Source organism: Callorhinus ursinus, unplaced genomic scaffold (assembly GCF_003265705.2).
Source record: "Callorhinus ursinus isolate GAN/ISIS: 27379988/994484 unplaced genomic scaffold, GSC_fseal_2.0 scaffold20, whole genome shotgun sequence".
In the NCBI taxonomy this organism is placed as follows: Eukaryota; Metazoa; Chordata; class Mammalia; order Carnivora; family Otariidae; genus Callorhinus; species Callorhinus ursinus.
In genome coordinates this window covers 30,578,870-30,648,280 of record NW_027397082.1, presented here as the reverse complement: position 1 = coordinate 30,648,280, position 69,411 = coordinate 30,578,870, and the positions used below count along the sequence as shown (strand labels likewise).

The window sequence follows — 69,411 nt, the reverse complement described above, 5'->3', positions numbered from 1 at the left end:
TCTTGCTGATGCTCTAAGTAATTAGTACAGGATAATAGTTATCAGGCATTTCCCCCTCCCCAAACCTCAGTGATTCTGTCCTTTGAACTCAGAATGGGGCTAGGCAAGGCAGTTACAACACAAAAGGTATGCAAATAATTTAATAATACAGTGACTGAGTATTGGGCTTTGGTTGCTGAAGAAGGAAAATGAGTCAAGACCAGAAGGTGTTCAAACACTGGAGGTCAGAGATGGATGTGGGTAAGATGCAGAAATAAAGAAGTAAATAAATAACTATAGGAACCAGTTCCAAGTAAGTTGAGAAAATATGTTCTACCTTGTCTCCCTCACTGAAAATGGATGGGGCAGCCATGAGAGGATTCTGCACTGTGGATCACAGCAGGACAACTGGAAAGAAGACCAGAATTTGAAGTACCACCAAATCAGTGGTGTGTTTACCATGTTTTCTATCCTCTGGTTCTCTTGCTTCTTGGTCCAGTGACAAAAGTGAGCAGCAGAGAAGAGTAACTAAGGCCCCATGTTTCTGGCCACAGAACCTAAAATAGGCACTTTGGAGACATGAGATGTATCAGGGAGATTATGATGAGAGGGAACCAGAGGAAAGAAATCCCATTAACTTGTACAATAATTCAAAGATGTAGTCCCATACTATGCATGACTGGATCTGATCTTAATCAGCACAATCAAGACTTTGAAAACTGAATTACCAAAAAGATTTCTGGCCAGAACCCAGACTACCACTGGGTGGTGCACATGTGGGACAGATCTGAATAGCTTTGCAAAGGTTTTGAAAACTGCACCAACCTTGAAACTGCAGCCTATAGAAGATGGGAGGGAATATATGGCCTGAACCGAATCAGGTCCATTTCTTGCCAAAATAAAGAAATCAACATTTTCAAAAGGATTTTTAAAAAGACTCAGAGTCTGAAAACATGATATCCCAGTTCAAAATTACTCAGTATATGAAGAACCAGGAAAATCTTGATTCTCTTGGGAAAAGATAGTCAAGACACATCAACTTCACATGACAAAGATGTTGAAATTATCTGACAAAGACTTTAAATAAATTATTTAAAAATATTCCAACAAGAAATTACAAGCACTTGTAAAATTAGTAGAGTAATAGGACTCAGCAGTGATGTTTAAAGAAGCCAGCGGAAATATTAGAGCTGAAAAATACAGTAACTAAAATGTAACACTCACTGAGCTCAAAAGCATGAGTGGAGATGACATAAAATTGTGGGTGAAATTGAAAACAGATCTGTAGAAATTATCCCACCTGGAAAAGAAAGAGGAAAAAACAAAACAAAACAAAACCAACGAATAGAGCCCCAGGGAGCTGTGGAAGAAGGACAAGCACAAAGAGTTCAGTGTTGAAAAATGTATTTCAAGAGTTAATGGCCAAAAACTTCCTAAATTTGGCAAACCACATAAATCTACAGATTCAAAAAGTTGAACAAACCCTAAACAGGATAGACCCAAAGAAATTTTATGCTCGGACCAAACATAAACTGTTGAAAACTAAAGACAAAAGAACATATTGAAACCAACTGGAAAAATAAAGGTGTATTGCCCGTAGGGGAAGAACAATTTGAATGACTATGGATTTCTAATCAGAAATTACACAAGGAAGTGGCGTGATAGTTTTCAGTTGCTGAAAGGAAAGACCTACTGTCAACTTGAAAGTTCATATTTAGCAAAAAACACCCTTAGGAAATAAGGTAAAGCAAAGGTATTCTGAGACAAAGGAAAGCTAAGAGAAATTTGTTGCCACAGATTTTCTGCAAAAGAATTGCTAAAGGAAGTTCTTTTCATTTTTTAAAATTTTATATATTTATTTCATCATTTATTTTATTTATTTCAATTTTAATTTAATTTTATTTTGTTGTTTTAGCTAAAGGAAGTACTTAATGATAGAAGGGAAATGATACCAGGAGAAAATGGTACATTGGGGATAATAAGCAAGAGAAATGGTAAATATCTTGGTACATATTCTGTTTTTGAGTTCTTGAAAAATATATTTGATGGTTGAAAGGAAAAATAATAACATTACCTGCAAGAGTTTTTCAATGTATACAGATATATAAGATAATTGTAACAAGGGTGCTAGGGTGGCTCAGTCATTAAGCGTCTGCCTTTGGCTCAGGTCATGATCCCAGGGGCCTGGGATCAAGCCCCACATTGGGCTCCCTGCTCAGCCGGAAGCCTGCTTCTCCCTTTGCTGTTCCCTCTGCTTGTGCTCTCTCTCTCTGTCAAATAAATAAATAAAATCTTTAAAAAAAAGACAATTATAACAAACAAGAGGAGGAAAAAGGGATCCATGCGGTTGAAAGATTTCTAAATTCCACTTAAGTGTTGATTCTCATTAGACAATGGAAAGTTAAATATGTAAATTGTAATTTTCCTAGTAACCACTAAGGCAATCTATACAAATAGATATTGTATTTAAAACCTGATGAATTAAAGTTGAATAATAGCAATATTCAAAGAATTCAAACGAAGACAGGATTTGGGGACATGAAGGAACGAAAAACAGAGGAAAAAAAACACATGAAACAAAGAACAAAACTGTACACCTAAATCCAAACATAACAATAATTTCATTAAGTGGAAATGACCTAAACTCACCCTAAAAAGACAGAGATTGGCCTAACAAACACTGCAAGATTCCATTAATATGGGGTGTCTAAACTAGTCATACTCTTAGAAATAGAAAGTAGGATGGTGGTTGACAAGGATGGGAGGAGGGGGAAAGCGGAGTTGTTTGATAGTTTGAGTTTTACAAGGTGAGAAAGCTCGAGAGATCTGTTACACAGCAATGTAGATATATTTAATGCTACTGTACTGTACACTGAAAAATGTTTCAGATGGTAAATTTTATGTTATGTGATTTTACCACAGTAAAAAGTCAGAGACCTGTCAGATTAAAAACATACAAATGAACAACTAAAATATGACCGAACTACATGTGGTTTACAAGAAACTAATTTGATATATGATGATACAGGGGGCGTCTGGGTGGCTCAGTCAGATAAGCGTCCAACTCTTGATTTTGACTCAAGTCATGATCTCACCAGGGTCGTGGGATCAAATCCCATGTCAGGCTTTTTGCTGGGGGTACAGTGTGCTTAAGATTCTCTCTCTCCCCCGCTCTGCCTCTCCCCATCGTGTTCATACTCTCTCTCTCTCTCAAAAAACAAGAGATACAATAACTACAGGTAGTTAACAAATAAAAGGATGGAAAATGACATAGCATGAAAACACTAATCAAAATAATGCTAGAGTAGCTATATTTATATAGATAAAATATACTTCAGGGCAAAGAGAATTACCATGAATTAAAGAGAAAAATTATATAATGAAAAAATTATCATTTCCCCAAGAAGTTGCAAAATTCCTAACTGTATAAGTACTTACTAAAAAAGACCCTCAAAATACTTGGAACAAAAAAATAGCAGAATTAGGAAAAAATAAATCTACAAATATCATTGGAGACTTTAACACTCCTTATTGGTAATGGATTTAACTGGAGGAAAGAAAATCAGCAAATATGTGGAAGAACTGAACACCACCCTTAACTAAATAGATATAATTGACACAGAATGCTTTATTGAACAATAGTAGAACCTACATTGTTTTCAAGTGCACATGAACATTCACCAGTATAGACTTTTTCCTGCATCATAACATATATTTTAACAAATTTACACTAATTTAAATCATACAAATCATATATATTTTCTGACCATAATTATATAAAACTAGAGATTAGGAACAGAAAGATAGCCAGAAAGTCTTCAGATACTTAGAAATTAAATAGTACATTTCAAAATAATTTTTTGGCTAAAAAAAGAATTATTTATTCCAATCTATTATTTATCACCAATAGGAAGATAGGAAGTATGAAGGAAAATATTTTCATATTTTGAACTGAATGAAAAATGAAAACATAACATCTAAATCTGTGGGATGGAGCTAAAGTGGTGTTTCCAGGGAAATTTATAGTGTTACATGATGATAAGTAAGTTGCAAGTCTTGCCCATACTCAGTGGAAGGATATTACACAAGAGTGTGAAAACCAGGAGGTGGGGATAATTGGAGGCCACCTGAGAGTTTATATGCCACACCACCTTTGTAAGATTTCCATTGGAACAGAGTTGGAAAGTTAGTCCAAAGTAAATCTGTCCTTAGAGAAGGAGAATGGATTTTATTAGTCCTTTACTCACAAAGTGTTTAGAGAAAAAGTGACTAATCTCTCCTTTCCCTTCCCGTCTCCATCTGAACACAGTCCCTTCATGAAGCCTGTGTTAATGGTGGAGTTTGTAGTCTCCTTAAATACTCATGTGCTTGAATTCTCATGTGTTAACTATACTTAAGTATATTCAATGGATACTGGTATTTTCTCTTTATAAAAGTCAGATCATATTGATTACATTATTTTTAAACTTGCTTTATTCTCTTAAACTTTTTAACTTTTCACTTTGAAATAACTTCAGACTTACCAAAAAAAGTTGCAAACTGAACCCACAGAATTCTCATATACCCTCCATACAGCCATCCTAAAGTATTAACATATAATTAGAGAGTAATGATCAAAACCAGGAAATTAACATTTAATTTGCAGATCTTATTCATATTTTGTCAGTTGTCCTACTAAATGTCCTTCTACTGGTCCAAGATCCAGTCCAGGGCATATGTTGCATCTGTGCATAGTTTCTTGCTTCCTAGACCTTCTCTGATCTGGGATAGTTTCTTCCATATTTCATTGCCTTTCATGACTTTGATACTCTTGAAGAGTACTATTTATTCTATACAATGATGTTCAATGTGGGTTTGTCTGATTAAAGTTAGATTGTGCAATTTTGTAAAAATACTATAGAAATCATATTGTGCCTTTCTCAGGTACCTAATGTCACCATACCTTATTACTAGTGATGTTAGTTTACTGTTATTTATAGTCACAGTTATTGGTTAAAGTGGTGTCTGTTTAAAATTAATAGTTACTATTTTTCCCCATTGTAATTAGTTTCTTATTGGAAGATGATTTGAGACTATATATATATTCCATCCTTGTACTTTGCCCAGTCATTTAGTATCCAGTAATGATTCTTGCCTGAAACAATTATTACTGTGGTATTTTTCAAATGGTGATGTTCTATTTCCATCATTCCATCTACACTTACTGGAATTATTTTTTTTAAAGATTGTATTATTTATTTGACAGAGAGAGGGAGAGAGACAGTGAGAGAGGGAACACAAGCAGGAGTGGGAGAGGGAGAAGCAGGCTCCCCGCCAAGCAAGGAACCTGATGTGGGGCTCTATCCCAGGATCCTGGGACCATGACCTGAGCCGAAGGCAGACGCTTAACGACTGAGCCACCCAGGTGCCCCTACACTTATTAGAATTCTACTGTAAGGAAGGAGTTTTCCTTCTCCCACTGTTTATTAATTCAATTCTTTACCCATATCAGCATGGATGGACTCATGGATATTTGTTTTATTTAAGGTCTATATCTATTAGTACCACTGTTCCTTGTGTTGCTCAAACTGTTCCATATATGGCCACTGGGAGCCCCTTCAAGTTAGCTCCTCTGCCTTTTGACATGTCTCCATTATTCTGGGGGCACCTCCTAATATCACTAAGGAACTCCAACCTCATCTTGTTCTTTCCTGTAGCAACATTGTAATCACCCATTTTCCAAAGAGCCCTGGTTCCTTTTATTGGATTGACTTGGGCCATTTTAGCCCAATCACAATTGATGTGTGTCCCCATTGGTCAGTTCTTTAATAGAGCTTCCTATCAGTGAACCGAGCTGCATTCATTTTGTTTTCCTAGGACTGGTGGTGTGTAAGTCCTCATGCACTCCCACATGCTTTATTGGATTACTTAGTTTTTGAAAATTATAAATAGGAATTTGTGATAGAAACTCTCCTCCTGGGAAAAGTACTACCTTTCTAATACTGTCATTTCCTTTCACTGTTATTAACCAAGTTCTGACGTTATCTCTCCTTTTTCTTGCCTATTTTGTTTGACCCTAGCTTAAATGTTAAAAGGGAAGCTTTTTTGAGCCCTCAGTGATAGGGATTTTCATACTCAACATTCAGCTGGCTTTGGGGAAGATGCTGTTAGGCCAGTTTTTGCTTTTGTTTACTGCTGGAACAATAAACCCTTCCTCTAAAAAAACACTCAGTGGGAGGGTTCTGTCTTATCTGTTTAGAAGAGAAAGCACTTTAACATAGGAGATCTTCATTCTTAGTTTTCCTACACAAGAGCTAATGATTTTTAGGCTATTAACTGTGTAGTTTCGAAATCAAAAGCCTGACACACCATTTCATAAGGACCCCTGGATGTTGGCTATTGAAACTTGCTCTTTTTTTGTGCCACAAGGAGTCTCTCTGTACCCACATCAAACCTTCTTCAAGCAGAACCCATATGTATTCTCATTATAATCATAATTCTTGTGCTTAAATTCTAAAATAGCACAATTTCAGTCTGTGTGATTTAGAACTGGGGAAATTTTCAAATGGCAAAGACAAAGCATTTTGGAGTAGCTTCTGGAAAGAAGGAAACATACCAAATATTCAGAAGGCAGTTTTTTGAATTGGTATGCTGGGGACTCAAAACAGAATTTTGACTCCATTACAGTCTTCCTCAAAAATTCTCTGGGAAAAGCTAAAGTTAAGAACACACTTTGTTGGGGCACCTGGGTGGCTCAGTCGTTAAGCGTCTGCCTTCGTCTCAGGTCGTGATCCCAGGGTCCTGGGATTGAGACCCGCACTGGGCTCCCTGCTCGGCAGGAAGCCCGCTTCTCCCTCTCCTGCTCCCCCTGTTGTGTTCCCTCGCTCGCAGTGTCTCTCTCTGTCAAACAAATAAAATCTTAAAAAAAAAAAAAGAACACACTTTATTCATATCCTCACAAACTGGTCCTCACTGTGATTTTACAACTTAAGACTATTCTCCTCAAGGTCTTACCCAGAAGACTACTGATGAGTGGGTCATTCCTCACTCCAGATTGTCAGAAGGTAAATCAGTGGATGATGAATATAAGCTGAATCCTATCAGAGCCATAATTAAAGACTTCTAAAACCTCAGAAAAACCAAAATATTGCTATGGGTTTTTGAATTCTATAATCATTTATGGACACTTAATCTTTCTCAGATAAAGACAAATTTTTTTGAAAACTATCATGTGGGAAAGTTAAAACAATTTTTAAAATTTCATCATGGAAAACACTTACCAAGGCCTAGAAACAGGAAGAAAAGTAGGTCATTTTTGAAGTCTTTCCTTAAGACTAACAGCTACTGTTATAAGCAAAGAAAAGACAGCACTAGAGAGGATTCTAGAATTCTGTTTCAAGAAATTTTAAACAATATTCTTGGGTGGACTCCCAGCTAATGTAAAAGGATCCCTGTTCTCTCTGTATAAATGTGCTAAAACCTGAAATAGGGAACTTGGTCAGAAAATCGTATGAGAAATTGTAGATCTGGGGAATCCCCAATATCTGGCTGAACATTTTCAGATGGACCTAGAAAAATTGATAAGCTTAGGGCCAACAACAAACTTATGCCATTGAGATGAAAGCACTGGTCCCTGAAACAGAAACTGAATTGAAAAGCCCTCTATCATCTAAGAATTATAGAACTATTAATGAGGACATGTGCAGCTATATAAGCAAATAAGTAATGGGAAGAGTCAATGTCCTTCATTATTTAAAAGCAAAACTAATCATCCCTTTCACTGGTCATTGTAATACTTCTGTTTTATCTACAAGGACCAAATAGACAAGACTGTGGCTCTGTTCAGTATTTTGTGCAATTAATGCAATATAACTTTGTTTTTTGATATAGCCTAGTCCAAACAGCATAGTCTCTTTCCTTAGCTCTACCTGAGGATAAATTGTCTGTAACAGACTCATGCTCAGCATTCTTTACTATCCCAGTAGATAAAGACAGTCAATATTTATTTGCTTCACTGGGGGGAAGTTACAAAGCACTTGGACAATGATGACTCCAGGATGTGTTACTAAGGCTCCATCTTATATCTCCTGAATTTTAGATCAGGATATCTAAAAAAGTGTCCATATTGATCTACCTTGATAAAACATGTCGATGATCTCCTTCTTCTTCACTGATTGAGTCTTCTAAAACTGATTCTAAATATCTGTTGACTAAATTGGTTTAAAAAGTATGCAGAGTTTTTAAGGAAAAGCTTATGTGTCAGCCAAAGGTAGAAGTCGTCTGGGGAAAGATTGCCGACTATTCAAAATCATCCAAAACTATTTTCTAAAAGACAGCTGAGAGAATTTCTTAGATTTACTGTTTATTGCAGAGGATGGGGTCCCAGTTTTTCTGAACTGTTAAGGCCTTTATATGAGCTTCACTCCTGTGGAACTCAGAAGTTAAAGATGCTTTTAGTAATATCAGAATATTCCTTCAACAACCACCTTTGCTGGGTCTTCCAGATGATGATAAACCTTTCTTGCTGTATGTCCAGGAAAGTTCAGGTCATGGTCTAGAGGACGAATGTAAATACACCCATTAAGGACATATTGTGTAAAGCTTGTCCCTTGACCCAGTAGCTAAGGTTTATTTTTCCTGCCTCTGAACAATTGCAGCTACAGCTAAATTTTTCTACTAGTGAAACTGGCCACTCTCTTCCCCTTACCCAGTGACTGGGCATGTTGTGTTTTTAATGGGATTATCTATGCCCAAAGCTGGTCATGTGCATACCCCCTCTAAAATCTTGGTGTGATATTATTTGCTGATGGGTTTTACCTGAAAAGTGAAAAAGTCAATACCACATGTGGTTTCTCCTTTGCCCAAGCAAGAATTTTGAAGTAAAGTTGTTTAGGTATGAGACAACTGTGATTTCCTTTAATAAACAGCTGCATAATAGTCTATCATATAACTGTGCCATACAGTTAAATATTAGCTGAAGCCATAAAGTTACTTATTAGAAAAGAATGAAACTATAAGGTTCTTATTCAACTACATAAAAGATTATTAAGATTCTATATAGCAAAATATATTTTATATTTATATATAAATATATATAAAAAAATAAGGTACAAATGATAGATTGAAAGAAAAATATTTACATCATACCTGACAGATAAAGGTTACTATGCTTTTTTGTTGTTGTTGTTTTATTCTTCTTTACTTTTTTTCTTTAATTTTTGTTATGTTAATCACCATACATTACATCATTAGTTTTTGATGTCGTGTTCCATGATTCATTGTTTGTGCATAACACCCAGTGCTCCACACAGAAAGTGCCCTCCCTAATACCCATCACCAGGCTAACCCATCCCCCACCCCCCTCCACTCTAGAACCCTCAGTTTGTTTCCTGAGATTAAGAATTCCTCATATCAGTGAGGTCATATGATACATGTCTTTCTCTGATTGACTTATTTCACTCAGCATAACACCCTCCAGTTCCATCCACGTTGTTGCAAATGGCAAGATCTCATTCCTTTTGATGACTGCATAATATCCCATTGTGTATATACACCACTTCTTTATCCATTCATCTGTCGATGGACATCTTGGCTCTTTCCACAGTTTGGCTATTGTGGACATTGCTGCTATAAACGTTGGGGTGCACGTACCCCTTCGGATCCCTACATTTGTATCTTTGTGGTAAATACCCAGTAGTACAATTGCTGGATTGTATGGTAGCTCTATTTTCAACTTTTTGAGGAACCTCCATACTGTTTTCCAGAGTGGTTGCACCAGCTTGCATTCCCACCAACAGTGTAGGAGGGTTCCCCTTTCTCCACATCCCCACCAACATCTGTCATTTCCTGCTTGTTCATTTTAGCCATTCTGACGGGTGTGAGGTGGTATCTCATTGAGGTTTTGATTTGGATTTCCCTGATGCCGAGCGACGTTGAACACTTTTTCATGTGTCTGTTGGCCATTTGGAGGTCTATTGTGGAAAAATGTCTGCTCATGTCTTCTGCCCATTTCTTGATTGGATTATTTGTTCTTTGGGTGTTGCATTTGATAAGTTCTTTATAGATTTTGGATACTAGCCCTTTATCTGATATGTCATTTGCAAATATCTTCTCCCATTCTGTCGGTTGTCTCTTGGTTTTGTGGACTGTTTCTTTTGCTGAGCAAAAGCTTTTTATCTTGATGACATGCCAATAGTTCATTTTTGCCCTTGCTTCCGTTGCCTTTGGCGATGTTTCTAGGAAGAAGTTGCTGCGGCTGAGGTCGAAGAGGTTGCTGCCTGTGTTCTCCTTTAGGACTTTGATGGACTCCTGTCTCACGTTTAGGTCTTTCAACCATTTGGAGTCGATTTTTCTGTGTGGTGTAAGGAAATGGTCCAGTTTCATTCTTCTGCATGTGGCTGTCCAATTTTCTCAACACCATTTGTTGAAGAGACTGTCTTTTTTCCATTGGACATTCTTTCCTGCTTTGTCAAAATGAGTTGACCATAGAGTTGGGGGTCGATTTCTGGGCTTTCTATTCTGTTCCATTGATCTATGTGCCTGTTTTGGTGCCAGTACCATACTGTCTTGATGGTGACAGCTTTGTAATAGAGCTAGAAGTCCAGAATTGTGATGCCACCAGCTTTGCTTTTCTTCTGAATACTCCTCTGGCTATTTGGGGTCTCTTCTGTTTCCATACAAATTTTAGGATTATTTGTTCCATTTCTTTGAAAAAAGTGGATGGTATTTTGATGGGGATTGCATTGAATGTGTAGATTGCTATAGGTAGCATTGACATCTTCACAATGTTGGTTCTTCCAATACATGAGCATGGAACATTTTTCCATTTCTTTGTGTTTTCCTCAATTTCTTTCATGGGTATTTTATAGTTTTCTGAGTACAGATCCTTTGCCTCTTTGGTTAAGTTTATTCCTAGGTATCTTATGGTTTTGGGTGCAATTGTAAATGGGGTCGACTCCTTGATTTGTCTCTCTTCTGTCTTGTTGTTGGTGTATAGGAATGCCACTGATTTCTGTGCATTGATTTTATATCCTGCCACTTTGCTAAAATCCTGTATGAGTTCTAGCAGTTTTGGGGTGGAGTCTTTTGGGTTTTCCACATAAAGTATCATATCACCTGCAAAGAGTGAGAGTTTGACTTCCTCTTTGCCAATTTGGATGCCTTTGATTTCTTTTTGTTGTCTGATTGCTGTGGCTAGGACTTCTAATACTATGTAGAATAGCAGTGGTGAGAGTGGACATCCCTGCCGCGTTCCTGACCTTAGGGGGAAAGCTCTCAGTTTTCCCATTGAGAATGATATTCGCTGTAGGTTTTTCATAGATGGCTTTTATGATATTAAGGTATGTACCCTCTATCCCTATACTCTGAAGAGTTTTGATTAAGAAACGATGCTGTACTTTGTCAAAAGCTTTTTCTGCATCTATTGAGAGGATCATATGGTTCTTGTTCTTTCGTTTGTTAATGTATTGTATCACGTTGATTGATTTGTGGATGTTCAACCAACCTTGCAGGCCAGGGATAAATCCCAGTTGGTCATGGTGAATAATCCTTTTAATGTACTGTTGGATCCTATTAGCTAATATTTTGGTGAGAATTTTTGCATCCATGTTCATCAAGGATATTGATCTGTAATTCTCCTTTTTGATGGGGTCTTTGTCTGCTTTTGGGATCAAGGTAATGGTGGCCTCATAAAATGAGTTTGGAAGTTTTCCTTCCATTTCTATTTTTTGGATCAGTTTCAGGAGAATAGGTATTAATTCTTCTTGAAATGTCTGATAGAATTCCCCTGGGAAGCCATCTGGCCCTGGGCTTTGGTTTGTTGGGAGATTTTTGATGACTGCTTCAATTTCCTTAGTGGTTATAGGTCTGTTCAGGTTTTCTATTTCTTCCTGGCTCAATTTTGGTAGTTGATACATCTCTAGGAATGCACCCATTTCTTCCAGGTTATCTAATTTGCTAGCATAGAGTTGCTCATAATATGTTCTTATAATTGTTTGTATTTCTTTGGTGTTGGTGGTGATCTCTCCTCTTTCATTCATGATTTTGTTGATTTGGGTCATTTCTCTTTTTTTTGATAAGTCTGGCCAGGGGTTTATCGATCTTGTTAATTCTTTCAAGAACCAGCTCCTAGTTTCGTTGATCTGTTCTACTGTTCTTTTGGTTTCTATTTCATTGATTTCTGCTCTGATCTTTACTATCTCTCTTCTCCTGCTGGGTGTAGGCTTTATTTGCTGTTTTTTCTCTAGCTCCTTTGGGTGTAGGGTTAGGTTGTGTATTTGAGACCTTTCTTGTCTCTTGAGAAAGGCTTGTATTGCTATTTACTTTCCTCTTAGGACTGCCTTTGCTGTATCCCAAAGATTTTGAACAGTTGTGTTTTCATTTTCATTGGTTTCCATGAATTTTTAAAATTCTTCTTTAATTTCCTGGTTGACCCATTCATTCTTTAGTAGGATGCTCTTTAGCCTCCATGTATTTGAGTTCTTTCCGACTTTCCTCTTGTGACTGAGTTCTAGTTTCAAAGCATTGTGGTCTGAAAATAGGCAGGGAATAATCCAATCTTTTGGTACCAGTTGAGACCTGATTTGTGACCTAGGATGTGATCTATTCTGGAGAATGTTCCATGGGCACTAGAGAAGAATGTGTATTCCGTTGCTTTGGGATGGAATGTTCTGAATATGTCTGTGAAGTCCATTTGGTCCAGTGTGTCATTTAAAGTCTTTATTTCCTTGTTGATCTTTTGCTTAGATGATCTCTCCATTTCAGTGAGGGGGGTGTTAAGGTCCCCCACTATTATTGTATTGTTGTCAATGTGTTTCTTTGCCTTTGTTATTTTTTTTTAAGAACAAAGCATTTTTTTTAAAGATTTTATTTATTTATTTAACTGACAGAAAGAGAGAGACAGCAAGAGAGGGAACACAAAAAGGGAGAGGGTCAGAGGGAGAAGCAGGCTTCCCACCGAGCAGGGAGCCTGATGCAGGGCTTGATCCCAGGACCTTGATATCATGACCTGAGCTGAAGGCAGTCGCTTAACCAACTGAGCCACCCAGGCGCCCCCTTTGCCTTTGTTATTAATTGCCCTTATATAATTGGCTGCTCCCATGTTAGGCGCATAGATATTTACAATTGTTAGATCTTGTTGGAGAGACCCTTTAAGTAGGATATAGTGTCCTTCTTCATCTCTTATTACAGTCTTTGTTTTAAAATCTAATTTGTCTGATAGAAGGATTGCCACCCCAGCTTTCTTTTGGTGTCCATTAGTATGGTAAATGGTTTTCCACCCCCTCACTGTCAATGTGGGGGTGTCTTTGGGTCTAAAATGAGTCTCTTGCAGACAGCATATGGATGGGTCTTGTTTTGTAATCCAATTTGATAGCCTGTGTCTATTGATTGGGGCATTTAGCCCATTTACATTCAGGGTAACTATAGAAAGGTTATGAATTTAGTGCCATTGTATTGCCTGTAAGGTGACTGTTACTGTACATTGTCTGTGTTCCTTTCTGGTCTATGTTACTTTTAGGCTCTCTCTTTGCTTAGAGGACCCCTTGCAATATTTCTTGGAGAGCTGGTTTCGTGTTTGCAAATTCCTTTAGTTTTTGTTTGTCCTGGAAGCTTTTTATCTCTCCTATTTTCAATGACAGCCTAGCTGGATATAGTATTCTTGGCTGCATATTTTTCTCGTTTAGTGCTCTGAAGATATCATGGCAGTCCTTTCTGGCCTGCCAGGTCTCTGTGGATAGGTCTGTTGCCAATCTAATGTTTCTACCATTGTAGGTTACATATCTCTTCTCCCGAGCTGCTTTCAGAATTTTCTCTTTGTCTCTGAGACTCGTAAGATTTACTATTCGATTTCAGGGTGTTGACCTATTTTTATTGATTTTGAGAGGGGTTCTCTGTGCCTCCTGGATTTTGATGCCTGTTTCCTTCCCCACATTAGGGAAGTTTTGTGCCGTAATTTGCTCCAATATACCTTCTGCCCCTCTCTCTCTCTTTCTTCTTCTTCTGCGATTCCAATTATTCTAATGTTGGTTCGTCTGATTTTATCGCTTATCTCTCGAATTCTGCCCTCGTGGTCCAGTAGTTGTTTCTCTCTCTTTTTCTCAGCCTCTTTATTTTCCATCATTTGGTCTTCTATATCACTGATTCTCCCTTCTGCCTCATTTATCCTAGCAGTTAGTGCCCCCATTTTTGATTGCACCTCATTAATAGCCTTTTTGATTTCCACTTGGTTAGATTTTAGTTCTTTTTTTTCTCCAGAAAGGTTTTCTCTAATATCTTCCATGCTTTTTTCAATCCCAGCTAGTATCTTTAAAATCATGATTCTGAACTCTAAGTCCGACATCGGACTAATGTCTGTATTGAGTAGGTCCCTGGCAGATGGTACTACCTCTTGTTCTTTTTGCTGAGGTGATTTTTTTCGTCTTGTCATTTTGTCCAGAGGAGAATAGATGAATGAGAGAACAAAATGCTAACAGGTTAAAAATGTCCCCAGCAAATATACTCTAAACAAATCAGAAAAGACCTGAAACCAGGGGAAAAGAAAGGGAAAGAAAGAAAAAAGAAAGCGAAAAGAAAGAAAAAAAGAAAAAGATAAAGGTAAAAACAAACAAAAACAGAACAAAACGAAAAAAACCAGAACATGATCAAATATGATCAGGCTAGTGCACTGCTCAGCGCCACACACTAGATTTTGGGTGTATTTTGGTCTGTTAGAAGAAAGTGCCTCCTAAAATTTTAAAGAAAGAAAGACTTATATATGTACAAAATAATGTTTGATACAATGAAGGGATGGAATATGACTGTAAAGATGAAAAGTATAAAAGATTTTATAAAAGGAGGGCTCCTGGGTGGTTCAGTTGGTTGAGCGACTGCCTTCAGCTCAGGTCATGATCCTGGAGTCCTGGGATCGAGTCCCGCATCGGGATCCCTACTCAGCAGTGAGTCTGTTTCTCCCTTGGACCCTCCCCCCTCTCATGCTCTCTCTCTCTATCTCATTCTCTCTCTCAAATAAATAAATAAAATCTTTTTAAAAAAGCTTTTATAAAAGGAATTGATAGATAAGAAGTTGTTTGAAAAAGGAGAGAAGAAGATTTAAAAAAAAAGGGGGGAGAGAATGTGATCAGGCGGGAGACTAGAACAAAGCCATACACTAGTGATTTAGGGTATATTTTGATCTGTTAGAAGAAACTGTAGCTCAAAATTTTAAAGAGAGAACAACTTATATATATATGCCAAAAAGAAGGGTAACTACTATGAAGGGATAAAATATGACTCTAAAAATGAAAAATAAAAATTTTTTTTAAAAAAGGGATTGATAAGATGTTGGTTGAAAAAGGGAAAAAGAAAAATTAAAAAAAAAGTTAAAAAAATTAACTTTGAAAAACTAATGAATCATGGTAAAAAAGCCATGAATTCTATGTGCAGTATTCCCCTAGGGCTGGAGTTCTCCCGTTCTCCTTGATCGGTAAACTTGGTCTTGGCTTGCTGGCTGTTCGTGCTGATCTTCTGGGGGAGGGGCCTGTTGCCGTGGTTCCCAAATGTCTTCGCAGGAGGTGGATTTGCCCCGCCCTTGTTGGTCTGGGCTAAGCAAGCTGCTCGGGTTTGCTCTCAGGAGCTTTTGTTCCCTGCAAGCTCTCGGTACAGCTTTGGAGGACGAGAGTGAAAATGGTGGCCTCCCAATCTCCGCCCAGAGGAGCCGAGAACTCGGGGCCCCACTCCTCAGTGTGCCCTCAGAGAAAAGCCGTCACTCCCGTGTCCCCGGTCTCTGGCTGCACTCAGTGCTCACCTGGACTGTGACCGAGTATTTCTATCTCTGGCACCCGACCCCATGTGGAGTCTCCAAACCCAGCAGATCCCTGTGGTGCGCTCCTGCGCTGCTCCTCCCAGAGGAGGAAGGGGAGTCTCCCCGGCTCTGCCGCTTGTTGGGTCCCTGCTGGAGGAGCAGAGGCCCAACTGGGTCACGGATCACGGTTTATGGCCACCCCGAGCTGAGAGCCCGCGCCTCGGCTCCGTCTCTGCAGCCAGCTTCCCCGCTCTGATGCCTGGGAGCTCTGCCGCACTTAGGCACCCCCGGTCTTTCTGTGACCCCGAGGGTCCTGAGACCACACTGTCCCGTGAGGGTTCCCCCCCCGCCCCCGCTTAGCCACCGGAGCGACGTCCCTCAGCGGAGCTGACTTCTAAAAGTTCCGATTTTGTGCTCCGCGGCTCTAGCACTTGCCAGAAGCGGCCGACGGAGGCCCCCCCACCGCCGTCTCTCCTCCCGAATATCACCTCGGATTCACTTCTCCGCACATCCTACCTCCCAGAAAGTGGTCGCTTTTCTGTTCAGAGAGTTGTTGCTATTCTTTTCTTTGATCTCCTGTTGAGTTCGTAGGTGTTCAGAATGGTTTGATCCCTATTCAGCTGAATTCCTGAGACCAGGTGAAATCCAGGTCTCCTACTCCTCCACCATCTTGCTCTAAGCCTGAGCTATGAAATGAAGCCTGAGCTGTAGTTTCCTTAATCCAGCCTCATTTGCTAGCCAGTAGTTTGTCTATCATACTCAGGTTTTAGTGAGACTGGGTTTTTACCCGCACCGTGTGTTCATGAAGATGTCAGTGGGACGTTGAGGGAAGCCGCTAGAGCCTGCTGGGCAGCACAGCTGTCCTCCTGACTGTTCTGTTGATGCTGCAGATTTTTGAAAATACCATAAATCTTTTCTGGAATCAGGTGAGGTGTTAATTATCAAGATAATAATATTCCTAAAAGGTAAGAGAGCACTTCAATTCAATCTGTAAACTTTGCCTTGGCTATGGGGCTTTGAAGGGTTAAAAGGCCAGCTCCAGAAAGGAGAGGCATAAACCGGTCAATTTCCCTTCAGTCTCAGAAAGGGAGTAAAAGAATTTATGATTGTCATGTGGTGTCATTTGGAATAACACACCTTCAGCATCAGAAAGCGGATAAGGAGAGGAAATTGAAAAGAGTCTGAAACATACATTAGGCCATATCCTTGAGACATTCTTCTACGCGGCTGCCAGAAAAAGTCCATCAACATGCAAATCTGATTCTGCCTTGTCCCTAGTATGGTACCTCACTGCCTTCAGGACATCAGGCCACACTTCCTAGCTAGGCATTCGAGCGTCTCCACGATCTGTGCGCTCCCTATGTCGCTATCCTCATCTCCTCTACTCTCCAGCAAACGCTCTCAGCAGCTCTCATGCTGGGCTGTGCACACCCCCCTGAATACCCATGTTCCTTTACCCCTCTGCCTTCACAGATGTTTCCACATGGGCATGCCTTCTTCTCCTCCATCCCTCTCCCACTCTACTGGCAAATCCTTCCCTGGCCCTCCCAACCCAGGTGCCCCCCTCCCGCCCCCGTAGTGCCTGCTGGAGCCAGCTCGGGTCTCTGTTTGCACACATCCCCGTCCATGCAGTACCTCATCTCATGGTTGATTTTTTGACTATGCAGAGAGCTCTGAGCAGGGGCTGTGGCCCAGTGAACTCCCCCCTGGCATGACTGGTACAGTGCCCATCAGTGTCGGCTGGCTAAAAGACACAAAGTGGAGCACTGACTGCACTTTCAGAGTCACATCAGAGGTGAGCAGCAGCTTGGTGTCTATGTAGCGGAAAGCCATAGAGGCAGATATAACCTCCTAATATATGTTAAGCAGGCTGTGGCTACCTAACTTTTTAAGCCAAAAGAGCACACAGCCTTAAAAGGCATGCCTTTTCCATCTTTGTGACTCATGGGCACCACAATAACCAGATTTTATCTCCAGTATTATTTCCCAGTAAGAGGAGCCAAGATCCCTTAGAGAAAACTGATTCCATGGCTCAGAAAAATCAGTGGCTCTGGACGTAATGATAACATAAGGTCAGGATGCTTTCAAGATGTCAGGGGGAAGGGGTCCCACTAAGGAGGATGAAAAATCAGAATAATAATTATAATGAATTAGAACAAGTTAAGCCAGTGAAAGGCCATGAGTTAATAAAATATTTAAAAGAGTTGATATGATGTGATAAAACAGTAGTTGTAATGTCAAAACAGATGAGTGTAATAGGATGAAAACAAATTTTTTATTTCAGTTAAGTATCAGAATATTAATATAAGGAATTTTTTCCCTCCTAACTATATGTTAGTAAAAGGGTTTTGTGTGTCTATATACATACACACATATATAAGAATATACAAATATGTATTTTTTATCTAAGTAAACAGGAAAGAACAAAATAATGTGTTCAGTGTAGTAATATGCAATCTGAAGGGCAAGTTACAAAATATGTCTTTAATAATTCTGCCACAGAGAAGAAAGTTTAAAACTAGTACTTGAGTTAGCTTCAGATGTTTTAAGGGAAAATTGTCTTGATGAACATTTCTCAAGGTTAAAAACAAATTTAAATAAGTTTACTCTTATTACTTCTGAGTAGACAATGATTTACTTACTGGAAGTCCTAAGAAGACCTGAGTCAATAAATGTGAATATTTAGTAGTATTTTTCTGTGAGAATGGATACAAACATAATACAAAAACATACACACAGAGATCAATTATTCTTTCTTTTAAAATAGTCACATCAGAAAGCATGTGTTCATTGCAATGTTCCCATTACTTCAACTATTATTAGATCACTAATTTAGAAATTTGGATATTGTTTTCAGAGCTAATTTATAAGTTTTAAGAATATAAGTCCTATTCCTTTCCTCATTTTTTCTTTTCTTGTGTCTTTTCTCTCTCTCCTCTTCTTAACTCCCTCCCTCCCTCCAGTTGCTAGAAATGGTATTACTCCTTCCCCTCACAAAACACATCCAACGGGGCCCTGTCATCGCAGCCAGCAGGGAGATGGTGGCTAGACCTGAGAACTTCCAATGGCAGGCTCTTAAAGATCTACCCATGACCCTGAGATCCCTAGGGCTGCCCTGCCTAGTGGTTCAATTCTTTCTGTAACCATCTTTCTTTACTTCTCTTTGTGTTGTTTTAGTCAGCCAAAGTTGGCTTTTGTAGCTTCCAGCTATAGAATCATGACTGAGACAACAGGTTTACTTTTGATTTCATTTGACAGATGGAAAGACTGAGGACCAGAGAGGAAAATGAATTGCCTAAGGGCACATGGCTATTCCACAAAAGAGCTGGGTCTGTAACTCAGGACTAATCAATCCAACTCAGAGATATTTCTCTTACACACACTACCTCTCAAATTCAACACCCTTCTTCCCCTCCACCCCCACCCTAGGTATACCCAACCACTGAACACAAAGATGTTCCCATACATGGGCTCTGTGATATAATTCAGCCTTTTGGAAGTGGGAGAAAGAAAAGCACCAGGAAAAAGACTGGAGGAGTAAGTACCAGATGAGATGGTAAGTTTATGAAATGCAGTGCTACCTAGGATTCCTCACCCACCAGGCAAAGGTGACAAAGCACCTAGGCATTGCTCTGGGACCCCCTCTCCTGTTTCCCCAGACTGTTCCCGTCACTGCCTTGCTACAGGAATGTAATTGGCTTTACGTTTATATTTTAACTGTAAGTATAATGCATGCACATGCTCAAAAGTCCAACCTCTGGAAAGCAAACTGCTGTCCCAGCTCTCAAGCTCTGTTGTCAGTCTCTACAACTGCATTCCATTCCCCATGGGGTCTAGCCTTGCCTTTGAACCTTCTTCTCAGTGGCCTGTGCTGCACAAATTTTCATGGCATGGCGAATCCTTGAAAAGAGTGTTTCTGAGCAGAGGGGCAGGGGGAAGCATGATGACCGAGGGGAGAAGGCCAGGTAAGGAAAGGGGGAAAACAAGCCCAGGCAGATCTTTCAAGGAGCAGAGGAAACAGCTATGGTTTGCTTAGCCAACACCTCAGAAGATTTCTTTTCCTCTCCTACCAGGATAAGAAAGGGACTTACTTATCCCTCTGTGCCTTCGGAGTTATTTAATATCCAAGTTACTGCAGAAATGGAATGACAATCAGGTAATTTGACTGAAATGTGCTTAATTTTAAAAAGTATGCTTGCATTCCCAAAGACTTTTTATCGAATCCCAGCTGACTGTAAAGAGTGGCCCCAAGTTTTCAACATTTTGAGTATGGTTTTTTCAAAGGAAAATACAAGTTGAATGTGGATCAACTACCATCTGGTTCCTATTATATCTCCTTTGCTGCCATGCAGTGACAGTTCTAGGAAATACAAGAATCCCAATGTCCTAGAACAATGAAAACTTTTGTGACTGAGTTCTTTCTATTTTCTTTGCCCATGCAGTGCCTTCATTGGGTGGAGATATTTCTGAGCCTAGGGATTTAATCTGCTGGTTTGCATCAGTGGTGACAATCTCCTTGAGAGTACTTACTAAACATGTTTCTGGGTCCTGTACAAAGCAAGGGCAAGCAGACCCTTGACAATGACATGTGGTCCATCTCCAGCTCAAATGAAAAGCCATGAGGACATCATGAAAAGTAAGCCCATCACTGAATCCTTGGATTGCTTCCATATCTGAGCGATTGTAAATAATACTCACCCTTGCCCCCTTTGTTCCAGAGCACTCTCCAGGGCATACAGGCTTTAACCTGCATTAATAAACTATACAGCTTTCAGCATCAGAGAAAATAAGGGAGGGTTCAGGGAATGAAACGAGCAAAGAGGACTGGTATCTGTAATCCTGTCCCTTTGCTGGCTGGTCTCCTGTTGGCCTGTGAGGGGACCCAGCCAATAGGGGGCAGCAACAGCATTTTATTTTATCCTCAGTTCAGCGTGAAGGCTGTGTCTACTACCAAGAGTAAGGCCAGACCTGATCAGACCTTTGGTCCCTGAAATACTTTCCTACAGATGACGTCACCATGCTCTTTCCACTTATGAGCAGAGAGAGGGCAGCCCTTTGCCTCTCCCCAGACACCATTCATTTTTATCAAGTCTTCAGGAAAAACCATAGGTCAAGACTTGTAAAATTGTCCCTGGAGTAGCAGTGTTGAACCACCATGGTTTACATGTAAAACACAACATAGGCTTAGATCCCTTTGGTTCTCAAGGGGCAAATAAATCCAAATTTATGGGTGTCTATACTAAGATAGACCCAGGCATGGAACCAGGAAAGCTGGAAGCTGTGTGTAGTAGAGTCAACACTCATTCTGTCATTCTCTATTCTGGCAAGTCTCCTCTCTGAGGTCAAGGAGGTTGGAACTGTTACTTTTATTTTTGATAGCCATCTTTAGAGATGCATTCATCTCACATGATCTAGGATGGGGTAACAAGATTTTTAAAAGAGACATCCAAAAGGCCGTGGACCTTTTTGTCCTGTTTGACCTTGAGTAAATTACTTGAACTCCCTCGGTCTGTTTCTTTATCCAGACAAGGGGAATAATATCTGTTGTGAACTGAACTCTGTCCTCCCAAAATTCGTTATGTTTAAGCCCTAACCCCCAATGTGAATGTTATTAGTAGAAAGGGCTTTTAAGGAGGGAATTAAAGTTAAATGAGGTCATAAGGGTGATACCCTAATCCAATAGGACTAGTGTCCTTATAAGAAAAGGAAGAGACCCAGGGAGCATTCTCTTCTCAATCTCTCTCTCCATGCATAAGGGAGAGGTCATGAAAGAACACAGTGAGAAGGTGGCTGCCTGGAAGCAAGAAGAGTAAAACAAAAGACAACCCTGCCAGGACCTTGATCACAGGCTTCTTGCCTCCAAAACAGTGAGAAAACATCTATAGTTTAATACACCCAGGCTGGAATCTCATATGGCAGCCCAAGCATACTAATACAATATCTAATGTTGGCACAGGATGGTGCAAGTATTAATTTCCTTCTTGAATATCTTCCATGCTTAGATACACATATTCAATTTCCTGTTACACTTGTTCACCCAGATACTACCACAAACATCTCAAGATCAGCATTTCTTAAAACAAATTCATCAACTTCTCCCCCAAACCTCCTCGTTACCTAGGCTGGAAACCATTGTGTTTCCTCTCTTGCTTGCACCTCAAATCTGATGTGTCTCCAGGCCTGTCCATTCTGTCACCACAGTATCTCTTACGCATTCCCCACTCCAGAACCTCTTTAACCCCTCTTTAATTTCTTCCTTTGTGGATTCTTCTAAGAGTCCTCTTGACTCTCAGTGACAGCAAGTGGTCTCCTTGACCCACATCTCTACCTTTTAAATAATCTAGAAAACATTCTTTCCAAATTAGCAACTTAAAATCTCTTTCAAAAACTTTTCAGACTTTCTAATTTTGGAGGGTCTGGTATTGCTTGGCCACAAAACCAATACTAAGAAAATGTGTGTGTGTGTGTGTGTGTGTGTGTGTGTGTTTTAAAAGTCTGCAAGTTCCTTAAAATGCTCTACATCTGGCTTTAAGGTGAAAAACACAGAGTGTTAGGTCATTTAAAAGTTGGAAATGGCAGTCTTCTAAAATGATATAGATTCTATGTATGTATATTTCACAATTCAAAGTGCGTAAAAGAAGAATTGGGTCATTAATAAAATAATCATCCAATTTAGGGGCAGGTGAGGTAAGTGGCCTTCCAGGTCCCGTCAGACCATGAGAATCTCTGATTCTTTAAAGGTTGATGCCATTTTATACATTTGTTTTTTCATTCATTCCTTATTCACTCACTCGACAAATATAAGCGTGTACCTTGTGCAAGACCAAAGAATGAGCTACACAATGAGCAAGGCCCTCCAGAAGAATAGAAAGATTGAAGAAGAGGGATAAAGATGGCAGATGAGGAAGGAAAGTTCTAGGTGGCACTCTCCAGCTAGGGTAGGTATGGTAGCTGACCCCCAGGCTAGAGACTCCCCGGAACTAACTCCTTATCTCTTTCTTTAAACTTCTTTCTGTACTTCCCTCTTGGTCATTCTTCATTAAAACTTTGACTTGAATGACTACTACAAGCCAGGAGCTCACAGTCTAGTAGAAAAGAGGAAGCAGTAGAGAGATTGAAATGTGGATCATTACAATTGTTTAAAGGAAGACTGAAGGCTGACTTCTCGGAGGTCTCTCAGAGTAGGTATTGGTCAAAGCAGGATAAGCAAAGTTACAGAGCAGTTTGGAGTTGCTGTCACTTAGTGTGGAGCAGGGAATGAAAGGAGAGGAGACTTGAGGCCCAAGGCAGGAAGTGAAGCCCTGTAAGTTCAATTAGCCAAGTGGGTCTCTTCTGGGGGAGTTTTTCTTCTAGCAACTTGGTTGTTCTTTCATGGGATCATTGCCTTCCAACCTATGCCCTAAAACCTTTATGCAACTCATCTTAACAAACTTAAATATCACCCCTAAGGTGATATTTAAGGCTCTCCTGGAGGCCCATTCCAGCCGTATCTTCCACATCTCTTGGATGAAACTGCACTGTCAGTAAAGCAGCTACTTGCTGTTCCCTGAGCATTCTGTGCTTTCAGCTTCCACTCTGTCATGTAGCTCTGCCTCTCCCCTCCTTGCTCCCCCTAATCCCCATCATACACAGAGGCTTTACCTCCTTAAAATTCTAGTCCAAGTATGGCCAACTGCAAGGGTTGTGACTTAAAATCTGGATTTTTGGTTGCTCTTGGAAAATCAGGAGCTGGTATGCCTGGGCCTGAACCTCTGCATGGCAACAAGTGTCTGAAACGCAGTTTACAGCGCGGGTCACTCTGGCTTAGCTGCCTGGCCTCTACGGCCTTTTGGGTTTCCATTTCCTAACCTAATAAATGTCATCCCTTTCGTGATCTCTTCCTTCCTGCCTTCCTGTACTAGATGTAAATTCTCCCAATTTGAATGGCAATCACACCATAGTCATCACCTGTTTTAATATTACTTTAAAAAAATGTAACTTACCTTTTATTCTCCTAGTCTTTTATATATGGCCAGTGCTCAACGAATTTTTATTTCCACAACAAAATGAGAGCACTCTGCCTCCCTAATATGGAGTATAAATACTGTTTGTGGCTATGTACTTCTATTTTGAAGAAGGACTCCTATTACCTGTCAAAAAATTCATATTCTTAAATTTCCCTTAGAAACTTACTACATGGTTCTTGCCCTTTATAGGCATCCCTTTCTCTGTGAGTCTTGGCTCAACTGAAGTAAGAGAACTCACCTTTAAATTTATGGGAGTAATACTTTTGTCACTGACAATTCTATTAGGTTCTATATATTAGCTTCTCTGCCTCTGGCAACCTAAGAAGCTAATCAGTAAATTCTTTTTTTTTTTTTTTAAGATTTTTTAAATTTTATTTGACAGAGAGAGACACAGCGAGAGAGGGAACACAAGCAGGGGGAGTGGGAGAGGGAGAAACAAGATTCCCGCCGAGCAGGGAGCCCGATGTGGGGCTTGATGCGGGACTCGATCCCAGGACTCTGGGATCATGACCTGAGCCGAAGGCAGACACTTAACAACTGAGCCACCCAGGCGACCCCTAATCAGTAAATTCTAAACAATGTCCCAGGCTCCATGCTAAGCTCTCTACCTGCATTAGTTCATTTAATTCCCTCCACAACTCAACCATAGGTATCTTCTCGAATTTACTCAAGAGCAATTATTCAAATTGCCCAGTTGTGAGGTAATTAAGATGTAAACCTAAGTAGGCTGACCCCAGAGCTGTCTTCATCATTAAATCCTGCCCACCTTTAGCAGGGAATAGTATTCTGTATCTGATGTAGACACCATCTTATGCAAGCGCATCCCTACCCTCCAGTAATGGGTTATAGCAGCGGTTCTCAAGTGTGTCCTGGACCAGCACATCAGCATCACCTAGGAGCCTGTTGGAAATGTAAATTATCTGGCTACAGCCCAGACCTGATGAATCAGCAATTCTGGGAATGGGCCCAGAAAAGTGTTAACAAGCCCCCTGGGGGATTCTGAAGCACCCTGAAATTGGGAGCCACTGGGCAGAGGGTCCCGTCTCTGTGCTTGCTCACACAGCACCCTGTACTTGCTTTCCTGGTTTCTCAGTTCCTCTACTTGACTACTCATTTAACCCAAGTTCCTTAAACTAGGGCTGCCTTGGTCAGTCTTATTTCTACCATACTTACGAAATGACTGAATAAATGAATGTGGCAGGCAAAGAAATTTAACAACACCCCTTACTCATTAGTGTAGGGTGAATGAAATTTCAGCAATACTTAAAAAACAAAAACAACCTTGGAGCTTTTTTCCTTCCCAAGCAAAACATCCAGATTGTGTAAGAAAGGAGCCTGCCAGAGGAATAAAAGGATTCAGTTTAGTAAACCTGATGATGGAAATTCAGAATATTGAGGGGCAGCATATTTTCATAGGAGACTGTATTCAGAGGCTGTGCCTATCAGATTCACATTCTCCTGTAGCTCTCCTGTAACTCTAGTAGGGGAACACATCCTTTAATTCATTAACTTAAAGCAGCTGTGGTATTTTCCTCTCATAAGACGGTCATAAAAGGAGATGAAGGTTGCTGCAGTGCACGTTAGTTACTACAGAAGGCTACCATGGACTGACCTAGTTTTAGGGCTCTGAGAAGAAATGCATACCACAGTCAAACTGGGAATACATAAAAATCTGGAGTATTTGCTTTACTTCTATACAGAATATGGAAGTCATTCAGGGTAAAAACATAATTTATGAAACCTAACAATATACAATTTCTGTTGCGGGTTGCTGTCAAAATTGGCAAATTCTTAAAGTGGTGTTGGTCCCAGTCAGAAGTTATTCCAGACACAAAACTGCTATAAAACTGATGACAGATCCTCAAAATGGCCCTACAGCCATGTCCCTGCTACAAAGTGACTTGGCTGGGATTAATAGGACACTTGCTAAGTGGTCAAAGATCAAGTCTTTTGTAAAAGATAATTGCAATCACCTCATACTCACAAAACACTTTGTGGATATTCTGTTGGATGAAACTATTGTCAATGAGACCATCTTCTATGACTTGCACTCAAATGCAAGGCCAGGAGGGACGCAAAGTTCAAGCTTGAGGAAATAAAAAACAGGCAAATCAAGTGATTCTTCCAAAAGCCATGATTTTAGGTGTTATGTGAATAAAACCACTTTCCAGGAGCAAAATAAACAGAGGGTAGTAGTATGCAAAATATTTCATTTTGTTTTATTTTTATGGATAACTGTCATTAATACAGCAGGAACTGGTATGATTATAAAAGATACAAAAAAACCAGAAGAATGTTAGCATTCCATAGAAATTAAAACCTGAGCTGAAGGCTGATCAGAAAGTCTGACACTTGGCACTGTTCTGATAAAAGTTAAGAAACATGTATGCTAGACTTCATAAATAATTCATATTAACTCAGAGAAAGTTAGCTTACATTTCGAAATCTACACATGGAGCTACAAATGCACCAACACTTGAATTAAATGACTTTCGCTGTTGACAAACATTTAAGATAAGCAACGTTACTGAAAACTCTCCAAGGGGGAAAGCAGGGAAGTGAGTAAATTGTAGATTTCTAATTAACAAGTTGAGGTGTGTTGGTATAGGGTTTAATTATTTATTGATGTAGATCTAAAAGGCTAGCTCAGTTTGTCAGAGCATAAGAGAATGCCAAAAGACAAATGGGGATGGATCAACGTAAGTCCACCCCAACTTCTGGAAAACAAGTGACACAGTGTAACACCACCTCAAAGAACTGTGCTTCTAAGAATAGGAGACTTGTGATCTAATTCAGTTCTCACTTTGGCTTCTAGAATCTAAGAATTTGGTATAAAAGAGGGAAATTCAATTCCTTTAATTAGTAACTATCCATAAGCAGAAGCGGAAGAAAAAAAAAAGCTAACAGAGTGATGGGGCTTTGTTGATTAAAAATCTTCGAACATGAATACATGTTAATATGTTGATCTTGAGTCATACTTACAAACCAATGGTTAATATACTACAAAACTTTACAAACATAAAATCTCCTCATCGGTTGCAGAACTTCCAAACTAATGGGATTAATTTCTTCTCCCTTTTAATTCCTCCTTCCACAGAAAGTCCTAAAGCTGAGGAGTCATCAGAATATCTGCACTTTCACATGTGTCATCAAAACATGGTTGTTTTTGTCAAAATGATGCAGGAAGCAGCATCACATGAGGTCAAGGGTCTTATATTCTCTCAAAACATAGTTTCAGTCTTTTGTACTCCAAGTTACATCAAAAAAAAAAAAAAAAAAGATGAGAACAGTTGGACTCATAGTTTCTTTCAGCCCAATGTCATTACAATGTCTCCATGCTAGGAAAGGATATAGTATTTAAGTGCTCTATTACAAAATATCTCCAGTTCTAAAAGAGATAGCTTTTATTTATTTATTTATTTATTTTAAAGGCCGAAGCAGTGCCCTTTCCTTAGCGGAGACCAGCCACTGACTTCCTACCTGTGCCAGCTTTCCAGGAGGACACTAAGTGAGTTTTTGACCTAATATTTTTGCCCCGGGTTTTACGAGGTTTCTCTTCTTTGTGCACCTTCATGTGCTGCCTAAGATGAGAGCTCTGGCTGAAGCATTTGCCACATTCACTGCACTGGTAGGGCTTCTCCCCTGTGTGGGTTCTCTGATGTTGAATAAGGTGGGAACTCTGGCTGAAACAGCGGCCACACTCATCACACTGATAGGGTTTTTCTCCAGTATGAATTCTCTGGTGCTGAATGAGATTTGAGCTCTGTTTAAACCTTTCTCCACACTCATCACATTTATAGGGTTTTTCCCCAGTATGGATCCGCCGATGCTGAATGAGGTTAGAGCTCTGAAAGAAACTTTTCCCACAATCGGCACATTTATGGGATTTCTTTCCAGTGTGAATCTTCTGGTGTTGAAAAAGAGTTGAGCTCTGACTGAAACTCTTTTCACATTCAGTACATTTATAAGGCTTCTCATCCAGGCTTCTTCTCAGTCTACTCAAGCTTGAGTCAAATCGAACAGTCATTCCCCATTTTTGCCGCTGCCGGCCTGTTTTGCGTGTGTTCTCATAGGCTTTTCCTTGGCTTGAGCTCCGAGAAATACTTCCCTTTGGTTTTCCTAACCGCATGGTGATGAGCCAAATGTATTCTTAAGAGTCTGCTCTCTTCTTCTGAAGTTTCACTTCCTAGAGCTACACAGCTCAATTTTCTGTGTAGAAGAGAAAAATAAAAGCCGACGTCAATCACTCATTATAATTATTCAACTTTAACCCATATAATTCAATCTTCAACCCACTGAAACTGCATCCATATGTAAATTAAAAATGTACCCAATACATATGAAAACAAAGACAATTCTGGGCGGGGGGGAAATACTTGCAAAATAATTCTAATAATTCCCAGGGTTTCAACTTAATAAATATACCCAAATTTTGACCAAATTTACCTATGGAGTTTTTGTCTGTTGGGACAGGATAAAAGTGATAATGTGAAATATAAGTTTTTATTAGGCATTATCAAATGAGTATATAACCGAAGGATTAAAAGGTGGAGACAACATAATATCCTAATGGGAACAGAAGAAATAACTGAAAGACAATCAAAATTTGGGTAATAGACTATCACTACATTTTAATATTTACTCCCATGTTAAAATTCTACTTATTTACTGGTGACTATTTAAAGCACCTGAATTAGAAAGAATGACAAATCATACTACTTTATTAAATTGTTTTTGTTTATCCTTACTTGTTTTGCCTTTCTACTTTCACAGCATGGATACAACTTGGCTCTAACTTTGTAGCATTAATTGTTTTGAAAGTAAGAACTACCCTATAAGGAGTGGCAAGTTTCTGTGAGTCAATTCAGTAATACTGGATAAGAAAAATGTAAATGAAAAGATGCTTTTTTTCCCTAGATTCTAATAACCCAAGAAAGAGGACAATTCTCTGAAAACTTGAAACAAGTGAATTGTTTCTGGGGAAGAAAAAAAATTCAGAAGAACTTTTACTGTAAAGTGGAATGAAACTCAGTGGAAACAAAGAGTAGTGAGTAGAACACAAGAAAAGGAGGAGGAGAAAGTAAGTTTACATGCAAAAAATAGAAGTTTTAAAATACCCAAATGCTGCAAAAATTAAAAAAAATTTTTCATTTACTTACAAGGTTATTTAAAATAATGGCCACAAGCAAGCCACAAACTCCAAATAGGTGATAATGTGGGATAAGCTAGGTTGAAAAAGTAATAAAATTATTGAAACTATTTTCCAGGGACGCCTGGGTGGCTCAGTCCATTAAGCGTCTGCTTTGGGCTCAGGTCATGATCCCAGGGGTCCTGGGATCGAGTGCCGCATCGGGCTCCTTGCTCAGCGGGGAGCCTGCTTCTCCCTCTGCCTGCCGCTCCCCCTGCTTGTACTCTCACTCTAGCAAATAAAAAAATAAAATCTTAAAAAAAAAAAAAGAAAGAAAGAAAAGAAACTATATTCCACATCCTGTGTCAGGGAGATTTTAAAATGGGAATAATTACCCTGAGTCTCTGCATAAAAGCTTATAAAGCAAATAACTGAAAATACAAATTACATCATTGTTCTTGCCTTTCCTTCATCTTTTTGTATAATTCAGACTCCAGGCCTGGTAGTGCTGAGGACTTTATTTGGATATTTAATAATTATCTCTGTTGTAATCATGGTTAAGTATCAGAAAGAGCAAACTGCATACAATACCAATCACCGAGAGAGCACCGCTCATCAACTTTAGTCAATATTTGCAGAGTATAATAACAGAATATTTATCTATTTACAGAATATCTGTTTCAAGGAGACATTTGTTATATACGTGGTGTTGATGTTCAAAAAACAGCTATAACGGGAATTACACATTGAAAAAAACATTTATTTTTTAATACTATATAAGTGAGATCTGGTAGGAAACTCTGAGACTATGTAATCCACCTAGAACACTACAGATGAGGAAATCATACTGAGAGGCAGCCTTAGTGGTATGCCAGACTGTGCTCGCTTCGGCAGCACATAGACTAAAAAAAGTGGTATGCCAGACACTGTTCTATGATACTTCATTCTCATAGCAGCTTTACGCGATGCTCTCCATTTTACAGCTAAGGAAAGGCAGGCGGACTTCGGCCAGGTCCCCAACCCCTAGCAGCCCGATCCCAGAGCCTGTCCTCTTGTTGGCAGAACTTATGTGCAGCCACAACTTTCAACACCAAGTCCAGCGCCGCGACCCGGGCTCAGCATAATTTCTCGGCAGGTGCGGGTATTACGGTAGACCTGAGCGATGGGAGCTGTAGTCGTGCGAACACGCGTACCCGGAATGAACCTGCTTTCTCCTACATAAAATCGGGAGGACAATAAAGCTGCGACATCCTCGGGGTGTCAGAGGTGTAAAGGAGTCAGTATCTGCAGCTAGCTCCTAACAGCCCTGTGCTACCCAAGCATCTATTCAAAGTATTTAGTCCTGAAAGGAGGAGGCGACGGCCGGCGTGGGCACCGCGGCCCGACTCGCAGGAGCTCCCGTGCAGGCCTCCGCCCTCCCCAGGCCTCAGCCGGCCGCTCCTCGCAGGCCGGGCCCGCCCAGCTCCCTCCGCCCCCGCCCCCGCCCGGCGCCGAGCCTTCCTAGCGGCTCGGGGAGCGGGGGCCCAGGTCTGCCCCGCCCCGCGACGGCCAACCGGCGCCCGAGCAGCCTCCGAGCACCTGGCCGCGCACCCCCAGCCCACTCACCGCGCAGCGGGCCGCCCGCCGCCTTGGCTCGCTCGCTCGCTGGGCGCCCCTCGCGCCGCCGGAAGTGCGGGCCTCGCCGTCAGTCGGCGCCGTGCGGCCGCTCTAGGAACGTGGCGGGGGCCGACCCTCTATGGTGCTGGGCCCACCGGAAAGAAGAAACCCTTCGTTTCTTCTTTTTGTTTCGCTCGCCCGCGGCGCCGGAGGCGTGCCGAAGTTCCGCAGGACCGCAAGACCTGTGGCCGGGCCCCTTTGTGGGCGCGCCATGGCTTCCGGGGCCAGCTGACTGCAGCCCGGTCAGTCGGGGCTTTTGAAAGGCAGCACCTCATTCTTCCTAAAGTATTGAGCACTTACTGATTATATAGACGTACTCTGGAGAGCCGAAACTGTTGTGATACAGTCACCTGTGTTAAAAAAAGGTTGTTTTTTTTTTTTTTAAGATCTCAATTGGCTTTGTTAAGCAATCATGAATGGGCAGCATCCCATCTAGGAAGTGGAGATGTTCCAAGGAGTTGTACAAAATGGAAGGTTTTTATAGGAAGGAGGGTGGGACAAAGAGTTATTAGCAAAAGAAAAAAAAATGTTACATTTTGGTGGGGGAGGAGGGAAAGGCAGTTTTTGTCATAAGGATGAACTCATTAGTGCTCTAAGGAAATTTCAGATGTTACAAGGCCACGTGCCTGGGATAGGTTGAAACTGTAACTAAGTCTTGGTTTCCTATGGGGGGGTGAGGGGCGGGGGCAAATGACTCCATTTTGGGCTTCTTTAACACCTTAATTATCACCAAAAAGCCTCTGGAAGATAGAAATGATCATACTCTACTGATAAGGAAGGGGGGTGTTTTCGGAACCAGAGTCTCCTGATTTTCAGCATACCCCCCTCATTTCTCTTTAATAATGATCTCTCCTGGTTCTCCTCTCTTACAAGCTCCTCCTCCACCAGCCTGGCAGGTGCTGGGTCATCTGACCTCTTTAAAGTTCTCTGTGTCTTCATTCCCCTGTAGAGCAGCTCCAGTCTGATGGCTTCAAATACCAACAGTATATACTGCAGACTCCTGACTTGGTAACTCTAGTCCAACCCTGGGATGCAAATATTATTGAACTCCAGACCTGTATATCCAGTTTTTTACTCAGCTGCCATTTGCATGTGTGATGGACATCCTGAACCTCACCTGCGCCACAAAGGAGCTTCTGACATTCACCCACCCTGTTCCTTCAACAGTCTTCATCCCAGCAGTTGATAGCAACTCCTTCTTTCTAGTTGCTCAGGCCAAAAATCTGGATGTCATTGTTGTGTCTTTTTTCACCCAAAACCCAAACCCAATCCAATTCTGAATTCTGGTCTCTCTGTCTTCAAAATATATCGAGAATTGAGCTGCTATCAATACCTTCACTGCTATAACCTCCACCAAGCTGCTGTCATCTCCTTGTTGGCTGGGGCTTCTCTGGGAAACCACCCAGCAGGGACCAGTGTGCCCTTGAGCCCGGTTGTATTTGAAGAGCTCATTCTAGGAAGAAGGGCGTACACGTGACATGGAAAAGCCCCGTCTCAGCAGGGAGCCCTGCTGCATTTGGCAAGAATGCAAGGGAGGCTGGTCACATGTGTGGCCCAAGTGCAGTAACAGCAGTGGTCCATCTCCGACAAAGGGACCCCAAACAATGGTTCTGTCCACCAAGCCTGAGACTTTGCTTTCTGTTTCCTTTGGGTTCCCTGGGAAAGGAAACTCTGGGGATTCCCATTCCTGGGTTTGCAGAAAACATCTTTGTTAAAAGTGTGACCAGGAGGGAGCAGAGCCCCACCCTGCATGTTGTGAGTCCAGGGGCAGGTCAACAGCTGCCTTTCTTCCTGGCAGTCTCAGCTTGTGGGGCCAAAACACGGCACGTGTACATTTACTGTTTTTATACTTAGAACGGCTTGGCTCTGACTGCATTTCCTGCTTTGATCACAGTGAGGGACTGAGGTAGGGGGGCTGTTGCCCACTCGGGCACCTGAGAAGGATATTCCGCTCCTTCTCCACAGCTGCGGGTGCCTGTGTCCTGCCCACCCTGGCACACATTGTGCCTTGCTGGATCCTCTGCAAATCACCTGGTCAGGCTGGATAAGCCTTGTGCTTTGTTTCCCTGGGACTAAAGGACCAGATGTATCCTGGGTGAGCACAGAGGGAAGGCCTTTAATCCATTTTCTGGTAAACATTCCTGCAGGTGGCATATGGCTATCACATGAGAAAAACAAGCTGTTTTTTTTTGGTTCTGATAATTTGTTCTGGGCAAAACACCCTGTTTTTCCCCAAGTCCAGTCCTTCTTTTGCAATCATGTAGATTTCATCCTGTGTTTATTATTTTCTCTGGTTCCTGAGACCTGGCCTGGGAAGACAGTCCTGTTTTAGGAGAGGACATTCACTCACAGGAATCTGCACTTTGTTTTTGGATGCTTTTATTGCCTGAGATACTAGTTAGTGAGGGAGCACATGAGAAATACTGTCAGCTCTGTGGAGAGAGGAAAATAGAGCTCCCACATAAACCAGCAGGAAACCACAGAGCCTAGCAGAGAAAGTCTGCAATTATGGTGGCACGGTGAGCTGAATTAGCAGCTTTTCAAATTGCCTCTGAAAAGCAAATATACTGTTGATAAAAAGATTGGCTAACTAACCCCTAGGATGACTGTAGAAAATTTCTCTCTTTCCTGTGTAACTTGTGATTTTTCTTAGCTATGATATTCAGAAGTTAGTTTTGATAATGTCTATTTCAAAAGTATTGCTTATCTAGGCAGGCCTTAAATAATATTGAAACAATTGCAAAAAAAAAAAAATCCTAAACATGAAAAAACTGTAAAACAAAACCAGCGAGTGCTTTTAGAGGGGCTCCTGATCTGATGGCTTCCCATGTGCAAGGCCCCGTCCTGCTCCTAAGCTGGCAGGTGTTTCTCAGGCTAGAAAGCCACCTATCCCAATCTGGGCTCAGCCTCCAGGCCTCCTTCCAGGGACCTACACCAGCTCTATCCTCTGTCGGTCCCCTGACCCTCCCGGGTATCCAGCCTGCTTCTCCAATTGAGGATAACGCTGAACACCTCCTATTGAGGTGCACCGTGGCTCCGTCTTTGTCTGGCAAAGGACTGAGCACCAGCCTGGCACAATTACTGCCGAATAATGGATTGGCAGTTGAACTAGACCTGAGCTTATAAATATCGGTTGGGGAGTAGAACCACCTGGGGAAGCCTGTTTGATTTGTTTTCTACCCTCCCTGAGGTGCTATTGCCGTCCCATCTGAGCCCCTGCCTGGAAGATTCCTATGGTCCTCCTGATGCTGAGATTCTGTGAATCAGGGTGATCCTATTGCTCATCCTCCAGGCAGCCCACAGACCGCCACCAATGATTCTTCCTCTGTGCCCTTTGGCTGCCTTTGTCCTCAGACCCCACACTAGTCCTCAGGATAGGAGTCACGTTCGGGTCCAGAGCAGCAGGCTGTGGCTCAGCTTTGGCCCTTTTGCTAAATGTGGCCACACATGTTGTAGGGTAAGAGTTTTGGAGGTTAGAGCTGGGAGTCAGGGTGGACACATAGGCAAAAAGAAGGCTTGGTCCGAACTCCTTCAGTTCAATACAGTGCACCTTTATTGAGCTCCTGGGAAACTAGGAAAAGGAGGGAGAGCAGAGATGACAGATACTGCCGGGGATCTCTCTGGAGCACCGCTGCGTGTCTCTGTGACAATGGAGATAGGCCGGGGAAATCCTGGCATGAAGTTCACCCGGAACGGTGGCTCCACACAGCACGGCTGCTCCCAGGCTTTGCTCTCTATGGGTGCCAGGAAGGAGCCATTGCATGGAACGGAGCGGGACTGTCTCTTATATTTGGAAGACTTTACAGTTCTTCTCTTTAAATCCACTATCCACAGGCCCCAGTGGGAAAAGAATTTGGTCTTTAACTTGCTCTGTTTTGGACAAACACTTCACATGACCAATGTACACTGTTGCATAGTTTTGCAAAGGCCTTCCCGTTCATTCCAGAAATTCTCCATCAGCTGACAAATCAAATTGTTCTGGCCGCAGGGAATTCAAAGCCTTTTCTCCTCAAATAGACATTTCTCCTCATTGTGCCCCTTTGATGGGAAGTGTAGAGAGTGAAGGAATAAAGCCCAGAAAGAGCAAGAGGCACACGGGCATCCAAGGGACAGCGGTGATGGGGACTGAGCACTGCCTTCCTAAGCCACTGCCTGAGCCACAGACTCTGCTGCACACGGGCTGGCATCCTTCCAGTGCAATGTGGGCCGCCTCCTCTATGTGATTGAAGTGCCATGTTTCCTGCAGCAAGCTCCTTATAAGAATTCTTCAGGTCCCAAGAAAAAGTTAGAAGCCAGTGCTGCAGAGAGATGATAGGAGGCTCATGGTCTTATCCCAGGTCTGACCTCTGCTGCCAGGGTGCTAGGCTGTGTAATGCTCACAGGGTGGCATCAAAGGCTTGGAGGCCAGGGATACCATGGGGAAGTGAAGGCCAGAAGCAGGGCTTATCCCATACCTGCTGGCAGCCCCTGTTTTTCCCAGCAGAGTCTTGAGTAGCAGCATGAGGGGAGGCCAGACAGGGATCTCATGGTTCACATGGATGAGGAGGTCAGGGGCTCATGGCCAGGCAGAAACTCTGGGCCCAGGCACTGGGAAAGCAGATAGGGCGCACACCCCATGGGTGTGATCAGGTACTGCTCTCCTGAGCAAGAGAGGTGTGGCATGAACAGGACCGGCCACGCCATCCAGCCACATAATGTGGCCAGTGCCCCAGCTTCAGGGCTGCTTACTGCCCACGCAAGCCTCACACATAGACCCCACCGAGCAAATTCGTGGCTCTTCAGGCCTGGCTCTGGGCCCGGTGAGTACTCAGCTAGGAGCCAAGAGCCAGGGACATGGGGCACATGGTACTCAGGCAGAAAGACATGTAGAAGCGCGGGGGCTCGATTCCCCAGCCGGTGGCTCTCAGTCCGTGTGACCAGTCAGGGCCCGGCCCCCCGCACTCAGTGTGCACTGGCAGTGGGGGGGCTTCCGAAGAGGCCAGCGCTGGCTGGCTACTTGGCCTCCACCAGCTGCTCCAGACGCTGCAGCATCGTCAGACGCAGGGCTTGGAACCTGGAGGGAGACACAGCCAAGAGGACTCACTGACCCCGGAGGATACAAGGAGAGGGGGACAGAGCGAGGGAGCGCACAGATGGCTGGGCCAGTAGACCCAAGGCTGATTAGCGGCCACCATCTTTCCTTCGCCAAGGAGAGGGAAGAGCCAGGGCCACACCCTGCAAAACCAGCGGCTTCGAGAAGCAGTCGGACAGGGCTGTCAAGCTTCAAATGTGGAATGTGCTGTTTCTCTTCCCAAGGTTCTTCGGTACAGAGAGGAGCATGCTGGAGGGGACAGGGTGGCAGAGCAGGGATCGGGAAGCCTGCATTCAGGCTCAGGCTCTTCAGTGACCTGTGCCGCAACTTTCCTTGCCTCAGGCCTCGGTTTCCTCTCTGTATCCCAAATGGACTGGCCGGGTGACCCCCAGGTCCCCTTCCAGCTCCCAGACCCTACAGCCAACTGCATGATGGACTGTCCCCTCTGACTGGGGACAGTCTCTGCTGACTTCCCGAATGGGGCCTCACTGCACAGATCTGGAAGGCTGGGGTGGGGACTGGAGGGCGGGCTGTGGCTTTCCAAAACTCATTCAGCCAGAAACCAGAAACCAAACCAGTCCCCCGACGGCAGGCCCTCTCATGGTGAGCAGACTGCCTCCTTCCCTTCCTGAGGGGGATCTCCGACCCTGGCCCCAGCTGAGTGCCCCAGGTGTTTCCCCTCCCCCATCCTTCACTCTGCAGAGGGACAGGCCAGTCATTGGCAGGTGCAACTTGGCTAGCCTCACCCAGCCAGGCCTTGATGTAGCTTCTCCAGGAGCCCACAGGTGACACCTGCTCACCTTTCCATTGAACACGTCCCCCTCACCTGAAACCACCAGCTGACATAGAAGGTTCCAACAGCCACTGCTTTTTGGCAGGCTGAGAATTCCCACTAGCAGGAAAGGCCCAGACCAGGCTGAATGTGCCCTGAGCAGGCCCTCTCCTCGGTTGCTCCTCCAGGGCTGTGTCACCAGTAGTGCTCATGACCCTGGTCCAGTGCCCACCCGCGCTCCTGCCTGACTCTCCCGAGCTCAGTTTCAACAGTGGTGCCCCTCCCGTGCTGCTGAGGTGCTGAAGCCAGAGGGGCGGTTTGCCCTGCCTCCTGCCCTTTCTGCAGGCTGTCACCCCAGCTTGCCCTCACTACCGGGAGCCGGGGGGAGCAGGCCTCCCTGAGCCAGGCCAAGTGTCGTGCCCTGGAGGAGGGGAGAGCTTGCCCAGCCCCGGCCTGGGGGCTCTGCCCTGTGCACTTGCCCTGATGTTCAGGACCCACGACTGGCTCTTTATGTGCTGCTTACTTCATGGTCAGTTTGATTATTTCTCTTTCCTCCTCTTCTTTTAATTTTTCAACAAAACTGTCCAGCACCGGCATTTCAAATTTAATGTACTGAGCGACCTAGAAAATCCAAGAACATTTTAATGTGCTTTAAATTAGAAGCCAAAAATGTGTTTTCTTTTCCTCAGGGCCTCCACAAGCAGTCGATCCAGCCATGTCTTATAGCCAAGGAAATGGCTGCCCTTCTCCCCACCACGCCCAACTCTCAGTCTGTACTAGGACAGAGGACAGAAAAGCCCATTCTCGCCTCACAGCTTATTATCCCTGGGAGGAGAGATGAAGCTGGAGATTAGGAAAAGTATTCAGTAGAGAGCAGAACCACGCTGGGTCTTCTCGGGGGTGAGGGAGGGGAGCGCTGGGAACACCATTGTTTCTAACCCTGGAATGAAGCCGCACTAGTCTGTGAATGGTTCGAAGGGTACAGGGTCACTGGCCTTCACCTTGCGTCCAAACCCTAGAGGCCTTTTCCGTGCAAGGGAGCTCGGCAACATGCTCCTTCCTAGCCCAGGACGCAGGCTGTGATGGGACTTAACCACATTTCCCTTCCACAGGCCCCGGGGTAGGCACTAGTTAAGGGGCCCTTGTGTGGGTGACAGCCAAACACACTCTAACAAAGGAAAAGTTTCTACCTGCCTGAGGGGGAAGGCACAGGCAATGGTGTTTTATGACTCAACTTCCTTTTTCCCCTAGGCCCGTGGCTGGGGCTGGTGGTCCTTGACAGGAGGAGGGAGGGCTGGAGCCATCCCTGTGCTGGGCTTGGGGCTCTTTAGGACAGCTGTGTGAGACGCCACTCCACATGGCTCTGGCCAAGCTCATCTTCAGAGCCCTTGGGAGTCCCCCATGCTGTCGTCCAGCCCTTCCCTCAGGAGCAGGCCTCCCTGAGCCTCAGCCCAGACTCACATCGTGGGGAACTTCCTCGCCCAGGTCGGCTTCCATCAGGAATATCCTGGCGATCTTCTCACATGGCCCGTGCAGGATTCTGGAAATCAGTGGGTACTCACAGTCTTTTAATTTTGTTCGCTCTGAAAAAGAAGGCCATTTACAAAAATCATGGGGCAGTAGGATTGCCCCTCTTTGTTCCGGGATGGGAATGTGGTAGAAAATGGATGTCCAGGGGGCCCGGAAACCTTCTCCAGACCTTGAAGAGAAGGTTGCCCCGAATGATGTGTGATTGTGGCATTCAGCAAAGACAGGTCAGAGAGGAACAGGAGCCCAGGGAGTAGGAGAGAGGGGAGGGTGGACACGGGGAGGCGGGCTGCTCAGTTACCGTGGAGCGGAACCCTGCACAGAGGGACATGTGGGTTCTGCAACTGTTCTCAGGGGGTGAGGGGCTTCAGCTCCAGCTCACAGCCCCTGACGTGCACCCCCAACCCTTCCCAACTGAGTGTGGTCGAAGACAGTGGCCTCCCTGTGAGTTTGGTGGGATTCTGGAAGGGGCAGCGAGCATGCCTGGGTTTGGGCCTGGCAGAGCATTCACGGTGGCCCTCAGAGAAGGAGCATGGTCAGTGAGCTTGCCACATGGACAGAGACTTTGGTCTTTATGATCCGGAAGCAGAGGCAGACACTTACCCCCAGACTCGTGAACAATGTAGAGCGCAAACTCACTGGGGCCATTTTCCACCTGTACAGACAGGAACAGGAAGTCAGACCAGGGCTTTATGAGACAAGACAGGAAGGGATCCCCAGCAAGAACCACACTGCCAGCGCTGCATGCACAAGTCCCCAAGGATCCTCCCCTCTTTCTGCTTAAGATCCCTAGAGATGCCGCGTCGGTAGAGGAAACTTTTGCTAGACCTTCTAACCCAGGAACCACAGGCAGCTTCCCTGGCCTTTGCCAGCTTCTCCAACAAGACAGCAAACTGCCAGCAACCGGGGGCAAGGCCGCTCATAGCCAGACTTACTCGGAACTTGTTCAGCAGCAGGGTGAGCACGTGCACGGTTGTCATGGTGCTGTTGACCCTCACGTTGGTCACGGACCCATAGGCAGGAGTAAACACCGAGGTCTGCAGAGGGAGGTGGGCCATTCAGGGCAGGGCCAGAGGGACATGGAGCTGACATCACGCAGGGTCTGGGCACACTGTCAGCCCGATGGTCTGAGGTGACAGGTGACCCTGGGCTCTGGAAGCACCTGTGCCTGTCCAGCACAGGTCGCACACAGCTCCGCCCACATCTGGTGCACTTGGGGAAGCCCTAGCAACTCCTGTCTTACAGAGGCCTGTGAGAAAGATGCCTCCGAAGCTATCAGGGCCAGTTCTCTGACCCTCGGAGCCAGTCCCATGGAAGTACTTCACAGGAGGTGTGGGGACCAGTCTCCTTCTCACTCTTTCTTTGGCTCAAATTGCCAAGTGTCTGTTGATTCTAAGACCGAAAGTCCTGGAATCTGTCTGCTCCTCCCTGTTCTCCCAGCAGTAGAGGTTCTCAGTTTACACTGCATCAGCGCCCCGCCTCTCTCCCCTTCCAATCTCAGCGCTTTCCAGCCATTCTCCACACTGCTGTCCCAAGAAACAACCTTTCAAAAACCTTGCAACTCAAAGTGTGTTCTGGACGAGCTGCATTAGCACAGAGTCTTGGCTCCCAGCCCCAGACTCTTGAATCAGAATCTGCATTTTGAGGAAACCACCAGCTGATGCTCTCCATACAGTACAATTTGAGAAGGACTGTCTTCTGGCATAGTTCTAGTTAGAAGTATCTGAAGGCAGCCTACAGCCTCAACAATACCATTGCTTCCCCTTCTCGCTGCATATGTGATACATTGATTCTCTCCCCAGTGCCCTGTGGTCCAACCACACAAGCTCTTCACTGTTGTGGGGGTGGGGGGCGCATTATACTCCTGCAGATATCTTGCCTTTGCCTGTGAGACACCATATATATAGTCAACCAGGGCATCATCTGAGGCTTAATAAGTCCTCAATGAGCACTAGCCAGGTTATAGACCTGCTAAGCACTTCACCTAAAATCTTTGATTTAATCCTTCCAAAAGTTTTTTGAAGTACCCTTTTAAGAAAGGACACAGAGTCTTGGAGAGGTCAAGTAGCTTGTCATGGACACCCATCTAGGAAGGGCAGAGCCATTGGAAAGCCCATGCTTTATCCCCGTGGCACTGAGATCTCCCTGTGATTCTCACTTCCCTGAGGTGAGCTCTTCCTCACTTTCCAAAACTAAATTCAGATTTACACATTCCTCCTCTATGGTCCTAGCTCTACTTTCCCCAGGATATAACTGGGGCTCAGGAATATGAAGGACTTGCTCAGTGTCTCCAAATACCGGAGTCAGACTCAAACCCAGACCTGCCTCCTCCATAGTCACCATGCCAAATGACTCTGGGTTACACAGAAAGCCAGACTAGGCTTTCAGTCCCCAAGAAATATAGACTAGAGGAGTCAGGCCTTTTCAAGGAGAAGAAAGGTCTTGTCAACAAGACATTATTGGTGTTTCTCCTGCCTGGAGCCTTTTCTCAAGATGATGCTGACCAGCTCCAAGTACGAACAAAGGCCGCATGGCTGCTTTGCCATCTCTAACCACAATGGTTTCTCTCTGGTAGAACACAGTTGAATCTAACAGCCCAGAACAAAGCAATGGGACAGGTACCAAGTTTTACTGAGTCTGAAAATCACATCAACACCACTGTGAATCAGAATAGTTTCGGAAAATGGTTGAGTGAAGTAATAGTGCACAGTTCTAAGAAATAAAATCCAGAATAACAACCTCAGGAAGTCAATTCTAGGTATAATTTTTTTAACTTGTTGCCTGTGATTCAAGTACCTTGTTACCTGATTTCTCAGGACACTGATTCCGAGTGGACTGCCAAGTAAGAGGGAGAAGGAGCCCCTTACTCAGCCAGGAGATGGGAATCAGCTGTCCAACATGCCTAAGATACTAGTTCACGTCCTGGATGTTAAGTCAGTTTGCCTGGAAGAATGAACCCACCTTCTGGAGGTAAATCTGTTACTGGGAGAAGGAGCTGCTCTGACTGGATTACAGGCTAGTGGGTTGAGTGTCGAGCTGGCTGAGGAGCCCTTCTTGCCAGGGTGCCTCCCATGGATAAAAAGCTGTGACAAAAGTCCTCATTGTTCATTTCTGTTCATTCAAAAGGCTACAGAGTGCTCAGACATCTCCATGTCTCTGGGGCATTTGCAATGACTACAGTAAGGTTGAATGTGCTTAGAGATGAGTGATTCCCTTAGAGGAGGGGGTAAATGCGCTGGAGATAAGCTCCACTATTTGTTACCTTGAGTCATGGATCAAAAGCTTCCTTTTTTAGGATCATAGAAATACGAAGAACCTAAGTTCATGCAAATATTCTTTTAAAACTTTTGAATAATTCCTCAAAATAATAATATACTTACTGAACACTTTACAGATTAAACCCCTTTGGAACAAGTTTTAAAGAATATCCAAGTCAGATCGTGAAGTAATCTAGACGATTCTTAATCTCTGCTTAACTTCAACCCTGCACCCTCTAGGGAAACTACTCTCAAATAGTCCTGGGTTTCCCTGCACTTAGCTAGGATCGCCTGGTATCACCCACGAACATTCATTGCAAACCTAGCCCAGAGTGGAAGGCGGGGGGAAGGGTGTCCTCTTAGTAAGGCAAGGTCCCTTCTGCTTGCCTTGCTGAACTCTTCACCCTAAAGTCCAGGGTACTCCCCAGAGAACTTGAATGGCCCCTGGCAGGCCTAACCTGTGTAACTGTTCTTCAGGTCTGACCCTGAGAGCTGCCTTTGCCAGGCCCCCTCCCCCTCCCGTGAGTCATCGCCTATCAAGATGGGCAGCTGCTTCAACTGGAAACCTCTGCTTCCATTTCCCAGTGCTGCAGGATGTGGCCCTGTTATAGGACACTCCATCCAGGGCCTCACCCAAATTGCTACTCCTGCATTTATAGAAACAATCAACTTCTCCTTTTACAGTTTGGTTTGTTTAGGGACTGAAGTCATCTGGGGAAGGAGATCTTTTCCTCAGGTCAGTACAATACATACTCGGACAAAAGGCTAAGTGCTGGGAACCAGGAGTAGTGCGGGTTCTCTGGGGCGCAGAAACACGTGCCCCTGGACCCACCTCAACCTAGGGCTTACTCTACCCAGGGAGAAGGCCAGCAGCACATCACGTTCCCATGAAACCATCTGTCGAGCTCGGGTGGAAACCTCAGAGAAAATTGCCTAATTAGACATAAACTTGGCATTACTTTCCAAAAATCCATGCAACTTGTGAAAATGGGTTGACAGTGAGTATGTGGTAAAAAAACAAAACAAAACAAAAAAACAAACCCAACAACAGGCTTTGGGGTCACCAGCTGGAATGTGTTTTGTGGGGGTTTTTTGTTTGTTTGTTTGTTAGTTTGATGTGACTTTGGGCAAGCTATTTCTCCTCCTGAGCCCATTTATCGGTGAGGACGCAGATATGACACACCAGCACACAGGGCCATGGTGAGGGTGACCTCTGACAAGACTATGGTGGGGCCTGGCCTTCAGAAGGCCAAGAGCTGCACCCGTGCTTGGGGCCTCCTCCCTGTGGCCTCAACTTCAGGGCCCAGGGGAGATGCCAGGCTGGAACATCACCTTGTGGTTGTAAAAGTGCCCATTGATGGAGAAGCGATGTCGCCGGATCCTCTGGGCCTCGCCGGGTGCGCGGGCCCGGGGCCTCCTCTGGATCACACAAGCTGCGTCACTCTTGGTTCGCATCAGCTGAGGGGTCTCCTCGTCCTCCTCCAGGGGCTCTGTAGTGAGGAACAGGTGAGAAGGTCAGTCCGGGTCGGAGCAAAGGGGCCAGAGAACTGCCGTGCTGCGGCGGTCACGCGGCGCGTGGGGCTTGGTTCCCTGGAGCTTTGTGGTCACACCCCACTGCGGCAGAGGGTGATGTGAATGCTGTTTCTGTGACAGGACTTGGGTGACGCCCACTTCGCAGACAGGAAAGGGGGCCCCCAGACAGGACCACCTGTGTCACAATGCCGTATGGCCACGGCCTGCGCCTCCGTCTCCGGGCGCCCTGGGCAGCTCTTCGGCAGCCCCATCCCTGTCCTCTGAGCCTCCACTGAGTGTGAGGGGAGGACATACAGAGGACAGATGAGCAGTCTGGACTCCAGAGTGTGAGGAAGATGCATCCTAGAGGCCCACAGGCCCCGGAGGGTGCCATGCTTGCTGTTGCTATTCTCTCCTTTCTAGAAAGCAGGGGACTCAGGCAAATTACGTCAAACAATGTCACCCCTGCGAGCTTCTGCCTCCTTTTTCTGTAAGTGGGGAGCTGAGGAGAATGCCTTGTACCGAGGAGGTATTTAGCAAGTGTTGCTCCTGAAGACAAATAAAGCCACTCTGCGCTCCTCCACATAGCTGGTCTTTCTTTTTTCTTTTTTTCTTTTTTCCTTTTTCTTTTTTAGAGAGGGGAAGAGAGAAAAGGGGGGGGGGCAGAAGGAGAGGGAGAGAGAAAGAATCCCAAGCAGGCTCCACATCCAGCATGGAGTCCAACTTGGGGCTTGATCTCACAACCCTGAGGATCATGACCTGAGCTGAAATCAAGCACTGGACACTTTAACCAACTGAGCCAGCCAGGCGCCCCAACACAAAGCTGTTCTTCAGAGATGGTGGTCATGAGCCAAGCCCCTTGCCCCGGCTGAGAGAGACGGGGTCCCAGGTAGCTTGAGGCCCCACTTGCCTGAGCTGTCTCTGGAACTCTTGGCCCTGGGTGCTGTCTGAGTCCTTGGCTCCTGGGCAGGGACCCTGCCATCCTGAAGAAGTGGCTCCTTTCTGAAAAGACAGTCAAGGTGCTCAAAGAGCTGCTGACAGAAAAAAGTAGCTCAAGTCACAGAGAAGAAGCTGCTGGCCTCTGAGGACGGGACGCAGGCAAGAAGCAGGGCCGGCCGAGGTAAGGCTCTACTTCACACCGAGTTAATGTAAAACGCTGAAAGAAAAGCGAAGGATTGCCAGGGTGTCTGCCGGAAGGAGAGGGAGTGTGCCCTGCAGACCTGAGTGGCATTGTCCCTGCTGCACAGACACACGGACACACGCCGTGTGCCCATGCACTCCTGGGCACCAGGCTGAGGGAGGCAGTGTGTGCGGCCAGGTGCTGAGCAGGCTCTCCGGGCTTCCGTCAGGCCTGATGGAGAGTCAGGCAGCGGCAACCTCGAGGGGCCCGCCTCTGGGCCTCTGGGCCAGGCGGAGTCCAAGCCAGGGAAGCTGGTGCCGGGCCGGAGAAGGGGATGTGTGTGACGGGAAGTAGCCCAGAGCGTGAGGGAGCCAGGGAGGGGCAGGCGAAGAGCTGAACCCAGGCTGGGAGGCCCCTGAGGGTCCTGCTGTCTGACCGCTCCTGTGGTTGCTTCCCCCCCCGGGGAGTGGGGCCATGAGTCCCACTCGTCGCCTTTCTACGAAGCCCGTCCAGATGTTATACTCTAAGTCTGTATGGGATGCACGGGGGGTGTCAAGGTGCCCTAAGTGCCCTCAGAACAGCAACTTTGCTTGAATTTTTGAAGGGAAAAGGTTTCGCATTTTCGCCTCTTGGAAGGATTCATTACGTGCAGAAGCGATCAAAACTCAGCAGCTCGCTGCCCTTTATTGGGGGCGGGGGAGGCGCTGGGAGGAGGCAGATGTTCATTAAGCGGTAAGGTAGGAAACGGTTTCATCACGGTTAAAACATATTTCTGATATTAAAATAAACCTGATATTAAGCTCTAATAAATTTATAAAAACAAATTCTGATATTAAAATGAAAGTAGAGCAGTAGGAGGTTAAATTTGTGTGAATTTTTAAGGTAGAACAGGAGATGCCAAGAAATGTTTGTTTTGCCCAGGATGTTGGGAGCCCCCCCGGCCACAGCTCCTTTCCTTGCAGGTAAGGCAGCTCCTGTGAACGTATGAGAAACACAACTGGTGTTGGGAGTCTGGAAAATTCTCCAAGAGTGAGATGATTCGGCCATCATCTGGAAAGACCACTGTTGGCAGGTGAGGCCACGGGCTCAGGCAGTCATGGGGTGACAAGGATAGGGCGGGCTTGTGCTCTCATGTGCCCCGTTCGGGAGCAGGGCTGACACCCTGGACACCCCGAACAGTAAGCACGAGTTCAACAGGTGTCAAGGAGGGCACCTGGCCCTGCCTCAGGCAGCCCAGCACTCACAGGGGGCAGCCGGGCTGTCCGGGTGTCCAGGAGGCTGAGGAGAGGTGCACTCGCTCCCTGTCGTCCTGTATCTGGAGCCGGATAGGCCGCCTCAGTCCCCAGGCAATGTTGAGAAGTCCCTCGATGACCAAAGCGCCTTCTTCCTGTGGGGAACTCACATAGGCTAGCCTCTTTCCCCGGAGCAGCCCTCCTCAGGGGTCACTGCCCACACACCCCCCCCCGTGTCCCCCTTAAGGCCCAGCCCCTCCCCAGGGGACTCCCCTGAACACTCTTGCCCCAAACACACCTCTCCTCCTTGGGGTCCTGCCCTCCCCTGGGGGGAGGCACATGAGCCTCTCTGTGCTCCAAGGCGTGAGGCCATGGGGCTGAGCAGAGGAAGCCTGAGGCGTGCCCTTCCACCGCTCAGTTCACATCTGGTCAGGGGCACGGCCTGGGACGGAGCCGCTGAGTCAGGCGTCCCACAGGAACCCAGCTGCTCTCCAGCAAGCACGTCCACACGGGTGAGGAAACGTTCCAGCGAAGGAGGCCACACTGACACTGGTGCCAGGTAGGGCTGCCTTCCCGCACCTGGGGAGGGGCCCCACGGTCACCAGCGCCCGCTGCGAGTGTGCTGAGGGCACTGGATTCCATGCCCGTCAGAGCGGGGGTGGCTACTCCTTGGAGCTGTGTCTCAGCCCCAACCCTTCTCCCCACACTGCTCCTGATTGCCACAGGAGCCACTCGAGTGGCCTGGGCCCACCCCGATTTCCAAGCTGCCTTCTTTCCTGAGGGCCGGCCTTGCTTTTCTCACCCACCGGCACGTTACCAGCCTCCACATTCCACTACTGGCGTGAACACTCAGAATAGCTACAACAGCTCTCGTTCTGTGCCCCCAGCCGGCCTTGATCTCCCAAGGTCTGCAGGTGCCACAGCTACCACCCTCCTGCCAAGCCCTGAGGTCCCAATTGACAGAACTCTCCAGGGGCACCCTCAGCCAGTTTCCCCTCCCACCCCTCCGGTCTTTGATTCTGTTTCTGACCTCTTCCAGGCTCTTATGTATGCGTGACCACAGCCAGGCTCTCTGCGCCCAGCCGAGTTGCCCCACGCATGTGCCTGGCCACGCTGCTTTCAGAACATCTTCTCAGCCCCACTTTCCCCAGATCCTTCCAGCTACCTGCTCCTAAGCTGCTTTGATACTAGCCTTTTGGCAATGAACGTTAAACATCATTCTCCCGTTGTTATGTGTATGTGTGTGTGTGTGTATATATATATATATATAAATATATTTTGAGCACTGGGTGTTATACTCCCATTGCTATCTTGAGCACCACCTTAGATTTACAAATTGCATTTCTTTCTCCTTATAGGCTTTGAAAGCCTTGTGAGAATAAGGGACCTTGTGGAAACGTCTTTGTATCCCCAGAAGGGCTTACAGAGGTATCCTGCAGCACTGATATCATGGTAAGTTAGTAATCGCTTAAAACACCCTGCTATCCACAGAGAAAATTGTTCCACTCTGTTCAAGGTTATCAAAAATACACATAGCTTTCTGGAATGACCTTGCACTGTTTGTTAAAAAAGAAAATGACAACAATAAAAGTAGAGCACTTCTTGATGACTACTGAAGTTAAACAGCCACAGACATGTAACTAACGCTCCCTACAAAGTTAAGACTGGATTGATTCCCTGGAGTTAAAGGGCAGTAAGAAACCCCAAAGTGGGGTTTGGTTCTCTGTTTTCTGTCTTGGCCTCAGATGCCTCTGTCAGAGGTCAACATGTGGGGCGTCTGGGTGGCTCAGTCGTTAAGCACCTGCCTTCAGCTCGGGTCATGATCCCAGGGTCCTGGGATCGAGCCCCACATTGGGCTCCCTGCTCTGCGGGAAGCCTGCTTCTCCCTCTCCCACTCCCCCTGCTTGGTTCTCTCTCTCACTGTGTCTCTCTCTGTCAAATAAATTTAAAAAAAAAAAATCTTAAAAAAAAAAAAAAGGAGGTCAACACTCTGAGAGAGAGAGCCCCCCGCCCTACCCGGCAGCTCAGCAAGTTCATTCACAGAGCCCCACTGCCTGCCAGCCCCACGTCTGACCCTGTGTGGAGGGAGATCAAGCAGTCACGGTCCTGGGTCCGAGAGTCAGGAGATCATTTAGAGCTCCGAGGGGCAGGAGAAGACAGCACCACTGGGCCAGGGGCAGTGGGGCTGGACACGCCGAGGCTGAGCCTTCAAACATGCCACCGGAAGTCTCTGGAGACCTTGCAGTGAAGGAGACAGGAGGAATTGCCCTGGGACTGGGAGCCAGGGGCAGGAGCAGAGTTGCTGCCTCTGAGGTCAGGGATCAGCTACACTGGGGTCTGCTGGCCTGATGTGACTCGGGCCCCGTGTCCCTACACAGATGGTACGTGTGCCCCCAAGCTGCCCCCCCCCACCGACCACTGTTCCTCTGTCCCTCAGCCTGGCCCCATCGGGTTGGAGGGGAGGCCCTGTCAAGTCTGCAGCTGTCTCTGGTCAAAGCAGGGGAAACTGAGGAGAGAGCAGAAGGAGTCTCAGGCTCCAGGGGGGCCCTCGCCGTACAGGTGGGGAAGGGCATGCAGGCCGGGGCAGGACTTGAATCTGGGTCCCACAGCCTCACATTTCCATTAAGTCGGGAAGCCATTCTGGGCCCTCTGATTCTGAGTCCCAGTGAACACGTCCCTCCTCACTGGAGGCCCCTGCCTCTCCCCGGGCTGAGCTGGCAGGAGCGGGGGCAGCCCCTCCCCTGCCCCGGAGGGTAAACAACCCTGGAGCCTCCCACGGCTCCAGCTGGCTCCGGGCTGGCGGCCGGCCCAAGCCCGCCCGCCACGTTGTTTTCCCTCCGAGAGCCTTCCTGGGCACTGCTATTTTTGGCCCGCGTGACAGTGACTGATGGCGGGCGGGGAAGTATAAAAGCAGCTGCCGGGCCTCGGGGTCCACCAGACAGCTCGGGGAGGCTTGCATGCCGGGCAGCAGCCCCACCGTCACGCTCCCCGTCCATCTCCTGGCCACGCCAACGCTGGACGCGGGGCTCTGACTGCGGGGCCCCCAACTCTTGGCCCCGAACTCCCTGGGCCTTCCCAAGGACTGTCCTTGCTCACCCGGCAGCCCTGTGATGCCTGGGTTCCCTCAGCTACAGGTAAGGGAGAGCAACTTCCCCCTGGTTAGAGATGCTACAGAAAGGTTTTGTTTATCTTTGAGGACGAACAGGGCCTCACTGCGGGTTAGAGACCAGGGCATGCAGTCGATGGCAGGGATAGTAGCCTCCGAGGGCGTCGCATTCCTAGAGGGATTTCATTCCGTGCGTTTCTTACAACACCCTTTCCAGCAGGTACTTATAACCCTGTTTTATGGACGGGTCAGGGGAGGCTTGGAGAGGTGACCTCGCCAACGGTCCCCAGGCCAGGAAGCGGCAGAGGCTGGTTTTACACCCAGGTTCCCTCTGACTCCAGCCCGTTAGGCCGGGTTGTCTGATTTGTGCGGGTTCTTCAACAACAGTAAGGATAGATTCTTAAGCACGAGGCTTTCAGCGTTAGCAGGAAGGAAGAGTCCGGGAGTCCGAGCCCGGGCTTGGGTCTGCAGACTTCACTCCACTCTCAGGCCCGTGAATCCCCCGGGCAGCCTCAGCTGAGAGAGGGGACACAGAGGGGTGACAGAACGGCAGACCCTCAACCCCGGTCCTCTGTCGATCAACAGGTCTCCGCCCCGCCTCGCCGACGGCCATGAGGTCCCGGCTACTGCTTCCCGTGGCCCACCTGCCCACAATTCAGGAGACCCTGGAGGAGATGCTGCCCGGGGGGCCCGGGCAGGAGCCCCCGGCCTCCCCCAGCCTGGATGACTACGTGAAGTCCATTTGTCAGCTGGCACATCCCACCTCAGTGCTGGATGTGGCCACAGCCAGGGCCCAGCCCAGCAGAAGCCCCCGGCCAGCCCGGACCTTCCAGAAGAGCTGCCCTACTGAGTCCCTACGGGACATTACTACCTGCTTCAGTGGTCAGCAACGGGCACCACCTGGGGACGGCACTACCGACCCCCTGGACTGGCTCTTCGGGGAGTCCCAGGAAAAGCGGCCGAGTAGGAGGGACCCGCCAAGGAGGACTGGCTTCTCTGCTGACTCCTGGGGTCTACACAGACAGATGGACAGTGGCAAGGCCCGAGGGACCCCCAGAGGGAGACTCTGGGATGCCAGGGTGCAAGGGCACTCTCTGGTGAGACCCTCAAGGGACTGGCACCAGGGCTCCGGGGCTTCCAGGCAACTCGGTGGGGCCGCGGCCTCCCCCCCAGCTCCCCGCCCCAGCAGCATCCTCAGAACTCTCTATTTGCACCTCCCAGTGATCCATGAACTCTAACCCCTCCCCAATAAAGCCTTCTGTACAGAGTACGCTGGTCTGTGTCACCTCCTCCCCCTCCTCCCCTGGGGTGGGGACTGTCCCTGGCAGGTCTCCAAGAGGGAAACACCTTTCTGCAGGGGCTGCCTGCCTGGGCATTTCATAGCGAGGCACACCCCCCCCCACCCCGAAGAGTGAGAACAGCCTTTCTGGCCTCATGTGGTGTTACTGATCCTGTTTGCACTGTTCCGCACTGCTCCTCGCTGGCTGAGCACCTTGGGCAAGTTACTTAACATTTCTGTTTGTTGGTTTTCTCGTGGGTAAAATGGGGGTAATTAAAGGGACCTACTTTCTAGGCTGTTCTGATGAGTAAATGCTCACATTCATCATGGGGCGCATGTTACAAGCCCGCACGCAGGCTTATACCCATGTCTATGTGACTGCTTCACAGGCAAGGATGTGCGGTCGGTGGCGGGTGCGAAGCGAAGCTCTCAGCCACACAGGGATTTCAGAGTGAGGCCTGCGCTCTCCCAGGTCAGCCTCCTGGCCCCACCCCCAGAGCCCGGGCTCCATGCAGCACAAGAGGAAACATACGGTTTCCCCAAATGTACCTGCTGGGTGTCGGGGCGGGGGGGGGAACCTGTCACTAGATCACCTGGGGTATCTCCGTGGCTCCAGCTCACAAGTCCTGTTGTGTCATTGGGAGGGTTTTGCCTGTGCTGAGGGCCAGGACAGACCCCAGACCAGCTCCGCAGGCAGGGTACCAAACCACAGGGACTGGTGGCCCTGTCCCTACTCCCTCCACCCAAGGGGCTTCTCGCCTCTGGGGCAAAGTGCAGGCTATTGGTCAGTTGCCCTGCTCTCAGGCAAGTCCAGTGGCCAGGGCCTCCATCCCCAGGTCCTAAGGTCTGGGCCAGCCCTGGCTCCTCCAAGCCCAGCGCCGGAGAAGCCATCTGACAGGGAGGGAGATGGAAGTGAGGAATAGGGGCGAGGGAGAGGCGGGTGAGGCATCGGAGCACTCAGAAGAATCAGGCCTGAGGACCCATCACCCTGTTCCCTCGGGCCAGGTCAGAGCTGGCCGGCCCTGGTCAGGGTGGAACAGACAGAGGGGAGAGGAGGACTGAGCTGGGTCCACAGCCAAGCTCACAGCCGGCTTCGGTCTCCTCCATCTCCTTGCTCTGAGGGCTACCCAACTATTTTCTTCCTTTCTTCTTCCTTTATTTTTTTCTATTTTAAAACTATTTTGCATTAAAAAAATGTTTATTGGCCCCCTTTTATGTGTGTTTTGTAGGAAGGCAGAACATAAACCATACATTTAAAAGTGTCAGACAAGTAATTTACTCAGTCTCCTTATCTGTAAAATGGGGACACCACCCCTGCCCTTCACAGCCTGCAGGGTTTGAGGAACGGGGCACATGCCCTTGGAGATGGAGTAGAAATGCCGCAGAGGAGTGCCTGCATCCATCACAACCCGCTGTGTCCCTGGCCTGCTCAAACCTGCCCATCCCTCACCTTTGCTGGCAAATAAGTACGGGGCGGCCTTTAGCCAGAACACCCTTAGGAAGCGGCGGGGAGGGCTGACCTGGGAGGGGGTGCTGGCCGGTGACTGGGCTGGGCTTGCCTCACTGTACCCCTCTGCGAAGCTGTGTGAAATCAGGTCAGAAGGAGGCAACTAAGATGAGGTTGGCCGATCCCCCCCACCCCCTGCAAGCTCAAAAGCCACACGGCTGCATTTGGGAGGTCAGACAGGGCTCTGGGTTCCTCTGCTCATCTCCCCTGATGTGAAAGAAGCTAATGGGACCTTCAGGAAATGCCAAAAAAAAGAATAAAGGGCAGGGGGAAGGGGCTTCTGGCATTATTCCAAGCTTCCCACGGGACAGAACAGCCTAGCAGAAAGTCCCCGTGATGGGGGTCCTATAGAGCAGTCTCCTCCTCACTCGCCCCTGGAGTAGGGAAAGGATGCAGTGTCCTGACCAGGCGGCAGCCTGGGAAGCACTTGGGAGCTCTCAAGGGAACATGTCCACGGCCGAGTACACCCGGGTGCCAGTGGTCTGTCAACTGCCCGTCATCCTGCCTCCAGGGGAGGATGGGGAATCACTATAAGAAGGAAGGGGATCCTGACTTTCTCCACCCTGGGAGAGGCAGAGACCCTGAGTGAGGGGATGCTCGTTCCCTTTCTTACTCTGCGCAGGAGCCCGGGACCAAGGATAGGGACTGGGTGTGATGTGCGCTCACGGCCACCAGGGGGAGCACGAGAGGCCAGCTCCCCTAGCGGGCCATGCGCTGGTGCACAACAGGAGGGTCCTACTTCTCATCACAGGGACGTATTTACCCACCGGTATTTCTGGGTGGTCGGTTTTTCCTTCGAGCAACCAAACAGCCCGGTTAAAATGATTTGCTATCGGGCGCCTGGGTGGCTCAGTTGGTTAAGCGACTGTCTTTGGCTCAGGTCATGATCCTGGAGTCTCGGGATCGAGTCCCGCATTGGGCTCCCTGCTCAGCAGGGAGTCTGCTTCTCCCTCTGACCCTCTTCTCTCTCGTGCTTTCTATCTCTCATTCTCTCTCTCTCTCAAATAAATAAATAAAATCTTTTAAAAAAAATGATTTGCTATCTTCAAAAGGCACAGATTGCTCCAGGTTGCTCGTGCTCTCCTTTGTAATATAAGCACAAGGCAGAGTTTCCGATAGAGGAGGCTAGTGCCTGGGCCTCCTCCGATAGAGAAGCTAGTATGGGAAATCCCTCGCCCTTTGGGAGCTGAGGGAGAATTCGTGGGGAAACACTTGCCCCAGGGCATGGCCCTGCTCCCTGACACACTTCATCGTCCCACGTTCTGTGGATCCCGGAAAGGACCATGGAGGAGGAGGTGTCCCCATACTGCAGCAGTCAGGCCACCGTCGCTCGGGGGGAGGCCTAGTGACAGCAGGGAGCGGAGTCTCTTCTGGAGCCCCACGTGGCTCTGTGAGGGCACAGCTGGTGCTGAGCCCCTCCGCAGCTGGACGGCTCCTTAGCTCGGTGACTGGAGGTGACAAACAGCTCCCTGCGTCTCTGAGGCTGGTCAAAGCTTAATGCTGGTAATGGGTCACTGTCTTACAAACTTCTGTGCTCAGGCCTTGGAACCATGCTGGCATCTTCCACTTACTGCAGTGTTACCTTGCAGGAGAGATTTAAACTCTGAAAGCCTCAATCTCTTTGCCCGGAATATGGCCATTCCCATGTCACACAGCTCTTGTATTACAGTGAAGAACAGAGGGGTGAAGTGCCTTGTGCCTGGTGCCTGTCTGTCCTGCCCTCAGGGCCCGCAGTGCCTGATGAGAGGCTGGCCTGGGGTTGACCCTGCGGCAGGTGCCTGAACTGCAAGTCCCCGAGGCCCCGGAGGTCCCGGGTCTGTGTTCTGAGAAACCACAGAGGCCTGAACACAGGGTGGTGGGTGGGTCACGGAGGCACTCGGTGTCCAGGAATCAGTCATGTATTTCAGCATCAGAACTCTGTGCTGCCCAGGCCTACAGTGCCTTTGTGGTGGCGGTCACCCCCCCCCCCCCGGAGGACGCATACTCCCTCAGGCTGGTGCCCCTTGGCTGTTAAGGCTGAGGAAGTTCCCTGAAAGGTACTTTCTGGCTCCAGGGAGATCAAGTCAGATCCTTATCCCTCTTTAAGGTTAGGAAGAGGAAAACCCCCGTCTGTGGGGTGTTAACTTCTTACCACAGGGGCTGTCAGAAACACCTCTTCCCCTTTTTGGGGTCTCTCACTTTTCCACCTGGACTCTCCTGTCACACACAAACACAGGGCATAGGTTTGGGGCTTCCCAGCCCTACTCCCCACACGACTGTTCCAACAGAGGGGATTATCTTGGGGAATCCCAAGGGCCAAGGCCAAGCTCTTAGAGTAGCAATTCTCAAACTGGACCTTCATCACAGTACCCTGGAGGGCTTGTTAAAACACAGATGGGAACAGAAGGAGTTTCTGATTCAGCAGGCCTGGGGGCAGGAGGGCGACAAGAATTTGCATTTCTCACCAGTCCCAGGTGACCTTGAGGCTGCCGGTGCACAGAGCCCAGGTTGAGAGCTGCCAAGTCTTCGATCAATCACCAAACGGCCCAGGGCTGAGGAACAAACAGGGCCCAGCCAGAAGACCCCAGCGCACGCCTCCAGCACAACAACTGAGGTGGGTCCAACTCCACACTTAGCATAGATCAAAACTGTCCAGTGCTCAGGACGCATCTCAGCTTGCCCTGGGACTGTGCCTGCTGGTTAGTCACCCAACACCTATGTTGGGTTGGCACGCTGTGCCTGGCCCAGTGCCCGAAACCAGCCAGGCACTCAGGTAAGAAAAGAAGCAGCAAAACCAGAGATAGCAGGGGGGTGGCGTCAGAGCCCCGGGGGGCAACAGTGAGGAGCAGGGCTGCGGCGGGCTGGTGAGACAGGTGTCAGCTGCTCTGCAGAATGAAGAGCGGGGCCAGGCCGAGGGGGAGGGGACCGAGGCCCTGTGTGGGCTGAGCGGGCCCAGGGGAGGTGGCATGGGAGACGTGTGCCCTCCCAGGCCCCGTGCTGCCTGGACCACGAGCCAGCAGCTTCCCTCCCACCCAGGCTCCCGAGCCTCGTGACAATAGCCAGGCCTGGGCTGTGTTGTGCCCACGGATATGTTTTGTTTAGCCAGCATGGTGTTTTGATGTTTGCGAAATTCCACATGAAATTCCAGATATCTAACTTCTTTTTGAAAAATTAGAAAGAGTCTGGCTGTCTGGAGCCCACGTTCCTGCACAGCAGCGTCTGCAGACGGGACGGTGCTCTCTGGCATCCTCCACTCCCCAAGCCTGCCCTGCCTCTCCCATTCTGAGCTGCCTGGCCCAGCGAGCATCCTTTGGGGAGCTCTCCTCCATTTCAAAGCTTTCCTCTGATGTTTATTCTGACTGACAAACCCGGAGACTGCTTTCACTTTTCGATTGCCCTGTGACCTTGGGCAAACCAGAGCCCCCTGTTGAGTTCCTTATTTGTGCTGTGGGATGGGCAGAGAAGGGACTGGGCTGTGCAGTCTCGAAGGTTTCAAATTCCAGTGTCCTGGCGGTTCATCCCGGCAAAAGTCCCAGGTGGAAGGAGAAGACCCACAGGCGATTATTTCTACCTGCTCTGAACTCTTGCTGGCTGTGGCGGAGGTGGGGAATGCTCTGACCCTCAGCACCCCTTACAGGACCTCCAAGGAGATGGCCTGGCTGCTGGTAACCTGGTCTCTAACTCAGAAAATGGGCAACCTCATAATTCATTATCCAAACCAGGACACTTCTGAGAGTGAAGAGAATGGTCTTAATAATGGCCTTGGAGTAACAGGTATAAACCAGGACTGTCTTCAGCAAACCAGGAGAGATGGTGGCCTATGAATAAAGAAGAGAAACGGGCCTTACCTCTCGGTGTCTCAGCTGAAAGCTTCTGCCCTCATGGTAGCAGTTGTAAGTTTTTAGCAAGCTTAAGAGCTCCGACCTAAAAAGGTAAAGACACACGTCATAATCTTGGGGCGTGGCAGGGCTTTGGGACTGATGACAGATGTCTTGCCAGCCACACACACTCAGTTTAGAGACTAGACCCTGCCATCAGACACATGCCTTTCAGTCTTCTAGAGGTTTCACATGTCAGCCCTTGTGGAAGGTGTAGGATTGGGAAGGGAGCGAAGAGAAACTCGAGGACGGCCCACGGAACTGTACACATTGTGTGTGCACACTTCCACCATCACAGATCAGAGGTCCTGACCATCTCCCTGTGCTTTACTTCTGAGTCACTGCCTCAGTAAATCCCCTGAGGTTGGATTATTAGCATTTTCAAGACTCTTGCTTTTCTTCCCCATATTACTTCCTCTAAGGGCCTGGTGCGGCTGCTGTGGGGGCGCCGTGAGGGGTGCCTGCTTCTTCCTCGTCCCGCCTTTATGGGGGTGTGATCAAGAGACGAAGTTGACAGCTGTGAGAGAAGATCCTGAAAGTCCGTGTCCAAAATGTCTTCTCCCCGGAACAAAGGGAGGCGTGGCAGAGAGAAGAGAGTCCCCGCACCCCAGCGGGGCTCTGCAGGGGCATGCAGTCCCGTACATAAGAAACGCGAGCCACACATGTAATTTTAAATCCTCTAGTAGTCATATTACAAAGAAAAAAAAAAAACAGGGGAAATTAGTTTTCATAATACATTTTATTTTATCGCACAATGTATCTAAAATTTTATCATGTCCACATGGAATCAATATAAAAACTACTAATGAGATCTTGTTCATTATTTTATTTTGTAATGAGTGTTTGCTACTTGTCTTTTATAGTCACTACTCCTCTCCAGCTGTAAGTCATGTGCTTGGCAGCCACCGCGGCTCATGGCTCCCCTACCGGACAGTCCTGCTCTAGAATCTCTTCAGGCAGTGCCTTCCCTGACACTAGAGCCCCCCAGGGTATGGACGAGCAACACCTGCTGCTGGTGCTCGAGTGTGCTTCCCGATGGGGGGGTGATGGTACCTGACAGGGGAAGTGAGGCACTTGTGATTCAGTGAATGTGATGCCATTAACACAGCAAGAGTCAATGCTGCACATTCACCGTGACTGTAAGTGTGTAAATGCTGAACATAAACTTAGTAGGACACCTATACATGAAATCAATCATGTTATGGTTATGATTATGACGTTTCCCAAAGTTGTATTTAATATGATTCTCATTATAAAATTTATTTATTTATTTATATTTATTTATTTATTTATTTATTTATTTATTTATTTGACAGAGAGAGAGAGAGACAGTGAGAGAGGGAACACAAGCAGGGGGAGTGCGAGAGGGAGAAGCAGGCTTCCCGCCGAGCAGGGAGCCCGATGTGGGACTTGATCCCAGGACCCTGGGATCATGACCTGAGCCGAAGGCAGACGTGTAATGACTGAGCCACCCAGGAGCCCTCATTATAAAATTTAAACCAGGAAAATGATGGTGTGGACAGCACTGTGCATGGAGTGCTGTTTGTTTTCTCAGGTCTCTGAGAGGGGGACCCAGAAAGGAGGTCAGTGAAAGCTAGAAGGCTGGCTGTGCTTCAACATGGCAGATAGGAGCTGCCCAAATTTAGAAAAGATTTGGACTCCAGGACTCAAAAAGCAAGATAACATAAAAAATACACTTTTCTTTAGTTGAGAAATAAATTTGAAAAACTATTCTAAACATTTTTTATGGTAAGACAGATAGTAAATAAAATTAAAAATAAGCAGAGCTAAAAATTATTATGTCAATAAAATGCACTTTTTTCAGTAAAAACTCCAAACCTATTTTGAGTTTTTTTTTCTTTTTCCCCCCTGAACTGTTGAACATGATAAGAATGTTAGAATTGCTCTAATTTTTGAATCAATTAAATGCCATCTGTGCAGAGTCACGGCATACATTGCCATGCTTTCCTGCCTTTGTGGGCCTGAGGAGGCAGGGGTCAAACCCACACCCCAAAGAGATCCTTGATCTCCAAGGAGACAGGCTTCGAAAAGAAGTGCCCCCATCACTGTCCCTGGAGCAGGTACATCATTAGCTCTATGAAAGGTGCCCAGACTCCCTCCACCCAAAGTCTGTCCATGGCAAGGAGTGGCCACAAGAAGATCCCCTCCCTGTACGCAAAGCCTTACTTCAGGATGGACTTGCTGTCGCTGATGGGGACGTGAGAACTGGGCGGACAGTCTTCCTTCATCTTCCCCTCTTGTCTACAGACTCGGAAGTTACCTTCTGGGAAGAAGAGGAAGGACAGACAGACAGGTGAGCCTGGAGAAGCGCTGGCCAGTGCAGTGTCCAGAGCCCTGGTGTGCCAGCCTGTGTCTTCAGGCTCACCTCCCACCTCCCATCCCGCCCACGCCCCTCCTCCCTCCACTCCTTGGCACAGGGCGGCCACAGCTGAAGGATCAGGCTCAGAGGACTTAATGGGGCCCCACACCTACCCGGGGCAGCCAAGCTCCCTTGGCAGGTGGGGGGCAAGGTCAGAACTACGGAGCTAGCTGGCACCCAGTACCAGCCCTATCAGACCCCCTCCCAGAATCTCTCCATAATCCCTAAGGATCTGGATCAGTCTCATAAATGTTTCAGACCATAGGTTCTCTTCCCTCAGCTGGGACACCCGGAGGGATGGTTTCTGCCTATATTGTTCCTCCAAACCCCACAGCACCCTGGGCCTTTCTCCTCCTTTCCTGCTGAGCCCAGGCTGGTGGCCCCATCACTGCCTTTGGAATCAGCACACCTGGGCCAGCTCTCCTGGTGATGGGTTACTCGGTACTGTGGTCACCACATTCGGGAGACCATGTTGAGCATTTTCTATGAATTATCTTATTTACTCCTTACAACAATAGTATGAGGTAAGTATTATCCTATTCCCATTTTATGGATGAGAAAACAGAGACAGAAGTTGAGTACTTTGCCCAAGATTCCCAGTGAATCAGTGGCAAAGTCAGTATTTGAACACAAGCATTTAGATCTTAGATTCTGGTCTCTTAACCCCTTCCCTGTATTAATCTTGCACAGTGACTTAAACCCTCCAGCCTTCTTTTTCTCATCTATGCAATGGGGTGACCTCTGCCCTATAGGATTGTTAGTTGATTCACACATGAAACTGTGTCTTCACAGCCTGGAAAGCTTTGTGGAGCTTCTCAAACCCTCCTGGGGGAAATCTACTAGTGCTTTCTCCAGCTTGTTGCCATCTTCTGCACAGATTTCAACTTTCTCCCTCTCCAACTTCCTCTGGCCAAGAACTCCCTTCTTGAGGCATGCCGTGTGTTGGGCAGTGAGCCAGAGCTTCTCTCCCCTGCCCCCAGTCTTGGCCCTGTCCCTCCTTTTCTTCTCTCAAGTTGTCGCTAGCACTCTGAGGGGTTAAGTCATACTGGGAAATGGCCCAGAAAGGGTACACAGCTTGTCCTTTGCATCGCAGAGTGGCTCCTTCACAAAACCCCAACGTCTGTTCACACAAACCTGGCTCAGTCAGGTCTTCCCCACCTCTGTGCATGCGTGTGTGTGTGCACACGCACACACATGTTCCTGGGGGTTCAAGGTCAGATTCGACGGCTATTGTATTAATGTCCTCAGAGCGCTCCATCCCCTTGGGCCCTGACTCTGACCAGCTGTACACCCTGTCTTCCTGCTTGTTTGATACCATCCACAAATAAGACAAGCCTGCCTTCTGTGATAGCATCAGGTCTGAACCACCATTTGATTCTGGAAGCAGGGAAACATAGAGAAGGGGAACAAACTGAGGGAGGTGGGCTTCTCAGTGACCTCAGAATCATCCTATAAATACTTCCGCTCTGCCTGGGTCTAGACTGAGGCAAAACGTGGCCTAGAGAGAGGTTAGGCCCCTGGCTGTAGCCACAGTGAGGCCCTACCTCCATAGGGCACAGGGTTAGGCACCATGGGGGCCTGGAGTAGGGGCCTTGCTCTTGGGCAACAGGATTTCAAAATCGGGTTTCAGTTCCTCAGCTCCTGAGGCTCCAGTGGAAAAAGTGATCTGCCAGGCTCCCTCTCTGTACAGTTCCTCAAATACTTCCATGCAGAGCTGGCTTCAGCCCAAGAAAAGTATCTGGGTTTCTCACTCACCACTGCTTTTGTGGACCCATGGCACTACTGTGTCTTGCTTTATGCAGGCTCATCGTGGGAAGGGCTGGATTTGCCCAGAACTAACAGCAGGTGGTTTTTTCTCTTGTCTCCTCTGTAGCCAGCTTCTCTCCCAACCCTCCTCATGCCCTGCCAGGAGCTCTAGCCTCCCTGAGCTGCTCTCATTTCTCCTAACGGGCTTTCCGCTTTGTCCTCCTTCTGGGTCTTCATGGTGCTGTCCAGAAAACAGTCTCCTCCTTGTCCTATACTCGGCTGCGAGCTCTCCAGGACACCCTTGCCAGAAGAGCCACCTCCTCCCGTATCAGGAGAGGCTCCTTTCCAGTCTAGCACCTGCTCTGGGCTCCTGGCTGTGCTGGGTCTTCAGGGTCTGGCCTGTGTGTGAGGGAGCTGATCGGACGCTGGGGGAGGGGGGGGGGGGGGGGGGGGGGAGTGGGAGGTGAGGTTGAAGCTGCAGGCCTCCACACCAGGGACAGTACTTTTCTGGCTTACCCCCGGTTTCCAGCCCCAAACCTGAGCCTGCCACATAGCAGGAGGTGCACAGATGCTGTTAAATTACTGGATGACTTTGAGAAGCCTCACGGGGTCCTCCAAAGTCAACTTTCCCAGAATTGTGCATATACAGCTGGAATAAAACATGTAAATGTCAACAGGGGTCAGGGAAGTGACTCCACTGAGACACTGGTCAGTGGAATCCATGGGGACTTGGCAGACACATTCCTTCTCTGGAGGGTCAGCTCTTCTGGAGTGTCATGAGAAGCCAGACATCTGGATTTGTATGGGCTACATTTCACTGTTTAAAGGTGGACACTGTAGCCGAGACATTGACCTGTGCTAGCTCACATTCCTCAGGCCCCTGTGGGGCCATGTGCCTAACTCCTCACCTGTCACACGCAAAAAGGGTTGTGTGTCACTCTCAGGCTAGTGCTTTCGAGCCAGGTATGACCCTGGTCTCTGCCACGGTGACCCCAAAAGCTGCATGTCCCAATTGGTGCCACTTCCAGATGGTCAGCCTGGGTCCCTGAGTGCCTCTGTGGAGCAGAGTCCTCTGCCAACCCACTGTGGATATGGATTGGGAAAGAGAAATAATGCTCCGCTGGGAAAAGCTGCTGGCATCTCAGGGATTTGTTACTGCAGCATGACCTAGACTATCCTGACTAATGCAGGAAATTATTCAGTTAAAAAATATATAGTTAAAAATAAAATGCAACCAGACAAAGCACACTTGCAAGACAGGTGACCTTGGTGGGGCTCCAGTGTGTGACTTCTGATTCACCACAGGACCCAGTTTACAATACTTTGATTCTCCCACAACATGTGGGGAATATGCTGATTTTGCTCTATTTAGTAGGAATACTTATAAGTGGAACATCTGTAAGTCATGCCGTGATTAGTTATTAACATGCTTCCTAAAGAGCTCTGGGCCAGGAGCTGCTAAAGACCCTCATGGCTTCAGTTGCCTGCCTTTCCCTCTCTGTGCTTTCGTTTTCCCATCTGTGCAATGGGAATATTGATCTCCAATTTTCTCAACTGTAGAACTCTCTGTTCAAATGGAATATTTATGCAAATCAGATTAAAGGGGGCTGCTTGGTTGACAGTGAGGTGGGTGTTGGGGAACCCCTTCCAGGGTTTTGCCTAGGACTCTGGATAATACTATTTGCAAAGCACAGTACTAAGTAACACATTCCCTGCACTGGCTTTCCAGAGAGCTTCAGTGTCCAGAATCTGCTCTTTAGAAGGACATGACCAACATGCTGAGCGGCTCCAGCTAGAGTTGGGTGGCATCAGTTGGGGTAAGGAGTCAGGAGGAAAGTGAAGAATGGGGTGGCTGGGTGATGGACATGGGGGAGGGTAGGTGCTACGGTGAGCGCTGTGAATTGTGCAAGACCGATGAATCACAGACCTGTACCCCTGAAACAAATAGTACATTATGTGTGAATTAAAAAAAAAAAAAAATGGTCTAGGATTATAGATGGTCAAGTGAAAGGAGAAAGGGGAAGGTGACCCGGAGGGTAAATAGCTTAGCTTGGCAGAGATGGAGAATGGGGCATGCCATCCCTGGGGAGTGCAGAAGATGAGTGAGCAAGGCTGCAGGGAGGCAATGAAGGGGACACTTCAGCAAAGGGGGTCTCTTCCAACTTGTTGGGCTGGGTCTGAGCCTTATGGGGTAGGAACCTCGGCCCCCTGGAAAAACAGCCTCTTCTTTGAGAGAATCACACATTTCGGTGTCTTCTGACATTCATCATCTGTCTCTCTGATTCTCACATGTCCACCCTCCCCCTCCAAGTAGACAGCATCTCCATCTCCCTGAGTTCCAGAGCTAAACTTGGGGGTCACTCACAGACTTCCACTCCAAATCTGAACACTGTGCATTTGTGCCTCCTTTAGCAGACTGAACTTGAGATGCTTTTCACTCATTTTGATAATCCCTGTGTCTTGTAGAGTTCTAAAGTGAGGTGCACGTGTGACTGAGGGGTACCCTAGAGAGAACTGCTGAATGAGAGAGCTGCAAGGAAGGGAGAGAGAGAGAGAGGGAGGGAGGGACAGAGGGACAGAGGGACAGAGAGACAGAGAGAGAGAGAGAGGAACCCCTCAGGAAGAAATCAAACAGAGATCCCTAGTTCAGAAGGTGCTTCTGGAACTGCCCCTTAAACATTCACTCTCCCTGTGCACTGGACAGGGCCTTGGACAATCTCTAACGGGATGCTTTTCAACCTTTAATAAAACAGACAATCTTATTTGTAAAGGCAGAAGCTGAATGAACAAACAGATTAAAGCAAGGCTACTTTGGTTGAAGCTGGAGTGGGGGAAAGGATGGGCGGAAGCTGGCCTGCCACCCAGGTGCAGTCCAAAAACCAGAGCGACTGAACGCAGCTGGGCAGGCCAAGCCCTGCGGCTCTGGGAGGCCAGCCCTCTTTGTCCTGGCCTGCTCCCCTCCCCCAGCCCCAGGGCACACAGCTCAGGCCTCAGTGTTTCCTCCCAGGCGCTGGAGGAGGCTGTTTCCAACCGGAGGACTCAGAATGTAGCCAGGGCTCCTTGTCCCCAGACAAGGGGCCCCAGGGTGACGTGCCAGCCACGGTTACCTGTCCCCAGCGAACAGGCAGTGAACTGTGCTTGCTTTCCACTTCAGCGGCTGCTCGGCCAGCCGTGCAGGGGGGCTGCTAAGGACAGCCAGCACCCCAGCCTGCCTTGGCCATTGTCCCTGGCCTTTGATTTGGGACAAAGGACACTGAAGCCTTTACAACTGCGAGGCTTGGCCCATCCTACCCTTGTTTGTGGTCATGGAGCCGGTTATCACAGAAGAAGGCAGCTTTGTGGCTCTTCGGGTCACCACTGCAGCCCAATCCTGCTGGCCAGGGGCAAAGGAGAAAAAGGCTAAGGGAGTGGGGTTTTCATGAAGCCAAACTGAGTGCATTTGAAAGCCTTTTCTTTCAGGACTTTGTGCTGCCTACTTTTTCCTCTTATAATGCCCTCTCTTTTCATACAATGATGGCGAAAATAGATGGTCATTGTCCTCACTTGGCAAAATGGCAAATGCATCAATATCCAAATTTAAATGTTCTGGGGATGTCTGTGAGATCTGGTAACCTCTAATACTTTATAAAATTATGATGCTTATTTTCTTCTTTAGGCATGATTAAAATCAAATGTGTAAATAAAGTGACGTGGGAAGGGAAAGAAAGGAGGACAGAGCGGTGGGGCCCAGCTGGGAGCCTCGGAGCCAGGCTGCTTCCACTGGAAGGAGGCAGGAGGCTCAGAGAGAGAGGGCAGGTGCAGGGCCACTGCCTGGCATTCCTGAGAAGCCTACGTTCCCTGCTCGGCAGCCCATGACCACAACTTCCAAAGGCCAGCTGGGGAGAGGGGGCAGCAGGACACACTGAAAACAAGGAGCCTTAAAGCACCCCCCAGCCCCCCTCTGGCATCTGTCAGCCAGCAAATGGCAGGAGCCTTAGCCAGGGAGGAAGCTGCAGGGCTTGGTGCTGGTACCAGCTGCCTCTGAGAGGGGGCCTGGCTGGACACAGGCAGCCCCTCAGCAGCACATGTTCGCTGAGAAAGCCAGTTGTTGGGGTGCGGATGGCAGGCAGCGACTCAGCAGCTGCTGCCCCTGCCCCTCCACACGGCTGTCCTTCCCCCCCCTCTCCAGTTCCAACGGCCGCCCCCCCTCCCTCTGCCACCATCTGCCTTGGGCTCAGCCATGCCCCTCCCTGCCTCAGCATGGTAGCTAGGAAGGAGGACCCGGGGGGACACTCTGCGCAGTCCAGATGGAGGTGATGGTGGCTGAGGGAGAGCAGGAGAGGTGACTGCAGAGCCGCCAGCCACCTCTACCACTGCCTTCTCCTGGGCTTACTCACGGACCCCAACTTGCCTTTGCTGTGTCCTCCCCACCTTCAGGGTCCTGGGCTCCCACCCACAGGTCTCCCTGAGCCCATCTTGGCACCCAGGCCTCCCTGACCCTGCTGCCCTTCCTCTGAAGAGCTTGGCGCTCCACACCCGAGCAGGCTGGCCTTGCTCGCATCTTCCAGACAGCCCTAGCTCGGAGGCGGCGCCTCACCCAGGCCCCTGCGGCAGGATTTCTGGTTTCTGCTCTTGCTTTCCAAGGCACGGCAACCTGAGGCTCCCCTCCTGCTCCCTCTCTCATACACACCAGAGGCCGGAGGGGCCCTTCCTGCCAAAACCAGGCTCACCTCTTGCCTCTGGAAGTCGGTATCCATGCAAACAGGAATCCTCTCAGCCATGCTTTTTGGGTCAAACAGGTGCTCCGAATGACCAAGATCCTGAATGCCTGGGGCACAAGCCCTCCGAGCCAGCAGCTACAGGGCTGCACCGGGGGTTCTCCTTGGCTGCCCCCACCTCTGCTGTCTACTGCACCAGGCCTGTGGGTCAAGTGCAGTTGCTGGGGGTGCTTTCTTGGAATCTCTTGAAAGCCCTTTGGAATCTCTTGAAAGTGTTAACACACTCCCCGGGAAAATGCACATATGTGCATGAGTGTGCAAGTATGCACATACCAAATTTGTATACCATTGCAGGGGCCTCAGGAAGCCCCTATTCATGTGCCCCTGGATCCCCAGATCCCAGGTTAAGAACTTCTGCTTAAATGTGTCACAGTGAGAGACAGGAGGCAAAGGGGCCTCCCAGAGAGAAGTCTGGGTGTGGGTTTTGCTGCCGCATCCACCTGGCGTGTGACTCCAGCATGTTGTGCTGTCCCTTGGGCCTCAGTTTAGCCAGGATTGTATGGGCAGCTGGTCCAGAATGTCTTCAGGGCTCTTCCCAGCTCTGCAGCTATGGGGTTGCATGAGCTCCCTGCTCCCACCGCCCCAGAGTCAGGCGGGGCAAGCGGAAGAGGTGCGTAATCCTTCCCTCAGCAGTGCATCCTGGGGAAGGAGGTCAGGCAGCCAGAAAAGAAAACTGAGCAAACTGTAAGTTCCCCTTTAATAGAGAAAAAGCTATGGGAAGTACAACCACTTCCTATTTGATCTTAATTTATTTAAAACAATTCCAAAATATTTCCTTCAGTGTACTCTGTGACCAGATAACCACCCAGCCTTCACAAGGATCTGGGTTTAAAGCTCTGCTCTGGTTTGTCCGCTGTGTGACCTTAGGCCAAGTCCCTTTCTCTCTCTGAACCTCAGATTCCTCATTAGCTGAATCACTGATTGCTGTCAGATGGGCCTCACATGGAGCTCACCCATAATAAGCCGAGGCTCCCATGACAGGTCGCAACGGGGGTCGGAAGAGATAGCGGGGTTCTGGAGATGGGGATGTGGGACTCAAAGCGGATGGCAGTCCTCCCAGCTGGAGTGGCTGTGAGCAAGGACATATGGCTGAGTTTACTCTCCAAACCAGGGCCCAGTCCAGAGTGCCTTCTGGAAGACCTCCTAGTCAGGGTCTCCCTGTGAGGCTTTGCATTGACAGAATCTGAACTGCGACATGCTGAGTTCTGCTCATGTTCTTGGTCCTCTGGCATTGTCCAGCTGACCTTGGCCCCGGGGGGCCCTGGACCTTCACTCTGTTCTCCACCTCCAGGCCACCCATTGGAGTCTCAGGGTGGAAACAGGGCCTCCTTTCCCACTTTCACAGGGGCTGTCTAATCTGTGGCCTCAGCCTCACCTTCACTGTCAAGTCTTGAACCACCAGCACCACACACACAGAGAATTATGACAAGAACTACTGAAAATACACTTTGCCACTGACAAAGTGCTGAAACACACCCCATTACAACTTCCAGCTAGAAATTTTTGACCTATGTTTAATGCGTTCCATTGTCTTCCCTTCTTTCCCTTCCCCTTGTCTGCTCCCCCTTCCTCTCCTCTCGCTCCTCCAGTCTCTCCTTCCTCCCTTCCTCCCTCTAGCACCTCCCACCCTGGTGGTCACAGCTCAGGAATTATACTGGGGAGCAGGTTCACCTGTTAGTTCTACCAATTCATTGCAATTTTCTTTTTTTAAATCATGGCTACTGGCAACAAAGCTTGGTTGCCCCCTGAGCAGTTTAAAACTACAGAGAAGCTAGTAAGGGTTTCTTCAGCCAGTGCAAGCGTGTGGTTTTGGAGTCTAACCTGCTTGGGTTCAAATTCCAGAATCCCAGGCCCATTTGCTGCAACTTTATTTGTTTATGAAGTGAGGTTACTAAAGATCTCCTTACAGTGTTTTAAGAAAGCACCGGCCAGCACTGGCCTTGCACTGATGGTGTGTGAGAGGGGGCCCTCCCTCCCACAAGGCTGTGTCAGATTGTCAAAACTCAGAAGCATCTCTCCAGAATCAGAGAGTCAGGAGCATGGGGGGCTGGGGAGGGACAGGATGGCAGGCAGGGTGAACTCTGAAGTCAGTGGGTGAAATGAACGAGACCTGGCACAACAAAGCCTGAGTTCAAATCCTGACTCCACCACTGGGTGAAACTGGACAATTCCATAACTCTGTAAGCCTCAGTTTTCTCATCTGATAATGGGGATAATGAAAATATCTGGACTGTGAGAAGTAGGTGCTAGTGAGAAGTATTGTGCTACTGCCCTTTGCACAGGTCTGGGAACCAGGCAAATCCTTTATAAATAGCGTGGTGAGGCAAGCCCCTCCTTCTGCTACCTTCTGCTATTATCTCGGCGCCGGTTTTCCATCTGCGAAATCTGAGGGTTGTGTCAGAGCCTCTTTGAGCCTCTCCCCCCAACTAAGATCAATGCCTAAGACGAGAGACAAGGTGAACAAAGGTGTAGCCTGCGGCCGCTCTCACCTATCCTGCCCAGATTCGAGCCCTTGAAGTGCCTTCCCCCTGGAGAAGGTGCCTGGCGCAGTGCCCGCTCTCAGCAGTGGGCCTGAGGCCCGGGCTGCGCCAGGCTGGCAGGGGGAGGGAACTCTGCACGCGGCAGCCAAGGGGCACCGGTGCCCAAGCTCCAGAGTCCACGGCTGGGGGCGGTCTCGGGCTCGGGGACGGGGGGAGACGGTGCTCCCCGGACGCCCCCAAACTCCTGCCTGTACATCACTCACCCTCCGCTCATCGCGCAGTCCAGAAGCCTCTGCCCGTGCTGTGCCCTCGCCGGCACCCGAGCTGTGTCCGCGGCGCCTAAAGCCCCAGGTCCCCGGGGCTTGGCGCGTAGGGCCCGCCCCTCCCCGCCCCTCGCCCAGCACTGGCCAATGGCCCGCCCCCTCTGTCCCTCTCCGCCCCGCCCCTCCCCGCCTCCTCCCCGCCTCTCGCCTCGCGCAGGCCAATGGCGCCGCCCCGCCCGTCCCGCCCTGCCCCCGGCACACCGCGAAGGGTGGGCTCCGGGTGGTGCCCGAGGGGCGGCGGGGATGGTTGGGGAGTCAGACCCGAGACATGTCGCCGCACCATGACGAGGGCGCCCGGAGACCCTTGGAGGAAGCAGCCCAGACTCTGCTTGGAGGGTTCGGGGGTGTGGGCGGAGTCCGGGACCCTTGCGTGACCAGGACCCTGGGCTTCCAACAAAGGCCGCTGAGTGGGCGCCGAAATTACTAGTGTGCGCTGGGGAGGACGTTATCCGTTATCTTTTTTGCTCATGGGGCACCTGTGTGTGGTCCTGCTGTTTGATTGGCGTGGCCTGTCAGAGCTCCACCGCGTTTAAGAAATCGGATCCGACGGTAAAGAGGAGATAAACTTCTCTTCCAGTCACCGCCAGCTGAATGAGGATTTGCCTGCACCGACCAAGGCAGAGGGGACTGAAACCCACAGGCCTTTGGGGGAGCTCAGACAGTTCAGTTTCTGGGGTGTGGGGGGTGTGGTGGGGGATGGGGAAAGGGCTAATGGAAACGTTTGCAGTTTCTGTTTTATATCACCAGCCCTAGTCCTGACCTTTGGACCTCTTCTCCCCTCCTCTCAACACAAATCATTTTAGTGTCATTTGACCTGTGGTTCTTAATCTTTGTAGAAACAGATGGCCATTTTAGAACCTGGTATGTATCTTCTAGAAAAATGCAGGTAAAATCAGCCTGATTTTTGAGTTTGTGGGCCCCTCTTGAGAGGGGCTGTGCTAATCATTGTTGTCAGGGCTGGGGGATTTGGGGTCAAGAGATTGGGCTCTGCCGTCTGTTTCCTGCATGACCTTGCCATGTTGCAATTGCCTCAATTTCCCCACCTGCAAAAACGAGGGGACTAAAGATGACCAGAGATTCTTCAACTTTGCCTTTGCATGAATCTGTGAAGAATGACCCATCCTTGGCCAGCTCAGGGCTCCCCTGTGGTCAGGGACCCCCACTCCTGCACAGCCCAAAGTTCTGGTCATCAAAGCTGAGGCCAGTAACTGATGCTTCTGAAAGTTTTTTGGAAACAGTGGGGAAAATTCAACATAGCCCTTAACCTCTGAGTATTCATTCTATGCCCAGTAGGGTAAATAAACATAGCACCAGGGTAACATACAATTTCCCTGGGGCTTTCCAGCACTTGAGAATGAATCATTCTCTCTTATCTAGTTGATGCTATGTCCGGGGCCAGGACTAGCCTGGAATGATGATTGTGTTTGAGGAAGCAACCTGATGTGTCTTGCACTCCCACTGTGTGTCATACACTGTGCTAGTGCAATACATCGGGGATCCCACACAATCCCCTCAACACCCCCAGGGAATGGGTATTTCCACCTGGATTTTACATGGAACACAAGTGTCCATCATCAGGGTCCTTAGTTCCTTCAGAAGGAGGATCACCTTTTCCTTCAGTTTTCAATGAAACTGTATATGGTCCCCAGCTCACTTATGGTGGGTGTTGTGGATTTCGTTAGTTGCCAATCCATTATCCACTTTCTCCTTTGGAAAAAAGAGAGAAAGGAAGGAAAGGAACAGAAAAGGAAAAAAGTTGGGGCTCCGGGGTGGCTCAGGTCATGATCTCAGGGTCTTGGGATCAAGCCCCGCATCAGGCTCCCTGCTCAGTGGGGAATCTGCTTCTCCCTCTCCCTCTGCTCCTCCCCCTTGCTCGTTCTCTGTTTCTCTCTCTCTCTCTCTCTCTCTCAAATAAATAAGTAAAATCTTTAAAAAAAAAAAAAGGAAAAAACCTGAGAGAGGGAGAGCCAGCACCATGCCAGCCCCTAGTGACCACTTGCATTTTTCCTATGGCATTTGCAGCAACCCAACAGTAGGTCATGAAATTAAGTTAGTAGATGATGTGACTTGTTTTTAAAAAATAATGGAAGAGAAAATATCAGTGTACAGCACACAAAGTAAGTATAAGTTGTGTCTTATGAAACTTTTCTTTGCATTATTGTTTCAGTTTACATGCATTAGGCTGATATGAAATGTGTTTCTCACTGTGGGCTATGGTCAAAAACATTTGAAAGCCACTGTCTAACTTAATCTCGACGATCCTTTTCACGGCTTTCCCAGCTTCCTTTGAAGCTAGCAGGGCCATATGACCCACTTCTGGGTGAAGAGATAGGCAAAAGTGTGCTGGGGGTGGGGTGAAGTCAAATTCTGCTTTCCTGGTAGAAGGAACAGATATCCCTTTCTGTCTCAAATGTGGATATCATGTGTAATTTCTGGAACACTGGCAGCTATTTTGAGATCATGATAAGACATGTCCATATGCTAAGGCTAGTGGACCATAAAGATAAAAAGGATCTGGGTATTATTACCATCATGGGGCTCTTGCACTGCCTACTCTAGACTCATCATGGAAAAAAATAAACCCCTATTTGTTTAAGCCAGAGATTCGTGTTTTCTATAAAGGCCCAGATAGCAAATATTTTGGCCTAGTGGGCTCAATGGTCTGTGTTGCAACTACTTAACTCTGCTGTTGTAGTTTGAAAGCATCCACAGACGATGTGTAAACCAAAGGGCATGGCTGTGGCTCTGATAAAACTATTTACAAAAACAGGTGGCGGGTCACATATGACCCTAGGCTATAGTTTGTTAACTCTTTTCCTGGATGATCTTGACCACTTTATTGTCTCTCTGATGTCATCTCCTCCTGCTTGCCCTTCTCTCTGCTCTGGTGATACCCTTTCTCCTGCATAGGCCCACTCCCATCACAGGGCCTTTTCCCTTGCTGTTGCCTCAGCCTGGA

General features: G+C 47.5%; 3 protein-coding genes and 1 long non-coding RNA gene across 14 annotated transcripts; 2 read left to right on the top strand and 2 right to left on the bottom strand.

Annotated features, from left to right (window-relative positions):
• Positions 1 to 25,935: 25,935 nt before the first annotated feature.
• ZNF22 (zinc finger protein 22) lies at positions 25,936 to 33,711 on the bottom strand. Of its 4 annotated transcripts, none has more exons than XM_073904489.1 (2): positions 31,860 to 33,711; positions 25,936 to 27,951 (listed from the first exon to the last, which is right to left on the bottom strand). In XM_073904489.1, exon 2 carries the CDS (start codon positions 27,869 to 27,871, stop codon positions 27,194 to 27,196), a length of 678 nt encoding a protein of 225 aa, XP_073760590.1. In that variant the 5' UTR covers positions 27,872 to 27,951; positions 31,860 to 33,711; the 3' UTR covers positions 25,936 to 27,193. The 4 variants fall into 4 exon arrangements, with proteins under 4 accessions (XP_073760590.1, XP_073760589.1, XP_025736574.1 ...); XM_073904488.1 differs by lacking the exon at positions 31,860 to 33,711 and adding an exon at positions 31,644 to 31,848; XM_025880789.2 differs by lacking the exon at positions 31,860 to 33,711 and adding an exon at positions 30,476 to 30,841.
• Positions 33,712 to 34,056: 345 nt separating this feature from the next.
• On the bottom strand, positions 34,057 to 66,517 carry RASSF4 (Ras association domain family member 4). 6 transcript variants are annotated; one of them, XM_025880775.2, is made up of 11 exons: positions 66,393 to 66,517; positions 56,954 to 57,050; positions 54,737 to 54,812; positions 45,030 to 45,172; positions 43,576 to 43,667; positions 42,486 to 42,643; positions 38,832 to 38,933; positions 38,500 to 38,551; positions 37,831 to 37,952; positions 36,893 to 36,990; positions 34,057 to 35,579 (listed from the first exon to the last, which is right to left on the bottom strand). In XM_025880775.2, exons 2-11 carry the CDS (start codon positions 57,013 to 57,015, stop codon positions 35,519 to 35,521), a joined length of 966 nt encoding a protein of 321 aa, XP_025736560.1. In that variant the 5' UTR covers positions 57,016 to 57,050; positions 66,393 to 66,517; the 3' UTR covers positions 34,057 to 35,518. The 6 variants fall into 6 exon arrangements, with proteins under 6 accessions (XP_025736560.1, XP_073760587.1, XP_025736561.1 ...); XM_073904486.1 differs by having other exon boundaries at positions 42,486 to 42,648; positions 43,581 to 43,667; XM_025880776.2 differs by having other exon boundaries at positions 56,954 to 57,047; positions 66,393 to 66,475.
• LOC141374665 (uncharacterized) lies at positions 42,542 to 45,036 on the top strand. The gene is made up of 3 exons (XR_012381738.1): positions 42,542 to 42,648; positions 43,581 to 43,785; positions 44,748 to 45,036. It is a non-coding gene; the product is annotated as an uncharacterized lncRNA (long non-coding RNA).
• Positions 45,454 to 49,391, top strand: DEPP1 (DEPP autophagy regulator 1). 3 transcript variants are annotated; one of them, XM_073904491.1, is made up of 3 exons: positions 45,454 to 45,576; positions 46,376 to 46,469; positions 48,709 to 49,391. In XM_073904491.1, the coding sequence occupies exon 3, from the start codon at positions 48,735 to 48,737 to the stop codon at positions 49,359 to 49,361; it is 627 nt and encodes a 208-aa protein (XP_073760592.1). In that variant the 5' UTR covers positions 45,454 to 45,576; positions 46,376 to 46,469; positions 48,709 to 48,734; the 3' UTR covers positions 49,362 to 49,391. The 3 variants fall into 3 exon arrangements, with proteins under 3 accessions (XP_073760592.1, XP_073760593.1, XP_025736576.1); XM_073904492.1 differs by lacking the exon at positions 45,454 to 45,576 and having other exon boundaries at positions 46,374 to 46,469; XM_025880791.2 differs by lacking the exons at positions 45,454 to 45,576; positions 46,376 to 46,469 and adding an exon at positions 47,932 to 48,151.
• Positions 66,518 to 69,411: the final 2,894 nt, after the last annotated feature.

Bases quoted from the DNA above. Each gene is read 5' to 3' on its own strand.
- ZNF22 (XM_073904489.1), bottom strand. From the start codon at position 27,871: ATGCGGTTAGGAAAACCAAAGGGAAGTATTTCTCGGAGCTCAAGCCAA.
- DEPP1 (XM_073904491.1), top strand. From the start codon at position 48,735: ATGAGGTCCCGGCTACTGCTTCCCGTGGCCCACCTGCCCACAATTCAG.
- RASSF4 (XM_025880775.2), bottom strand. From the start codon at position 57,015: ATGAAGGAAGACTGTCCGCCCAGTTCTCACGTCCCCATCAGCGACAGC. The intron at 42,644-43,575 runs GCAAGTGGGGCC...TCCTCACTACAG, and splicing joins GAGTTCCAGAGACAGCTCAG to AGCCCCTGGAGGAGGACGAG. The intron at 38,934-42,485 runs GTGATGTTCCAG...CTCCCTCTGCAG, and splicing joins GGCACTTTTACAACCACAAG to ACCTCGGTGTTTACTCCTGC.